Source organism: Nicotiana tabacum, chromosome 20 (assembly GCF_000715075.1).
Source record: "Nicotiana tabacum cultivar K326 chromosome 20, ASM71507v2, whole genome shotgun sequence".
NCBI classification, from domain to species: domain Eukaryota; kingdom Viridiplantae; phylum Streptophyta; class Magnoliopsida; order Solanales; family Solanaceae; genus Nicotiana; species Nicotiana tabacum.
Genome location: NC_134099.1, coordinates 141907927 through 141980015, shown reverse-complemented (window position 1 = coordinate 141980015; position 72089 = coordinate 141907927). Strand labels below are relative to the sequence as shown.

The following is a 72089-nucleotide window of genomic DNA, read 5'->3' as shown; positions in this document are numbered from 1 at the left end:
ATGGTACACCCACCAAGACGCTAGCAGGTGGTACACATGGGATGATATGGCTCAGGCCTTTGCCCTGCACTTTCAGTAAAATATAGAAATTGTCCCGATTGCATGTTCTTTACCAAGATGGAAAAGAGGCCTAATGAAAACTTTAGGGAATACAGGCTCGGATGGAGAGAGCAAGTTGCCCAAGTCAATCCCCCGATGAAAGAAGACAAGATGGTCGAGTACTTTCATCAAGCTCAAGAGCCTACTTACTTTGGGCATCTGATCTCGGCTATGGGTAAGCCTGTGAGCACGTAATTTTTGCCCTATGAGAACTACTCCCAAAAAATTCAAATAAAAATGGTTTTGTGTTGTTTGTGATTTATTTGTGCATGTTTTAAGGAAAATACAAAATATGTGTTGCATGTGCATTTAGGATTTAATTTTACAATCTAGGAATTAATTAAACAATCAAGTTTGTTTTACAAAATGGAAAAATCACAAAAATATGTACTTTGCATTTTTTGCATTTAATGTCCGAATTGTGTGATTTTATCTTTATTGATGTTTAATTTCGTGTGATAGTTATTATTAAGAGTCAATATTTTTAGTTAATTGTCGATTTTATAATTTAATTAGGATTTTTAGTTTTATTGTTGAAAATGAAATTGAAAAGGAAAAGAGAATAAGAAGAGGAAAATTCAGTTGGGCCAATTTGGCCAAGCCCAAATCCAAAACACAGCCAAACCTGGCCAAAAACCAGCCCATACCCGCCCCAAATCCAGTCCATCTGTGACTAATCCAAACGACATCGCTTTAAGTTAGTCAATCTCAACCATTCGTTTGATTGGATCGAATGGTCCAGATCAAATCCTCCAATACCCGACCCATTCCCATCCAAGACCGATCCAGTCTCGAGGTAAGTGAAGCGACGTTGTTCCCATTAATGAATGGATCCAAGCCGTTGATCTTATCAGATCGAGCGGCCTGGATTCATTCCGCCCCCTTCTGGTATATAAGTCCAAACCTTACCCGTCCCCCCAAACCCCCCCCCCCACCTCTTCGCCTCTGAGCTTCAGAGACCAAACAGATCCTCCGCCTCCTGCCACCGTGCTCCGCCCACCGGAAATTGCCTCACGGCGGTTCCGGTGGTCCAAACGACCCCGTCTTTACACCACTGATTCCCCTCGACCTCCCCAATCAGAACCCCTAACCCTTATCCCTCGAATCCCAGCCATTTGCTTCGAATATTAGATCGAAAATAAGGCCGGAACCCTAGTTCGTCCAATGACTCCCAATTTCACACCACAGCTCCGCCCTGACCTCTTCTCTCCAAATCCACCCTCCCCTTCCTTCGAATCTAGTCCCAGTCGCTCGAATATTGATTTTGAGCCAAGAACCCTAGCGCCGCCACAAGATCCCCTGGTGGCGGCGCCTAACCTAAACCCTCCCAAACTCACACCTTCTGACCACTAGCCCACCCCCGTCCCAAGTCCCCTACTAGTTTTGCTCGAATCAGAGCGGGGTTGGTCGAATCTCAAACGAAGGCAAACCCTAGAGGAACCAGCTTCAGGTTGTGTACGAAGTTAAGGGTTTGAGGTCCTAACCGACTTTAGTCGAGTGTTCTCAGTCGAGAACACTCGATTAAAGTCCGTTTTTACCCCAAAAGGCTCAAGTCGGAGTTACGAGCAGAGCGAGTGAGAGATAGGTCTGAGTTCGGAGGTATTTCTTCTGTTTCTCTGTTTGTTTTTCATGTTTTGTTGTTTGTTTGTTTAAGATGATTTCAAATTCATCTCTTATCAATTACTCTTTTCTTTCTCCAATCAAACCTTTTATTTGGTCCAATTTTATCATTGCTTCTGTTTGTTGTCGATTGTTATATGTTATAATTTGTGCAATCGATTGAATAAGTGTCGTCGATTGGTTTGGTATGCTTGAATGTTAGATTAGCATGATAATAGTTTAATTTGTGGTTCATTCCAATAGGTTTACCCTCCTGTTTCTTTTCTGTTCTAATTTTGTGTTGAAATAAGCCTGTTGGTATCATTTGTTTCAAATTGTTCCAATTTCCTTTTCTCATTGTTATTCACCATGTTTTTTCATATGAGTTCAGTTTGTTTGTCGGTTTCAGTATGTTTACAGTGATCATTCCTTATGCCTAAGTTTGATTTAGAATTGTGAATGCAGTCAGTTAATCCCATGTACATATGCATCTTAGCAGCTTTGCATCAGTCTGCTATTTGATCTAATCTGAGTTCTAAGTTCAAACTGCTAGGGGAATTGAATTAAATTGGTTATAGCTGCTGTAATTTGCTGATTAATTAGGAATCAGTTTAGTTATCTGATTAAGGAGATTGGTTATAGCTGATGAGGTAAAAGGGATTGGGTAGGATAGTAATTTCAGGGGCTTTAGGAGGGTATTTTGGGATTGAAAAGGTTTGAAAGTAGTTTAAGTTGAATGGTCTGACATTAGGGTACTAAAATGCCATTAAACTAATGAATTGTTTAAGTGCTAATGGGGAACAAAACATAATGGTAGGGGAAGGTTTAGAGGAAATGGATTAAGAAATAGGTGCTCATACCTATTTGAATTTAAATAAAGAAAAGGCAAGGGTAGTGGGGAACAAGTGAATTAAAAAGAGAACAAAACATATAGTAGTGGTCGAGGAATATCATGGGCAGAAAATCTGATAGTTTCAAGGCAGATAGGGCAGGCCTGTTTTTGGGTTATAAATAGAGTCATTTTAGACAGATTGGGGGAGATTCTGAAAATCTGAAGGGGGCTTTTGAATCTGAAAAAAGATCATTGTTTGAGAGTTTAAAAAGGGTTGGCTTTTGAAAACACCACTCTTTCAAGAAGTCACACGTTTGAAAATCAATGGAAAAGGGTCCTAAAATCAGTCTAGGATAGATGTTAAGTCAGTTCTTATTTCTTCTTTAGCTTGGGAGAATCAGTTTAAAAGGAAAAAAGGTTAGGCATTCATGGAGTTTGTTACTGTGCCATTGGGGTCCAGAGTTGTTGCTGATTTGATTTTGAGTAAGCTGGGTCTGTTGTAGCTGTTTGGTTTCCCTCCTGAAGTTGAAACTAGTGTGTTGTCTAGTTAAAGTTGACTCTTGGACTGCTTTCTGCTACTCTTTTGATTTCAAGTTAGGTTTATTTTGGGTGCTGTTATTGCTGTGTTGGTTTGTTTGTGTTGCTGTTTGGTATAGCTGGGGAATTTTTAACTGGTTTTCCTGAGTTGCTACTGGATATTTGTTACTGTTGCTGTTGTGCTGTGCTATCTGTTGTGCTGATCACTTCTTCTTCTTCTCCATTGTATTCCATTTTCAGGTACACATTCTAAAAAATTGTGTTGATGTAAGCTCGAATTTGAAGTTGAAGTTGAGATGAAATGGAAATGCAGCTGTTAGTTCTATTTGACATGACTGTATAAATAAACTGATACTATTTCTTTATTAGCTAGATTATCACTTGATATGTCTTGAATGTATATAAGCATGTGATCTCGAGCAGTGGTTGTATTTAGTTTTATGTTAGGTTAATAGGATAGTTAGATTAATTTCAGTTTTGGTAATTTGTTTCGTGAAGTCATTTGAAAGTGATTCACATTGCAATAAACCTTTAGTAATGGTCGTCATGTGTTTTGTACTAAATTAGAACTGTTTGTTTGCTACATCATGGCATGTTAAAATTGGTCCATAAAGAGTGTTGTGGTTATTTTGTTCAAGTTGTTCCCAGTAGAACGACGTACTGCTTTCACTATAAAATCAGGATGCTTACCTAATGACATGCAAATGAATAAGCAAATGCTTGACTTCAGGGGCTCGATCCCTCGATCTCTCCTACGCAGCTTGGCACGCCCCATTCGGTTTTGGGCTTGCCTCAAGGCCCACCTGTTGTTGTTCGTTCACAAGTAGAATTAGTTGGCCCATTTAATTTGGGCCTGATTTAAAGGTTTCAGTATATAGTTAACACAATATAAGTTTGGGGTTTTGAGTTAGGTAGCAGGTTCAAATTAAAAGGTCCGTCCTTTTGTTTAGACTCGAACTTGAACTCGAAGCCCGCTTTTATAATATTAACTAATTAGGACCTTTTCTTTATCTTTAGAGAAAAAAAAATAGAAAAATCTTAGTCGCTTTAGGATATCCTTTAAATAAAATATGAGACGAGTCTCGCCAAATAAAACGTACAAACGGCGGGGCCCTCAATAAATGGTTATTTTAAATACTTAGACTTCGGGATGGGCCGTTTAGAAAAATTTCACGGCCTTCCCCAAAATAATAATACGCTAATCGCTTTAGGCGCGCATTTTAATAATCTTACCTTCTTAAACTCAGGTGTGCATTTCATGTTAAACTCGGGTGTGCATTTCATGCGACCCAAATCCAAATCCCACAACATTGAATAAAATGTATTTCGGATTGCAGGTGCATTTCATGTGACGCAATCCAAAGACATGTTTTAAATGATGTTCACATTCTTTAAAAATAAATAAAAGCGGTTAAAAGTCAAAATTGGCACATGGGTTCAAAGGTTTAAAAATCAGATAAATAAGCTAAACATGACAGTTGAGCGACCGTGCTAGAACCACGGAACTCGGGAATGCCTAACACCTTCTCCCGAGTTAACAGAATTCCTTATCCAGATTTCTGGTTCGCGGACTGTAATACAGAGTCAATATTCTCCTCGATTCGGGATTCAACCGGTGACTTGGGACACCATAAATCTCCCAAGTGGCGACTCTGAATTAAATAATAAATCCTGTTTCGATTGTCCTTTAATTGGAAAAACTCCCCTAACCCCTCTGCGCCCCGGTGGGTGGTCGAAAAAAGGAGGTGTGACAGCTCTGGCGACTCTGCTAGGGATCCGAACCCAGAATCTCTGGTTCAGGGTTCAGAATTCGAGCTTAGATAAATTGTTATATTTGGCTTTATCTGATTTTGTTACATGTTTGGGCCTAATGTGCTAAGTGATGCTTTTACCGCTTTGATATTATCTGAACTGTATATAAACTGTGCCGAAACCCTTCTCTTCTTACCTCCGGGGATGTGCTTACTGGGTAAGACTCCCTATTATGTTAGTATCATACCCTGAAATAAGAAAGAGACCGGACAAGTTACTAAGCCAGATGGCCTTTTGGTTCCCGGTACGTAGCCCCCTCCTCGACTCGAGTTGTCCGCTCGGGTACACAGTCTAGAACAAATACCCAAGTTATAAACCTAGAAAAACTCAGCTTCATGCCGGATCCCTAGTAGGAACGTTTGTTTGCATCACGTGCATTTGACTTTGGAGGCTCAACACAGTGGTTGGGTCTGTCTAGGACAGGTGTACCAAAATGACAAAAGACCATCCTGATGCATCTTACTTGCTACTTGTGCATTTGTTTGCTTCGGACTTGCACGTTGACCGGCTTTTGAATATTTTGAGGAAAGAGAGATAGAGGTAGTTAATCGCCTGTTTTGAAAAAAATCAATGTCCAAATAGCGTCGAAAATCTGTCGAATTTTTGAGAAAATGAAAAAAGGGGTTTCGTTTATGAAAAATGGTTTTATTTGCCATTAAAAAAAGGCTTGTTTTCAAAAGAAGTTTGTTTTATCTACCCGAACTACGCTGGTTTGATTCTCACAAGGTGCGGGATACGTAGGCAACCCTCATTGGGTCCAACCTCCCCTTTACAAAAATGTCAAAATTTTAATTTTCGTCATAAATAAGTCGGGTGACGCCGTTTTTGTCAAAATAGCCGAATGTTCCCAAAAGGGACGCCGGAAGGCTGACTTTGCATAAACGGCCACTTGTAGTCATTTTTTGGATTTTTGACCGGTTGACTCACCCAGCCTCAAAATCTTCATTCCCGAAGTGCTGAAAGGCCGTGTTCGGAACCGGATCTTTCTTTTAATTTGTGAAAAATTAAAAATAGCCAACTGGTTGAGTCAAATAAATTTTATTTTTGCTTAATCACCTTAACAAATGTGCAGGATGAGCACGATGCAAAATGAACCTTTTTCAATAATGACTAAAATCCCTTTCAAGTTGCAGCTATGGTGGGATGATTTAAGTGGTGAAGGGCACGATGAGGTCAAGAAATATCTAAAAGGTCTTACAGGTTTATTGGAAATCCAGCCTCGGGGGGATATCAAAAGAGCTTTGGTCACCTGCTGGGACCCGGCACACAATGTCTTCCACTTCTCCGATTTTGAACTCACCCCGACTTTGGAGGAAATAGCCGGGTACATCGGAAATGCTGAATCTTTTCAGGGAAGAATCGATGATATCGGGCACTACATCACCATAAAGTGCCTAGCTTGTGAGGATATGTCCCGTACCACCTTCTTTGCTTCAATAATGATTTATGTCCACCAGATCATGGAAGATTTGAAAGATCTGCGAAGGGGCCTTGCACCAAAGCCCGCGGCGAGGCCGAACGACGCCCCGCGGGCGCCAAAATTCAAAACTCTGAAACATTCATAGTTTGAGTCTGTATTTTCCTTGTCTTCAGAGTCAGTTGTCCGTCGGAGTTTGTATTTCCCTTTTTGGCATAAAGTCTGTAGTCTGTATCAAGTCTGTCAATTTCCTTTCAAAAATGTTTTGCCTTGTAATAAAACGTTTTGCTAGTAAAGGTTGAAAAATCCAAAAATGGTGTCTTTATTTTTCGCACTTGTGGTAGAACTACGCGCGGTCTGATTCATGCGGGAACATGATACGTAGGCAATCCACATAAGATTCGACCACCACTAAAAAAAAGAGAAAGTCAAAGTGAATAACAGAAAGGAAAACAAAGAAATAAAAAGAGAGATAAAGAAAGTTTCAGAAACACTTGAACGAGGCACAAACAAAGTAAGCCCGAATGACGCATGCGGTCGAAGCAAAGACATGTTAGAAATGGTTAAACTGCCTAGGAACATTGCATCCCCCAACGTGAAATTGCAATATGTGTTAAACTCTAACGCTAACAAGTTTGCTGTCCTTCCAGAGATTTCGAACCAGTTAGTTTGTTAGAACGTTCTGGCAGATTACCATTACCAAACAAGATCCAAAGGGCCCATACTAAAAAGCATGACTAGTTCAGACCAAAGTGTCGAGGATGAGAGGACGGAGAATCAAATGCTGAAGGAGGAAATGGATAAGATGAGACAGGAGATGAAAGAAATGCAGCTGGCCTTAGCTAGGGTACAAAAAGTGCCTGACCCTCCCGTTACTCCCACTCTCCCACCAGGACACCCACCGGAATACCCTCCCCCTGGCCCTTCGACAAGCTTCCCCAATCATCTATACTATCAGGGAAGAAATGCCTATGATCTCCAAGCTTCACAACCCAATCAGAACCCTCCTCCGCCAAATGTTCCTGTTTTCGTGGCACCCCCACCAGCCATGCTGCAAAGATCATCCAGCGAGCCATTGTTTCAGGCTCACGATAACCAATATTACCCCCTGAACCAACCTTCAAAGCACCCGAGCCTCATACGTATAATACTCACTTCGAGATCCCGGTAGAGACTGAAAAGCCGGCTAAGAGCCCAGAGTAAGACAAAGTGCTTCGAAAGTTTAAAAGCCTGGAGCAGTCCTTCAGGAATATCCATGGGTTAGGCAACCAAGTCAGTGTGGCCTACAAAGATCTGTGCCCATTCCCCGACATTCAATTGCCGGCAGGGTTCAAGATGCCAAAGTTTGATCTATACGAGGGGCACGGTGATCTAATGGCACATCTACGAGGTTTTTGTAGTAAGATGAGAGGGGCCGGGGGAAAAGACGAGCTGTTGATAGCTCACTTTGGTCAAAGTCTAAGCAGGTCTGCATTGGAATGGTACACAAGACAGGATCCTAGCAGGTGGTACACCTGGGACGATCTGGCACAAGACTTTGCAGGCCACTTCCAATACAACCTTGAGATCGTCCCTGACCGTCTCACATTGCTGAAACTTGAGAAGAAGCCCGGGGAAAGCTTCCGAGAATTTGGGTTCCGCTGGAGAGAGCAGGCGGCAAGAGTTGATCCTCCGATGAGAGAGGGGGAAATGGTGGACTACTTTCTGCAGACTCTGGAGCCAACTTACTTCGGTCACCTGGTGACGTCAGTTGGCAAATCTTTCAACGAAGTAGTAAAAATGGGCGGTATGATTGAAGAGGGACTTAAGTCCAACAAAATCCTATAAAATTCGAGTGGTATAGGCAAGAGATCGTAGTACATGGGGAAGACAATGCAAGCGCCTTAAGTGATTCCATCGTACCCTTCATAGAGACTGATGATGATAAGGGATCGTGGGTTTACCAGGTTTTCGATACGGTTTTAGTGGACAAAGTTCCCGAAGGTGAAAGCATCCCACTTCCCAAAATAGCAGTTGCAACTGTCATGGTAGCCTCGGAGATGTTAAAGAACGGGTTTGTGCCAGGCAAAGGTTTAGGGGTTGATCTTCAGGGTATTGTTCAGCCGGTTTCTTTTCCCAAAAATCTGGATACCTTTGGGTTGGGGTTCAAGCCTACAGTGGCGGATGTGAGACGGGCCCGCAAGTTGAAAAAAAGAGTCTGGGTCCTTCCCAAGCCAATCCCGCGCCTATCCAGATCATTTGTCAGAGCAGGTATCAGAAAGTTGTCGGTCCCGAAAGTTCTCGGACCACTGATTGGGTTAGATAGAGATTTGAATGAGGGCTTTGAAAGGCTGTTCGTCGATGTCAACATGATAGAAGCTGGAGAAGGGTCCAGTAGGTTAGATGTACATTTTGTGGGGCCTAGGGCAAATATCAACAATTGGATGGCTACTTCCCTTCCTACCCGGAGGGAGTCTTGGTAGTGGGCTCTGATTTTTCTTTCTTGTTTTTTTTTTGGATTATTCCAGGGTTGTAATCCAGTTTTGTTTTGTATTCAGCAAAGTGTGAAACTCTGTTATCCCGTATTTTAAAAAAAGTGAAAGTTTTTCTCTTCTTATTTTGTTTTAACTTTGTTTTCTTCTTTTCTCTTTCTGAACAATTCTCTTTATATTGGTTCTAATGACATGGCATGCACAACGGATCTTCAACCTAGTCTAAAAAATCAATCTGATTCCGAACTAATTGTGCAAGAGGTCGATTATGATGATGAATCGGAATACGATGAGGATGTAGCCTTCGAAGAGATAAACAGAGAGTTAAGCCAGTTTGAAGAGAAATCCAAGCCCAACTTAAATGACACAGAAGCCATCAATTTAGGGGATGCAGATGATATCAGGGAAACTAAAAATAAGCATCCACATTGCACCAAATATCAGGGAAGAACTAATCAAAGCACTTATTGAGTTCAAAGACGTTTTTGCATGGTCGTATGATGACATGCCGGGGTTAAGCACAGATTTAGTGGTTCACAAATTGCCCATTAACCCGGCATGCCCTCCCGTCAAGCAGAAATTGAGGAAGTTCAAAACAGACATGAGTGTGAAGATTAAAGAGGAAGTAACCAAGCAGCTGCAAGCAAAGGTTATTCGGGTCACTCGATATCCTGATTGGTTGGCTAATGTGGTGCCAGTGCCGAAGAAAGATGGGAAGATCAGGGTGTGTGTCGATTACCGCAATCTGAACAGGGCAAGCCCAAAGGATAACTTTCCATTACCTAACATCCATATCTTGATCGATAATTGTGCCGGACGTGAAGTCGGGTCTTTTGTGGATTTCTATGTTGGGTATCATCAGATTCTGATGGATGAAGAAGATGCGGAAAAGACGGCTTTCATTACGCCGTAGGGGACTTATTGCTACCGGGTAATGCCATTTGATTTGAAGAATGCTGAGGCAACGTACATGAGAGCAATGACTACTGTGTTTCATGACATGATACACAAAGAGATTGAGGTATACGTGGACGATGTGATCATAAAATCCAAGCATCAGGAAGACCACGTAGCAGACCTAAGGAAGTTTTTCCAAAGACTTCGAAGGTACGATATTAAGCTCAACCCGGCCAAATGTGCATTTGGTGTTCCATCTGGAAAGCTGTTGGGATTCATCGTCAGTCGGCAAGGCATTGAGTTGGACCCGTCAAAAATCAAATCCATCCAAGATTTGCCACCGCCGAAGAACAAGACAGAAGTAATGAGTCTGTTGGGAAGGTTGAATTATATCAGCAAGTTTATTGCTCAACTCACAGCAACTTGTGAATCCATTTTTCGGCTACTGAAGAAAGATGCTGCAGTAGAATGGACGGCAGAATGTCAGGAAGCATTTGACCAAATCAAAGGATATTTATCAAATCCACCTGTGTTGGTTCCACCTGAGCCAGGAAAACCTTTGATTCTTTACTTGACAGTCTTGGAAAATTCATTTGGATGTGTACTGGGGCAGCATGACGTCACCGACAGGAAGGAGCAAGCCATCTATTATCTTAGCAAGAAGTTCACAGCTTATGAGGTTAAGTACACTCACCTGGAAAGGACATGTTGCGCCTTAACTTGGGTGGCACAGAAGTTGAAACATTATTTGTCATCCTACACTACTTACCTCATTTCACGCTTGGATCCATTGAAGTATATCTTTCAAAAGCCTATGCCGACAGGAAGACTTGCAAAATGGCAGATTTTGCTCACAGAGTTTGACATAATCTATGTGACTCGGACTGCGATGAAAGCCCAGGCATTGGCCGAACATTTGGCCGAGAACCCGGTCGATGAAGAGTATGAGCCACTGAGGACTCCTGATGAAGAGGTGATGCATATTGATGAACTAGAACAGGCCGAAAAACCAAGATGGAAACTTTTCTTTGATGGGGCTGCTAAAATGAAAGGAGTCGGAATAGGAGCTGTGCTTATTTCTGAAACAGGACATCATTATCCTGTTACGGCTCAGCTGCGTTTCTATTGTACCAACAACATGGCTGAGTATGAGGCATGCATTTTGGGTCTACGTCTAGCTACAGACATGGATGTCCAGGACGTCTTGGTCTTGGGAGACTCGGACCTCCTGGTGCATCAGATTCAGGGTGAATGGGAAACAAGGGATTTGAAGCTCATACCATATCGACTATGTTTGCACGATCTGAGCAAGCGATTTCGATCAGTGGAGTTCAGACACATCCCAAGAGTTCATAATGAGATTGTCGATGCTTTGGCCACCTTAGCATCAATGTTGCACCACCCAGACAAAATTCATGTTGACCCGTTGCATATTCAGGTTCATGATCAGCATGCTTATTGCAACATGTTAGAGAAAGAACTGGATGGCGAACCATGGTTCTATGATGTCAAGGAATACCTCAGGATGGGGATATACCCGGAGCAGGCCACCGGAGATCAAAAGAGAGCCATTCGGCGACTAGCAAATGGATTTTTCCTCAGTGGAGGAGTGTTGTACAAAAGAATACCAGATTTGGGATTGCTGAGATATGTAGATGCTAGTCAAGCCACGACAGTTATGACAAAGGTACATGCTGGAGTTTGTGGGCCACATATGAGCGGATATGTATTGGCGAAGAAGATTCTTCGAGCAAGGTACTATTGGCTCACTATGGAGCATGATTGTATCAGTTTCGTGCGGAAATGCCATCAGTGTCAAATACACGGAGATCTGATTCATTCTCCGCCGACAGAATTGCATACAATGTCAGCACCATGGCCATTTGTTGCCTGGGGCATGGATGTCATTGGACCTATTGAGCCGGCAACTACCAACGGTCATAGGTTCATTCTGGTGACCATCGATTATTTCACTAAGTGGGTTGAAGCTAAAACTTTCAAGTCGGTAACCAAGAAGGCAATGGTAGATTTTGTTCATTCCCATATCATCTGTAGATTTGGGATCCCAAAAGTGATCATCAAGGACAATGGTGCTAATCTTAACAGTGGTTTGATGAAAGAAGTATGTCAACAGTTCAAGATTACACACCGTAATTCCACACCATATCATCCCAAGGCGAATGGAGCGGTCGAGGCGGCCAACAAGAACATAAAGAAGATACTGAGGAAGATGGTAGAAGGGTCCAGACAATGGCATGAGAAGTTACCATTGGCATTGTTGGGTTATCGCACTACTGTTCGTACTTCAGTAGGTGCAACTCCTTATTTGTTGGTATACGGAACTGAAGCAGTGATACCGGCAGAAGTTGAAATTCCATCCCTTCGGATTGTCGCTGAGGCTGAGATTGATGATGACGAGTGGGTCAAAACCCGTTTGGAGCAGTTGAACTTGATTGATGAAAAGAGATTGGCAGCTGTGTGTCATGGCCAGTTATATCAAAAGAGAATGGCAAGAGCATACAATAAAAAGGTGCGTCCCCGGAAGTTTGAAGTGGGCCAGCAAGTGCTGAAACGCATCCTCCCACATCAGGCTGAGGCAAAGGGCAAGTTCACCCCGAATTGGCAAGGGCCATTCATTGTAACCAGAGTGTTGTCCAATGACGCTTTATGTTTAATAGATATCGAAGGGAAATGTATCGACATGGCTATCAATTCTGACGCAGTTAAGAGATATTATGTATGATTTCTTCTAATGGTAATTGTCGTTTGTTTGCATTTGGCATGATATCGGAGAATGAAATGACAGAGGTAATTTGTTCTTCCATACAAACACTTCAACCTTTGCTTCCCCTTTGAGCCTTATTTATTCTTTTATACCCCTCTTTTGGAATCAGTAATGAAAATGAAAGAAAAAGAGAAGAGAAAAATAATGATAATAAAGACGAAAGAAAAGTCACAAGATAAACAAAGGAATTGGGAACTACGTTTGACCCGATTCCTCAAAAAAGGATACGTAGGCGCCTCATGGCTTGGTCATAGTGTAACAAAAAATAAAAAATTCCCAAGCAAGAAACCGGGGTAGAAGGTGTGTTTGTAATTTTGGGAAGGAAATTTGATTCCAAGAGTTGTAATGTTTTACCCATCAAAATTATTTTGAACCTTTTGATACCCCTTTTCTTTTAGCCATAAAAAAAACCCATATTGATGTCCAAAAAAGACCTCCCGATCATTATCCGAGAAGTGTCAAGTCATGCAAATGGAAGTCGGGAATAACACTCTGATCCTCAGCAGAGAAGAGGATCATAAGCTGGAAATGAATTGATAGCCGAAAGAATCCCCAGCAGAAAGAGTCATATCGGTGAAAACCTTCACATGCACCATAAAGCGACGGGAGTTGAGGGAAATGAGAGAGTCTTATTAGTGAAAACCCCTCGAAGGGCACTATGAGGCGACAAGGGGTCAAAAGAGGCAAACAAGATAAGATTGACGGAAAGGATCTGTCGAGGCATGAAGCAGTGCAAAGATGTTGAGTCGACAAAAGAATTGGGCGCTTACATATCCCCAACAAAGTAAGGCCATCATAAAGATTGATTGATATAAATAGACTGGGTTGGTTAATCCAAAATGCACGACGTGATCATTGGGATCGGTTGTACCATTCAGAAAACTATTCTTCTCTTATTTTCTTGAATTCATCATTTTTTATTTTTAAAGACTTTATCTCCAGTAGTTTGTTTTTGAAAAGGATTTTCAGAGCTTATTACTAGTTGCCAAGATGGTGCAAAAACACAATGTGGATATGACGGGCCAAAGATAATGCAATGGAACGAGAAAGACGTTCGTTGCAAGACCAAATGATGGATTGGTCTAGGATTTCGGGGAGAGTATGGAGAAAAGTGGGAAGCACAATTGGTGAATAAAGAATCGTCAAGAAACAAGAGCATCCCTGGCAGATTATCGACCAAGTCCCAAGAGGGTCGGACAACACGGAGCAGGGAAAGAAGAGGGGGAAAACCATCCCCAGCAGGAATATGATCGCCAACAGAAATATCATCCCCAACAAATAATCTCATCCCCAGTAAGCTTTGGTAATGTAATGGAACACAAAGCTGGGAAAGGAGAAAGAGAAAACCATCCCCAGCAAGAGTGGCACGACCATTCACCACGTTTTAAACTAACAAAACCTTTTCTTTGATTTGAAGCAGGGACAGAAAATGTTATAGATGATGAAAAGACATCATGATACAAGAAAGATTGTCAAACTGGGGCAGAAAATTTTCTTTTATTTTGAAAATTTTCTGGAAGTCCAGTACCCACTTGGGGAAGAAGCAAGATAACACAAGTTTGGGGAAAAATGGTATCCCCAACAGTTTTCAGAAGAAGGCCAAACAAGTTTTAAAGGAAGCAATTTCGGAAGGAAGATAACACAAGTCTTAAGGGAAGTAGTTCCAGTGGAAGGAAAGCACCAGCTTTAAGGGAAGTAGTCTTTGAAGGAGGAAAATAACATATTTTTGAATAAAATACCGGTGTTATCCCCAGCAGTTTTCTGAGGAATGAAACACCAGTTTTGAGGGAAGCAGTTCTGAAAGAAGATAATTTCAAGTTAGAAGGAAAATGGTTCAGGAGGAAGGAAGGAGCAACAGCAATAAAACGCATTTCTTAGAAGTAATTGAAGGCAGGAGCCCGCCTGGAGAATGGAGGTGCTATATTTTTAAGAAGTAGTTGAAGTCAGGAGCCCGCCTGGAGAATGGAGGTATTATGTTTTGGGAAGTAGTGAAGTCAGGAGCCCGCCTGGAGAATGGAGGTATTACATTTTTGAGTTGTAGCTGAAGTCAGGAGCCCACTTGGAGAATGGAGGTGTTATATCTTTAAGTTGTTGTTGAAGTCAGGAGCCCGCCTGGAGAATGGAGGTGTTATATTTTTAAGAAGTTGTTGAAGTCAGGAGCCCGCCTGAAAAATGGAGGTGTTATATTTTTAAGAAGTTGTTGAAGTCAGGAGCCCGCCAGGAGAATGGAGGTGTTATGTTTTAAGAAATAGTCGAAGTCAGGAGCCCGCCTGGATAATGGAGGTGTTATATTTTTGAGTTGTAGTCGAAGTCAGGAGCCCTCCTGAAAAATGGAGGTGTTATATTTTTAAGAAGTTATTGAAGTCAGGAGCCCGCCTGGAGAATAGAGGTGTTATATTTTTAAGTTGTAGTCGAAGTCATGAGCCCGCCTGGAGAATAGAGGTGTTATATTTTTAAGAAGTTGTTGAAGTCAGGAGCCCGCCTGGAGAATGGAGGTGTTATGTTTTTAAGAAATAGTCGATGTCAGGAGCCCGCCTGAAAAATGGAGGTGTTATATTTTTAAGAAGTTGTTGAAGTCAGTAGCCCGCCTGGAGAATGAAGGTGTTATGTTTTAAGAAATAGTCAAAGCCAGGAGCCCGCCTGAAAAATGGATGTGTTATATTTTAAGTTGTAGTCGAAGACAGGAGCCCGCCTGGAGAATGGAGGTGTTATATTTTTAAGAAATAGTCGAAGTCAGGAGCCCGCCTGAAAAATGGAGGTGTTATATTTTTAAGAAGTTGTTGAAGTCAGGAGCCCGCCAGGAGAATGGAGGTGTTATGTTTTAAGAAATAGTCGAAGTCAGGAGCCCGCCTGGATAATGGAGGTGTTATATTTTTGAGTTGTAGTCGAAGTCAGGAGCCCTCCTGAAAAATGGAGGTGCTATATTTTTGAGTTGTAGTCGAAGTCAGGAGCCCGCTTGGAGAATGGAGGTGTTATGTTTTTAAGAAATTGTTGAGGTCAGGAGCCCACCCGGAGAATGAAAGCGTTATATTCTGGAGAAATAGTTGATGTTGAAGTCAGGAGCCCGCCTGGAGAATGGAGGATGCATTATCTTTAAATTGTTGTTGAAGTCAGGAGCCCGCCTGGAGAATGGAGGCCGTATTATCTTTTAAAGTCAAGTTGGAGTCAGGAGCCTGCCTGTAGAACAGGGGAGTACATTTCAAAACGAAGTCAAGAGCCCGCCTGTAGAACAAAGGAATAAATTTCAAGTTTGAAGTCAGGAGCCTGCCTGTAGCACAGAGGACTACACTCAATTTCAAGTCAAGAGTCAGTAAAGCGGAGGGTTGCAACAAAATATCCCCAGCATAAATTCCGCTGCAGAAATCAGAAGGAAGGCTACAAGAGCAAGTTTGAAGATAGATAAGATGTTGTAATCCCTAGTTTAGTCTAGCTTCTTGTCTTCTTTTAGCACGGTGTAATAAGGAGGTCGGAAAGTAGTAGTAACAGCATGCAACAACAGTAACAGCAAGATTACAGCTTCGTGGTAGTCCCAGCTACCGAAACTTCCCAAACTACATTGACCTGATTCCCCTTTAGCCGGGGATATGTAGGAAACCTTTGAAGCAGAGGTTCGGTCAAATCTTTCAAAAAATGCTTCACGCGGAGTAGCCGAACGGGCAAAAATCGCTCGTATCCGCTCACTTTATCTTTGCACGAAAGCTCTTCGTGTTTTCGGACAAAGAGGGGCAGCTGTGAGCACGTGATTTTTGCCCTATGAGAACTACTCCCAAAAAATTCAAATAAAAATGGTTTTGTATTGTTTGTGATTTATTTGTGCATGTTTTAAGGAGAATACAAAATATGTGCTGCATATGCATTTAGGATTTAATTTTACAATTTAGGAATTAATTAAACAATCAAGTTTGTTTTACAAAATGGAAAAATCACAAAAATATGTACTTTGCATTTTTGCATTTAATGTCTGAATCGTGTGATTTTATCTTTATTGATGTTTAATTTCGTGTGATAGTTATTATTAAGAGTCAATATTTTTAGTAATTGTCGATTTTATAATTTAATTAGAATTTTTAGTTTTATTGTTGAAAAGGAAGTTTGAAAAGGAAAAGAGAATAAGAAGAGGAAAATTCAGTTGGGCCAATTTGGCCAAGCCCAAATCCAAAACACAGCCAAACCTGGCCAAAAACCAGCCCATACCCGCCCCAAATCTAGTCCACCTGCGACTAATCCAAACGACGTCGTTTTAAGTCAGTCAATCTCAACCATTCGTTTGATTGGATCGAATGGTCCAGATCAACTCCTCCAATACCCGACCCATTCCCATCCAAGACCGATCCGGTCTCGAGGTAAGTGAAGCGACGTCGTTCCCATTAATGAATGGATCCAAGCCATTGATCTTATCAGATCGAGCGGCCTGGATTCATTCCGCCCCTTCATATATATACACTTCAAACCATACCCCGCCCCCCAAGCCAAACCCCCCCCCCCCACCTCTTCGCCTCTGAGCTTCAGAGACCAAACAGATCCTCCGCCTCTTACCACTATGCTCCGCCCACCGGAAATCGCCTCACGGCGGTTTCGGTGGTCCAAACGACCCCATCTTTACACCACTGATTCCCCTCGACCTCCCCAATCAGAACCCCTAACCCTTATCCCTCGAATCCCAGCCGTATGCTTTGAATATTAGATCGAAAATAAGGCCGAAACCCCAGTTTGTCCAATGACCCCCAATTTCACACCACAGCTTCGCCCTGACCTCTTCTCTCCAAATCCACCCTCCCCTTCCTTCGAATCTAGTCCTAGCCGCTCGAATATTGATTTTGAGCCAAGAACCCTAGCGCCGCCACAAGATCCCCTGGTGGCGGCGCCTAACCTAAACCCTCCCAAACTCACACCTTCTGACCACTAGCCCACCCTCGTCCCAAGTCCCCTACTAGTTTTGCTCGAATCAGAGCGGAGTTGGTCGAATCTCAAACGAAGGCAAACCCTAGAGGAACCAGCTTCAGGCTGTGTACGAAGTTAAGGGTTTGAGATCCTAACCGACTTTAGTCGAGTGTTCTCAGTCGAGAACACTCGATTAAAGTCCGTTTTTACCCCAAAAGGCTCAAGTCGGAGTTACGAGCAGAGCGAGTGAGAGATAGGTCTGAGTTCGGAGGTATTTCTTCTGTTTCTCTGTTTGTTTTTCATGTTTTGTTATTTGTTTGTTTAAGATGAGTTCAAATTCGTCTCTTATCAATTACTTTTTTCTTTCTCCAATCAGACCTTTTATTTGGTCCAATTTTATCATTGCTTCTGTTTGTTGTCGATTGTTATATGTTATAATTTGTGTAATCGATTGAATAAGTGTCGTCGATTAGTCTGTTATGCTTGAATGTTAGATTAGCATGATAATAGTTTAATTTTTGGTTCATTCTAGTAGGTTTACCCTCCTGTTTCTTTTCTGTTCTAATTTTGTGTTGAAATAAGCCTGTTGGTATCATTTGTTTCAAATTGTTCCAATTTCCTTTTCTCATTGTTATTCACCATGTTTTTTCATATGAGTTCAGTTCGTTTGTCGGTTTCAGTACGTTTACAGTGATCATTCCTGATGCCTAAGTTTGATTTAGAATTGTGATTGCAGTCAGTTAATCCCATGTACATATGCATCTTAGCAGCTTTGCATCAATCTGCTATTTGATCTAATCTGAGTTCTAAATTCAAACTAGGGCTGCTCGGTGGGCCGGGCCTGAACCGGACCGGACCGGGCCCGCGGTCCTAACGGGCCTGGTGGGCCGGTCCTGGGTGGGCCGGTCTTGGTGGGCCTCCTGAGCCCGTCACGGGCTGGTCTCCATGGTTGAGCCCACGAGCCCGGGACCGTTTAGCCCGGGACCGGCAGGCGGGCCTGGCGGGCCCAACGGCTATTTTTCAAAAAAAAAAAAAATCTCCAACGGCCATATTTAAAATCTAGCCGTTTGGGCTGAAAATATGACCGTTTTTTAAGTTAAAAAAATGGTCATTTGGCCCCCAAACTTTATTTTAACCCCAAACTTTATATAATTACACTTTTCCCCATTTCTCAACTATAAATACCCCCTCATTCTTTCATTTTTATTCACCAATTCATCAATATCTCTCAATATCTCTCAATCTCTCTACTACAATTACTTAATTTATTGTTGAAATTTCGTGAAAAATTGTGAAGTTGTTGAATTGAAGTTTTCAAGTGTTCAACGATTTTCAATTTTCAAGAAGTTGTTCGGCAATCCGGTAAACTCGTTTCAACTCTTACGTTTTTAGAATATATTTTTGTGTGGTTTAGTTTGCATAATTATAATTAATATGGCATTTACTTTGAAAAAAATATTTGGTAAAGGAAAAGATAAAACCGGTGAAAGTAGTGGCCAACCAACTACCCTTCCCCCGGCTCCCCGACCTAGAAAAGATAAGCAAGTTGAAAGTAGTCGCCAACCTAGACGTCCTCCTCCTTCTGTAATTCTTGATAGTGATCACCCTTGTTTTCAATTTACCGATAGTGAATTTTATCATAATGTTGCACCAGGTGAAAGATTAGATGATGAAATTATGAATGCTCTTTATCCTAATGAAACCATCTTAGAAAATAATGAGGAAAATGAGGATGATGATGAAACTCAAGCACCGGATTTAGATGATACACCTACTAGTCCTCTTAATAACCCAAATGCTCAAACAGTTTATAATGCTTATCAACTTGCCTTAGAGCATGCTAGGCCAACTATTCCAACCCCTACTTCGTCTAGCTCACAATCCTCTAAAAGAGTTGCGGGCTTAAAAGCTCTTAAATCTTGGACGGAGTTCAGGGGGTCTCAAGGTGAAAATTATGATGAAACTTCACATCTAAATGAGCTTCAAGTTTATTTGTCTCAGGGACTTGAAAAGGAGAATCCAGACGGCTCTTTTGATCTTTTGGAATGGTGGAAGGCAAGGGAAAAATATTTTCCTGTTCTTGCAAGGATGACTCGGGATATTTTATCAATTCAAGCTTCAACTGTTGCATCAGAGAGCGCTTTCAGTCAAGCAAGACTGCAAATAGGTGATCATAGAGCGTCTATGAGGGATAGCTTGGAAAAATCAGTATTGTTTAGAGATTGGATCCGCTCGGAAAGAAGAAACTTTGGAATTGCAGAAGCACAACCGGCGATAGATGAAGCTTATGAAGAAATGATAGCGGAACTTGCGGAGGATTCGGCTTCGCCCGGAAGTGGTGATGAACAAGCTTCTTTTCCACCACCACCAACGCAACCTCCTCCGAACCTTGAAGGATTTATGAGATTTGTTAGAGATAATACATAGAATAATATGTAACTTGTATTTTGGCACATCTTCCTTAGTTTTTTTTCCTTCTAATGGTGGTATTAGTACCTTGTTGTGCTCATTCCATTGGGGGAAGGATGACTAATAAAGATATGTCATTTTTTGGTAATAAAATTTATTGCTTCTACCCATGAGCTTCTTTTCGCAATATTTCTTTGTCTATACTTAGAATTATTTATAAGCTACAATATATACATAATATACAATATATATACTACAAGAAAATATATAAGAGAATATATATACATAAGATACAATATAATATACTACAAGAAAATATATTATGCGAAAATATATACATAATATACAATATATATACTACAAGACAATATATTATGCGAATATATATACATAATATACAATATATATACTAAAAGAAAATATATTATGCGAATATATATACATAAGATACAATATATATACTACAAGAAAATATATAAGAGAATATATATACATAAGATACAATATAATATACTACAAGAAAATATATTATGCTACAATATATACATAATATACAATATATATACTACAAGAAAATATATAAGAGAATATATATACATAAGATACAATATAATATACTACAAGAAAATATATTATGCGAAAATATATACATAATATACAATATATATACTACAAGACAATATATTATGCGAATATATATACATAATATACAATATATATACTACAAGAAAATATATTATGCGAATATATATACATAAGATACAATATATATACTATAAGAAAATATATAAGAGAATATATATACATAAGATACAATATAATATACTAAAAGAAAATATATTATGCTACAATATATACATAATATACAATATATATACTACAAGAAAATATATTATGCGAACATATATACATAAGATACAATATATATACTACAAGAAAATATATTATTATGCGAATATATATACATAAGATACAATACATATACTAAAAGAAAATATATAAGAGAATATATATACATAAGATACAATATAATATACTTCAAGAAGTGATATTTATGCATGACAATTTAGTGTTTTACTATTGTTTTGTTATTTTCTTTTTCGTCAAGCACTTTAATAATTAGATATACATATATGCTAGGGGAATTGAATTAAATTGGTTATAGCTGCTGTAATTTGCTGATTAATTAGGAATCATTTTAGTTATCTGATTAAGGAGATTGGTTATAGCTGATGAGGTAAAAGGGATTGGGTAGGACAGTAATTTCAGGGGCTTTAGGAGGGTATTTTGGGATTGAAAAGGTTTGAAAGTAGTTTAAGTTGAATGGTCTGACATTAGGGTACTAAAATACCATTAAACTAATGAATTGTTTAAGTGCTAATGGGGAACAAAACATAATGGTAGGGGAAGGTTTAGAGGAAATGGATTAAGAAATAGGTGCCCATACCTATTTAAATTTAAATAAAGAAAAGACAAGGGTAGTGGGGAACAAGTGAATTAAAAAGAGAACAAAACATGTAGTAGTGGTCGAGAATATCATGGGTAGAAAATCTGATAGTTTCAAGGCAGAGAGGGCAGGCCTGTTTTTGGGTTATAAATAGAGTCATTTTAGACAGATTGGGGGAGATTCTGAAAATCTGAAGGGGGCTTTTGAATCTGAAAAAAGATTATTGTTTGAGAGTTTAAAAAGAGTTGGTTTTTGAAAACACCACTCTTCAAGAAGTCACACGTTTGAAAATCAATGGAAAAAGGTCCTAAAATCAGTCTAGGATAGATGTTAAGTCAGTTCTTGTTTCTTCTTTAGCTTGGGAGAATCAGTTTAAAAGGAAAAAAGGTTAGGCATTCATGGAGTTTGTTACTGTGTCATTGGGGTCCAGAGTTGTTGCTGATTTGATTTTGAGTAAGCTGGGTCTATTGTAGCTATTTGGTTTCCTTCCTGAAGTTGAAACTAGTGTGTTGTCTAGTTAAAGTTGACTCTTGGACTGCTTTCTGCTACTCTTTTGGTTTGAAGTTGGTTTCAAGTTAGGTTTATTTTGGGTGTTGTTATTGCTGTGTTAGTTTGTTTGTGTTGCTGTTTGGTATAGCTGGGGAATTTTTAACTGGTTTTCCTGAGTTGCTACTGGATATTTGTTACTGTTGCTGTTGTGTTGTGCTATCTGTTGTGCTGATCACTCTTCTTCTTCTCCATTGTATTCCATTTCCAGGTACACAGTCTAAAAACCTGTGTTGATGTAAGCTCGAATTTGAAGTTGAAGTTGAGATGAAATGGAAATGCAGCTGTTAGTTCTATTTGACATGACTGTATAAATAAATTGAAACTATTTTTTTATTAGCTAGATTATCACTCGATATGTCTTGAATGTATATAAGCATGTGATCTCGAGCAGTGGTTGTATTTAGTTTTATGTTAGGTTAATAGGATAGTTAGATTAATTTCAGTTTTGGTAATTTGTTTCGTGAAGTCATTTGAAAGTGATTCACATTGCAATAAACCTTTAGTAATGGTCGTCATGTGTTTTGTACTAAAATAGGACTGTTTATTTTCTACATCATGGCATGTTAAAATTGGCCCATAAAGAGTGTTGTGGTTATTTTGTTCAAGTTGTTCCAAGTAGAATGACGTACTGCTTTCACTATAAAATCAGGATGCTTACCTAATGACATGCAAATGAATAAGCAAATGCTTGACTTCAGGGGCTCGATCCCTCGATCTCTCCTACGCAACTTGGCACGCCCCATTCGGTTTTGGGCTTGCATCAAGGCCCACCTGTTGTTGTTCGGTCACAAGTAGAATTAGTTGGCCCATTTAATTTGGGCCTGATTGAAAGGTTTCAGTATATAGTTAACACAATATAAGTTTGGGGCTTTGAGTTAGGTAGCGGGTTCAAATTAAAAGGTTCGTCCTTTTGTTTGGACTCGAACTTGAACTCGAAGCCCGCTTTTATAATATTAACTAATTAGGACCTTTTCTTTATCTTTAGAGAAAAAAAAATAGAAAAATCTTAGTCGCTTTAGGATATCCTTTAAATAAAATATGAGACGAGCCTCGCCAAATAAAACGTACAAACGGCGGGGCCCTCAATAAATGGTTATTTTAAATACTTAGACTTCGGGATGGGCTGTTTAGAAAAATTTCACGGCCTTCCCCAAAATAATAATACGCTAATCGCTTTAGGTGCGCATTTTAATAATCTTACCTTCTTAAACTCGGGTGTGCATTTCATGTTAAACTCGGGTGTGCATTTCATGCGACCCAAATCCAAATCCCAAAACATTGAATAAAATGTGTTCCGGATTGCGGGTGCATTTCATATGACGCAATCCAAAGACATGTTTTAAACGATGTTCACATTCTTTAAAAATAAATAAAAGCGATTAAAAGTCAAAATTGGCACATGGGTTCAAAGGTTTAAAAATCAGATAAATAAGCTAAACATGACAGTTGAGCGACCGTGCTAGAACCACAGAACTCGGGAATGCCTAACACCTTCTCCCGAGTTAACAGAATTCCTTATCTGGATTTCTGGTTCGTGGACTGTAATACATAGTCAATATTCTCCTCGATTCGGGATTCATTCGGTGACTTGGGACACCATAAATCTCCCAAGTGGCGACTCTGAATTAAATAATAAATCTCGTTTCGATTGTCCTTTAATTGAAAAAACTCCCCTAACCCCTCTGCGCCCTGGCGGGCGCGGGTAAAAAGGAGGTGTGACAAAGCCTTTTAATGATATGGCAAAAACGGGAGAAATTGTCGAAAATGGGCTGAAGTCAAGCAAGATCATGAGCTATTCTGCCTTAAAAGCCATAACACAAGCAATTCAGAATGACATATGAAGCTTGTTGGGTCAGAAGGAACATGATGATGTTGCCATGGTTGTCTCAGGATCACGACATGGCCCAACGGGTCCGCCTCACCAATATACTCAGCCTCGACCCCGACCCTAACCCCAAACCTATCCCCGAGCTCCACATAATCCACCTCAGTATTATCCTCCGAACAATGTCCGATCCTCTGTCCAACCATTGGATCACTCCTTATGGTGAGCGCCAGCACCGCATAATATACTCTTGCCTTCACAATATTTTCGAGCATCCAACAACCCTAGAAATAGGGGCATGGAGAAGAACAAAGGCAAAGAAGCAGTTTCACGCCAATCGGAGAATCCTACACAAGCTTATTTGAAAAGTTAAAACATTCTAGCTTGATTGAGCCGCTCCTCGGCTATACTCCGGACCCATATGCAAAAGGTTTTAATCCTATTGTACGGTGCATGTACCACTCTAATGTCCAAGGGCATAGCATTGAAGATTGTCGTAGTTTGAAAAGAGATATAGAAAGAATAATTCAAGAAGGGATAATTGTGGTCCAGGACAGTGACACCCAGAACATTGCGCAGAATCCTTTACCTGCACATGATGATGCACACTTTGTGGGGATAATACATAGTGACAGGGAGTATGAGAATCCTCTCAAGAATTTGCTGACTAAAGTTAATGATTTTGAAATTGGAGAAAGCCCTGGTGATTCTGATGAGCAAATTCGTGGCTAAAATGTCAAGCTTAGCAATTGAAAGGTCATTCTCTCCTCACTAGAAAGGAATCTTGATAGCTTGTTTTGATGTTTTTTCTGTATCTGGTTATTTCGGGGTTGTAATCCAGATTTTATCTTGTTTGTTTTGGTGATTCAAACCTTTCTATCCTTTTTTTCCTATCTCTAGGAGTCTTGTTAGTTAGTTTTGTGTCTCTAAGTCTGTCATCTAGAGTTGTTTTGGGGATTTAATATAGATTTTATTATGTTGTTCAAACCCTTCCATCCTTTGGTCAAATGAGATTTTGTTTTTCTGTTATTTGCAGTGTTCGTTTAGTTCTTTTCTTGTATATAGTTCTCTTTAGGCCAGTTCTAATGACATGACATGCATGCAGAGTTTTTAGCCATATCTTGAAAGCCATTCTAATCATGGAATAATGAAACATAGTTTTGAATATAATAAAAAGATGCATTTGAGGAAACAAGTATTCACGCATTCTGAGATAACATGAAGCTTGAATTGAGTGAAACTGGGGCAGTTAGTCTGGGAAATCAAGAGGTTGATAAGAGCATACAACAAGGAAATGTCTCTCAAAGAGTTTGAGGTAGATCAGTCGATGTTGAAATACATTCTTTCACATCAAGGTAAGGTTGAGTCAAGTGTGCTTCGAACTGGCAAGGATCATTCTTTGGGACAAAGGTATTGCCCATCGGCACTTTCTGTTTGTGTTGATGCCATCAATCGATACTATGTATGATTTCTTTGTTTATCTTAAATTGCATGTTTGTACTTGGCATTTTTAAAATTCGGTATGACGAAGGCATTTTATTCTGCTACCCAAACACTTTTATCTTTTGCTATCCCTTTTGAGCCTTAACTTGTTTTGTTTCATACCCCTCTTTTAGAATCAGAAGTAGAGTTAGGAACTAGAAAACAAAAAGAAAAAGAAAAAAGAAGAAAAAGAAAGGTAAAGAAAAAAGAGACAAAAGAAAAAAAAAGACAAAAAAAAAGAAAAAGAAAAAAAAAAGACAAGAAATAAAAGGAAAAGAAAAACTACAAAATAAACCAACTTTGTGTTGGAACTGTTCGACCTGATTCCTTTTAAAGATACGTAGGTAGCCTTACTCTAAGGTTCGGTCCCATTGTCACGACCTTAACCCAGACTTGGTTGTGATGGCGCCTCTCGTAAAGACAAGGCCAGCCAACTATTCCCAATTCGATATTAAACAGTTAAAACAACAGTAAAACAGTCTAAGACATGATTAATAATACGAAGTAGCAGATAATATCGATAAAAATGCGAAAGTACAACCCAACACAGCCCTAACCGGGGTGTCACAAGTCATGAGCATCTATAAAACCTAATACAAGTCTGAAAAGTCTACGAACTATTACGAATGTCTGATAAGAGATAGAAATGATAAAGAGGGAGAAACACGGGTCTGCAGACATCAAGCAGCTACCTCATGAACTCCGAATGTCCATCGGGAGCTCTCAACTCGCACTGGCAGGATCAGCAACGCTTGAATCTGCACACAGGGGAGCAGGGAGTAAAGTGAGTACTCCAACTCAGTGAGTAACAAATGCAAATAAAGACTGAAAGCAAGAAATCACTTAAAGCACAAAGCATTCTATAATGAAGCAGTAAAACCATTTAAAAATCAGTGATTCAGTTAAAGATAGGCAAAATCCTTTGTATCAAATTTTACTTCCTGAAAAGCCTTTTTCAACAATTAAACAGATAATTGACAAGCAATTATGAAAAATAAACACATAAAGGTTCGGCCCTCGGGCACAGTATTAACAAATCCGCCCCTCGGCCAACATCTCAAAACAGTACTAGCCCCTAGGGCTCAATCTCACATCACAATGGGTACCCGTGCTCGTTGGGGGTGTGCAGACTCCTGGAAGGGCCCCTTACGGCCCAAGCGCAATATCAAGCCATCTCGTGGCATCAACACTAGGCCCTCGGCCTTATATCAATCAAGCCACCTCGTGGCGTACATATCTCAGGCCCTTGGCCTCAAATCAATATCAGTGTTTCCTCACAACATAGGCCATCGGCCTTACTCAGTCAAAATCCTCACAAACCCCTCGGGCAATAGTAAAATAGTGTTTCTCAGCCCAAACATCATTTAAAATATCATTTAAGTAATAAAACTGAGTAAACATGGCTGAGTATGAAAACAGTGGGAAAATAGCATGACTGAGTTAAAATATAAAGTCAAACAGTGAGGAAATATCAGTAAAAAGCCTCGAAGGGTTCAAACAGTTGGCATTCAGCCCAAATATGGCATTCAACCCAAATAATGATGATAGCAAACAGTTTTCAATCAAATACGCAGTAAAATCATCAATCGGGACGGACCAAGTCACAATCTCCAATAGTGTACAACCCCACGCTCGTCATCAAGTGTGTGCCTCACCTCAATATAGCACTACGATGTGCCATCCGGGGTTTCAAACCCTCAGAACATCATTTACAATCATTACTCACCTCGAACCGGCCAAATCTCTAACTCGTGACACCTTTGCCCCTCGAATCGGCCTCCACTTGCGTCGAATCTATCCAAAATCAGAACGAGGACGTCAAAATATGCTAAGGGAACGAAGCCCAAGCGAAAATAATCAAAATACGATATAAATCTCGAAATTACCAAAACCCAACCCCCGGTCCTACATCTCGGAATTCGTTAATTTTTACACCAATAGATTCCTTATCTTCCCACGAGTTCATACATATCAAAAGTTCACAAATCCGACCCCAAATGGTCCTTCAAATCCCCAATTAAAGGCCTCTTAAACTCAAACCCTAATCCCCAATTTTCCTTCTTTAATCTCCACTAAAATCATGATTAAACAATGAAAAAATGATCTTAAACCCAAGTAATTAAGCTTAGGGAACTTACCCAACTGATATCCTTTGATTCCTCTTGAAATCCTATGCCTTAGCCTCTTTCCCGTCTTAAAAAATGATGAACTTAGCAAAATTTCGCGAAGGAGACAATATATACCTTCTGCCCAGACCTTTTCGCATCTGCGGTCCCATACCCGCTTCTGCAGTACCGCATTTGCGGTTATTCCTCCGCTTCTGCGGAAATCACTTAAGTTCCAGCCATCCGCATCTGCGGTTCCTCGCCCGCATCTACGACATCGCAGATGTGGTTCTCCTAGCCGCTTCTGCGGTCCCAGTCAACATACCTCTGGCTGCTTCTGCGGCCCCTCTCTCACATCTTCGGCACCGCACCTACGGTCCCCAATCCGCAGGTGCAAAAATACCGGAAGCAGTAATTCAGCAGCTGCAACAACAATCCAAACTTCCCGTTAACCATCTGAAATCACCCCGAGGCCCTCGGGACCTCAACCAAAAGCACAAACATATCCTAATACCTATTCAAACTTGTTCCAATCATCAAACACCTCAAACAACATCAAATCCCCCAAAACACATCGGATTCAAGCCAAACTTCCTAAAATCTTCCAAATTCCGCTTTTGATCAAAAACCCAACTAAACCACGTCTGAATGACCTGAAATTTTACACATACATCCCAAATGACTCAACGGAATTACTTCAACTCTCAGAATTCCATTCTGACCCCTATATCAAAATCTAGCCTACCAACCGGAAATTGCCAAAATATCAACTTCGCCAATTCAAGCCTAAATCTACTACGAACCTCCAAAATTCACTTCGATCACTCTCCTAAGTCCAAAATCACCTCCCGAAGCTAACCGAACCACCGGAACTCACATCTGAGCCCTCTAACATATAAGTCAACATCCGGTTGACTTTTCCAACTTAAACTCACTCCAAAGAGACTAAGTGTCTCAAACCTTACCAAAATTATTCCGGATTCGATCCGACCAATTCGATACCACAAAACACAGAATCAAGGCATAAAGAAACAGAAATGGGGGAAAATGGAGCAGTAACTCATGAGACGACTAGCCGGGTCGTCACACCCATCAAAGCAAAAATCCAAAAAAAAAAAGTTCCCCAGACTCCAAGAAATTGGGGCAGAAGTATTAATTTGGCCAAAAGATCTGATTCCAAAAGTAGTAATTTTGAACCCTTTCATCTTAAAATATTTTGAGTCTTCATGCCACAATTGCTTTCTAACCCTGTACAAAAGCCTACATTACGGTCCAAAGAAAGACCTTCCGACCAATCTTTGAGGATGCCAAATAAAGTATGTGGTGAAAGTATGATCTTCCTACATCATGGGTAATACCTTGTTCTCAGCACAAAGAGAGAAAATGATAAAATGAGAGAGTCTTATCGGTGAAAACCCTCATGGAAACCGTAAGGCGACTGTGAGTTGAGAAAAACAGCAAAATGAGAGAGGCTTGATGGTGAAAACCTTTCAGCGCACTACAAGTCGACTGAGCATTGTGGATCAAATAGGACAATTGGAGCGCTGAAGCCCAGTTTCACAACTTAGAGGCATAATAAGAGTTGAAGATTAGACTCGCTTGACAGATCAGACCGCTTAATCCAAAATGCATGTCATGGTCAGTGGAGATGGCCTTCAAATCAGATTAGTTTCTACTTTGTTCTTTTCCTAGGTAAAAAATTTTCCTTGTTAGATACCATCTCTTCTCGTTTTTCTCCTTACTTTATTCCTCTTGTTCTGTTGAGTCCCTTTTGAGTCTATTTTTGTTGAAACAAGTGAGAAATGACTTCAAAATCTGCTACCAGCTTTTTTATCATACAAAGCAGAGTCTGACAAGCACATCAAATTAGCATAAGACACAGGAGAATAGTGTGTGCACTGAGTTGGTGATAATATATGTTCGTTGGGATTGATGTAAAATGCAAAGATTTGGTGAATGTTAGAACACGAGTGCAATGCATCATGCATAAGGTATTGGACTTGAACGAATCAGGAATATTTCTTATGATAAGGGTTGTCCGGAAAAGCGGTCGGCCAATAACAAGCACTGTCTTCCAAGTTAAAGTCCAAGTTGATCGTGACAAGTGCAAGAGAAATCGCCCTCGTAATCAAGGCCACAAACTAACCACCATGTTTTAAACTCACAAGTTTTCTTTGTCTGAAACAGGGATGAAGGCTATGTTCATATCAAAGCTTGAATTTTCAGGTGTAATGCCCTAATTCTGCTTATGCAAAGGCTATTGAGAAGATCACACATCACTGGCCCCTAGGAGACGCACTTTCTAGTTTGGGTCTTTTAGGTTATATTTTTCTTTTAGGAGACACACTTCCTAAATTGAGATTTTACCCCTAGGAGACGCACTTCCTAGTTTGGGTTATTTAAGTTCATTCCTATGAGATGCACTTCCTAGTTTGAGTCATTGAAGTTTCACTCCTAGGAGACGCGCTTCCTAGTCTGGGTCTTTCCAGTTATATTTTCGTTTTAGGAGACGCACTTCCTAAATTGAGATTTTACCCCTAGGAGATGCACTTCCTAATTTTGGGTCATTTAAGTTCATTCCTAGGAGATGCACTTCCTAGTTTGAGTCATTGAAGTTTTACCCCTAGGAGACGCACTTCCTAGTTTGGGTCTTTCAGGATATACTTTTAGTAGACGTAGTTCCTAAATTGAGATTTTACCCCTAAGTGACGCACTTCCTAGTTTGGGTCATTTAAGTTAATTCTTAGGAGATGCACTTCCTAGTTTGAGTCATTAAGGTTTTACCCGTAGGAGACGCACTTCCTAGTCTGGGTCTTTCAAGTTATATTTTTTTTAGGAAACGCACTTACTAAATTGAGATTTTACCCTTAGGAGACGCACTTTCTAGTTTGGGTCATATAAGTTTGAGTTACAGAGGTTTTACCCGTAGGAGACGCACTTCCTACTCTTAGTTTTTCAAGTTATATTTTGTTTTAGGAGACGCACTTCTCAAATTGAGATTCTACCCCCTAGGAGACGCACTTCCTAGTTTGGGTCATATAAGTTTGAATCACTGAGGTTTTACCCGTAGGAGATGCACTTCCTAGTCTTGGTCTTTCAAGTTATATTTTTTTTAGGAGGCGCACTTCCAAAATTGAGATTTTACCCCTAGGAAATGCACTTCCTAGTTTGGTTCATATACGTTTGAGTCACTGAGGTTTTACCCCTAGGAGACACACTTCCTGGTTTGGTTCATTCAAGTTTCAGCCCTAGGAGACGCACTTCCTAGTTTGGTTCATTCAAGTTTCACCCCTAGGAGACGCACTTCCTAGTTTGGTTCACTCAAGTTTCATCCCTAGGAGACGCACTTCCTAGTTTGAGTCATTCAAGTTTTACTCCTAGGAGACGCACTTCCTAGTCTGGGTCTTTCAGATTATATTTTTGTTTTAGGAGACGCACTTCCTAAATTGAGATTTTACCCTAGGAGACGCACTTCCTAGTTTTGGGTCATTTAAGTTCATTCCAAGGAGACGCACTTCCTAGTTTGAGTCACTGAAGTTTCACCCCTAGGAGATGCACTTCCTAGTCTAGGTCTTTCAGGTTATACTGTTTAGGAGACGCACTTTCAAAATTGAGATTTTACCTCTAGGAGACTTACTTCCTAGTTTTGGTTTATTCAAGTTTCACCCTTAGGAGACACACTTCCTAGTTTGAGTCATTCAAGTTTTACACCTAGGAGACACACTTTCTATCTTGGTTCATTCAAGTTTCATCCCTAGGAGACGCACTTCCTAGTTTGAGTCGTTTAAGTTCATCCCAGGGAGACGCACGTCCTAGTCGAGTCTTTAGTTTTACTCTTATCATTGCATCAATAGCATAGATGATTTACAGTTTTGCTAACAACTCACAGATCTTCCTAGTGCAAAGTGGGGCAGAAATTTTGTTTGTTTTGTTGTTTTGATTGCAGGCACCCACTTGGAGAACGAGTGAATTCATTTCAAGTTAGAAGTATCAGAAGTTTGCCTCAAGAATGCGAGTTGATAGTCCGAGATGACCAAAAGAAGAAGTCTCAATCCAGAATGAAAGAAAAGAAAAGAAAAAAGTAAATCCAAATACAGAAGCAGATGAAATATGTGAACTACTCAAGACATGGTTGAAGTCACGAGCACTACATGTCCGGTCTTGATCCGAAGAAGTCGTGGAAGAATGAATCAGCACCTGCAGCTAGCAAGCATCAAGGTTCAAATCAAAAGTCTGCATAAAGAACCATTCAATTCTCAAGATTAAGCTTCAGTAGACTTATAGATAGGAATCTTGTAACTCATAGCTGATAGGCTTGCTTAATTCTTTTAGATTTTGATTTGATGTAATAACAGGACCGCGAACCGGAACCTCGACGGTACCTCAATTGGCTCTCCACCTCGGTATACTCCTTCGCTCTTCTCACTTATGAACTACACATGGCCTGATTCCTTTATAACCAAGAATATGTAGGCAGCTCAGATACCAGAGCTCGGTCACATTCTCCTTTTTTTAGTTTTTAGTCTCTCTAAATAAAGGTCGGGTCAAAAACCTGTCTCGTCGTTCTTTGTTTGAAAACTCTTCGTGTTTTCAGTCAAAGAGGGGCAGCTGTAGACATGAAATTTTTGACCCACCCCGAGATTTTACACATGTTAGCGTTCAAATATTTAGTTGAGGTCTAATATCGCTATTTTAATTAGTTTTGACTCTTTTACTTTATTTTATCACAAAAAATGAAAATACAAAAATAGTTTCACTTTATTTTCAAGAATATCAGTATTTTTGGCAGTAATATTATTTTAATTTTGCGATGATTTTAATATAATCCCATTTTTATTTTTCAGTATGATATTTGAAAAATATCAAAAATAAGTTTGTTTTAACAGTTAGTTTTATTTTAATAGTTATTTCTGCTTAAGTAGGATTAATTAGTATTGGGTAGTATTTTTAGTCTTGTTCAATGAGAAAGAATTAAATTTGGGCTAAAACAATCCATTTTTTAAGCCAATTTTGAAATTAAGCCCTTAGCCTATACTCTCATTTCACTAAAAAGAGACCTAATTCCACTAACCCTAGGAACCCTTAGAGCCATCAGCCATCTCCCCTCTGCCGCCCCACCTCCTCTCCAAAAACCTCTCTCAGTCGCCCTACTTCCTTCACAAAACTCTCCAACCACACTCCCTTATCTAAAAAACTAAGACTAGCAACAGCCCAACCTAAGACCCATAAGAGAACCAACGAACGAACCCCACCTCCCTTCAATCAGCCGAACCTGCACCAAAAAAGGGGACGAGGAAGCCACACACACATAGACATAGATAGAGGGAGGCATACAGTGAGAGAACCAAAAGGGGAGGAAGCCATGGTGATAACTTTCTAGCTGCTGTCATTAGGAATTTGAAGTTGACTTCAAGTTTTTGATAATACTGAGTTATTGGATTAGGGGATGAAAATCTAGAATAGTATCAAAAATAAACAAAGTGGAAGTTGAGAAAATCCTTGAGGTGTGAGATAGTAACGAAGTTCAAGAGGGGAACGGGAAAAGAACAACAAACACAGGAAGGGCGGAAACAATGACTGAATGAGCGAGAAGACGAATTGTCACGAAGCAGAGAAGTTTAAGTCTTAAAAAAAATCCATAAAATAGGGATGTATTTCCATTTCTGAAAAAGTTTCGTCATGGAATCCGAAGGGTTTGATTGAGGTCATTCTGGTGCTCGAGTTTTTCCGATTCTGGTTCTTGTTCGTATCACTTTTGCTGTAACTAAAAGGGTATCACATCTTGAGGTCCATTTCTTATCCCTCTTCTTTAATTAGTTCAAGAAGTTTTGGTATTCCACCTTAGTATTTTTTGACTTGAATGAATTTGTATTCTTGATGAGTTTGTTATTATTTTTGGATTAATTTATTCATGTTTGTCCTTTAATAGTGTTATTTGAAATCAGTATATTCAAGTGGTAAGCTTAGCATGGAGATATAGGCTGCCTAAAAGGAAATAGTGGTTTGGGCTAAAAATAAAATTAAAATGAATGTTTGGCAGACATTTTAAGCTTTACACGATCATAGCCTTTGACGGGTTTAAGTTTCGGATTATTGTTTTTACCATACCAATTTTTTCAATAGAGTCATAGTTTAGATTAATATTTTTGTTCGACATTTCCCGTTAGGAGCATGTTTAGGCCGACCACACTCGGGTAGGCAAACCTTATGTTTTTTGTCTTATTTTTATTCGAGGTAAGAGGTCGCAACCTTTAGTTTATATTCAGAGGAATACCCCATATATTTTGTATATATTTTTATCCGGGGTATACCCCGTAGTATCATGTATTTGGAGGCTATGAGGAACTTCGTGGGAAAGTATAGTATATATTAGTATTTAGGATTTTACTTTAATTTTTTTATTTTATTTTCTTTCGTTTAAGTGAGGACGACCTTGAGCCTCTTGAATATTTTAAAAGCCAATCAGATCGAGTATGCAATCGTGATTTTCACGGGACTTAGAGAATGTCCAACACCTTCTCCCCGAGTCAAATGAACCCCCTTACCTTGAATCTCTGGTGCCATCAGTTTTAGAGTCTAAACGTGCTTCAAAAGAACACATGATTCTAAAATCGGTGACCTGACACACCGAAATCAAATGTCAGTTGGCGACTCTGAAAATCTTTTGAACACAAATTTTTGTCACCTTCTAATTGAAAACCCTTTTGAGCTTTACAAATTTTTTATTATTTTTAAGAGGGTTAGTGAGGTGAAAAAAAGGAATGTGATACTGTACTGTTATCCTTGCTGTGATTTTCTTCCGTTTAAATTCCAGTCTTTATTTTACTGCGATATTTTTGTTCTGTCTTACTTTATATATTTATACCAGTAGAGCCCTTACCTGACCTCGTCACTACTCGATCGAGGTTAGGCTTGGCACTTACTGGGTACCGTTGTGGTGTACTCATGCCTCTTCTGCACATATTTTTCTTGTGTAGACCCAGGTACCTCCTACCAGCCTCGAGTTTAGTTGCACGGTTGCTGCTGTTCAGGAGACTTCAAGGTACACATGCCCGCGTCCGCAGAGCTCGGAGTCCCCCTTTATTCTCTTATGTTGATTCTTCTCTTATTTCTTTATATACTGATGTATAGACAGTTAGAAATTCTTAGAAGCTTGTGACTTACGGTGTTCCGGGTCTTGGGAGAGTTGTGTATATTTTGAGAGTTGATTATTGTACGTGCCGAGCGGCATCTCATTTGCTTATTTAAATTATCTGTTACTGTTAATTCTTAACTTTTATGTTTTCCATTTCTTTTCCGCAAATGTTAGGCTTACCTAGTTGTAGAGACTAGGTGTCGTCACGATAATTCACGGAGGGAGAATTTGGGTCGTGACATTTCTTTTGAGTGTATGTTGTTGGAATAGATTGGGTACATCTTAAGGAGTTTGAATCTCAATTTTGGGAGGATTTGGTAGAGTTTTGAGGTGGTTTGAATTGAAATTTCAAAGTAGAAGATGAACATGACAAAAGATTATATATGTATCACATTGTGTATCATTTGTGTATCATATATGTGTCATATGTATATCACTTGTATATCCATGTATACATGTGTGTGAGATACATGCGTGATACATGTTTGATACATGTGTCGCAAAAGAATTTTTTAAACTCGATTTTATCTACAGAATTTTGATACCAACCCAGTACAAAATCACCTCCAATCTTGCTCAAAATTTGTATTGCATCATCTATATGTTTTCAACGAATTCCAACCATACTCATTGAAAAAGATCCTTTTTTTGCCTAATTTATTTTATATTATTAATAATAAATTTTGACTCCAAACTAGTCTAACTCGCATCCATACATCGTCTAATTTTGCATATTGCCACATCTATGTATTTTCAACGAATCACAACAATATACTCATTTAAAATAAATCTTTTTTTGCCTATATTTGTTGAATGTTGTATATCGTTGGTTATTTTTTATAGCACAACTAAAATGGCTACTCTTGTTGGCAATAGTATTTTTTTGGTACATTCCCGTAAGATTCTCATAAACGCCGAATTTAATCAACAAATGGAGCAACTACAAAGTGTGTATTGCATTCTTTAGCATTAACACTATTTTTGTAATATATATATATATATATATATATATATATATATATATATATATATATATATATATATATATAACAATACACTAAATAGATAAGAGTACAAAAATATAAATAATGTTCCTTAAAATGGGCGATCCCTAGTCCCTACATATAATTGCTAGTATATTGTTGCTCACCACATTAAGATCTCTATATTATTATTTGTCGTATAACAATATTATTGATCATCACAAAAAATTCTCACATTATTTGTCGCAACAACAATATATGGGTTGTATCTCCTGCAATACTAGTCCAATATTTAGCCCCAAGTTGCGGAGAAAAAACAAAGCACCAAGTTGTTCCATATGCTTTGCAAGTTGCATTAAACATCATGCACATACTCTTTTCTTCTTTTGCTTTTCTATCAAATATTAAAAGTTGAACTAGAGGGTTCGATAAATATTTTAATTCCCTCATTCAATTCCGTGACACAAGAAATAAGTCTAATGAGACACTCTTTTTATTTACCCCTACTACTTATTTAAGAAACTTGAAAAATAGAAAGAAGAAATATTTGCAGGATTATTTTTTCTATTTAAATAGTAAAAGGTTATGCTGAACAATTTCCTTTGGGTTTTTTTTTTTCTTCGCAAAGTACATCAATGGTGAAGCAAAAACCATATGGTTATAACCCAAGACCAAGAACCAACTACTCCACGATTAAATTATTAATGAATTAAAGATAAAAGTATTAATGAATTTTAACTTTTGTGCATTGAATGATATATAATTTTTTTAATACCATGCATAAGGTTAACATGACATACAACGGGTCACTGTGTATCACTTTATTGTATTCCTAACTAGACAATGCAGAATAAACTATTTAATACGTTATAATCTGTTGAATACATTTATATTGTAAAATTTATATTATTATTGATATAAGTTAAATTCAAAGTAAAAATAATTTTTTATTTAAAGAACGTAGTAGTTAAGTGTCCAAGCCAGCTAGTCGTTAAAGCGACGTGCCCAAACCAGCGCTAGGCCAAACTATTTTCACAATATAAAATTAACACACCCACCGGCCCCATCAATAATTGAGGTACAAACTTTGAATATAAATCGGATCCAATCTTCATGAGAAACCCTGTCCATAGTTTGCTCTCTGGAAATTCTAAGATTGTAACAACAAAAATAATGGCCTCGGAATTAAATGTTGGCAAATGGAAGAACGTAGCTCTCCTTGTCATAGACATGCAGGTGATAAATTATTTGGCACTTTTGATTTCTTCTAATTAAATCAGCATGACAAGTACTACTTGCTCGTTTCAAAAAGATTGTTTTAGTTTGACTTGGCACAAATTTTAATAAAGAATAAAAGACTTTATGATATGTGGTCTTAAATAAGCCATCACATTTGTGTGACTGTAAAACTTTGAAAACTTGTGGTCTGAAACCTGTCATAACATTTTTATCCCTATAAATATTTCCTATTAAGGAAATATTGAAAGGTATCCATACTTTTGAAACAGGGGGAATATTTATTTTAAATTTGCATTGACTATACTCTTGTTAATTTCCAGAAAGACTTCATATTTGGCCCTATGCAAGTAAAAGGAGGTCAAGCTATCGTCCCTAACGTTATCAAAGCTGTTGAGGTTGCAAGAAACTGTGGCATTCACATCGTTTGGGTATTTTATCCAAACTCAATTTCTTCTTTTTTATTTTTCATTCGGCTTCTTCTATTTTTCTTAACTGCCAATCAATCAATTATGCTTCAATTCTGAACTAGTTAGAGGTCACTCAAAGGCGGTCATACGTATTGAGGAGAGGGGTCCACGGACCCCGTAACCTCGACAAATATTTTGGATATATCTATGAATATATATTGAAACGGTCATATATTTTGTTTGGAACCCTTAAAATCAAAAGTCTGATGCGAGTACTGGTTGAGCAATCCGCGCATGTAACCCGCCACCTTCTAATCTTGTGACCGCCTCTGGTAGCTTATATATATGTGTTGAACACAGAACATATAGTTATGACCAACAAATAAAATTGCCACTTTATTTTGTTGTGTAGGTTGTACGTGAGAATGATCCATTAGGGAGAGATGTTGAATTATTTCGTCGACACTTTAAACCAAAGCTGGCATCAAAGGGTAGTGTTGGGGCTGAACTAGTTGATGGGCTCGTTATGGACGTAGAAGAGGATTACAAGCTGGTCAAAACACGTTTCAGCGCATTTCTTAACACTCACCTTCACTCATATCTTCAGACCAATGGCATTACTGATTTGGTCTTCACTGGTAATTAAATCAAACATTTTTAGTACTAGAGTTTTCAGGTTACCTGTTATAAAGGGAAAAAAAGAAAGGACAGAAGCCCTATGCACTAAGCTCCTGCTTTGCATGGGGTTCGGAAAAGGGCCGGACCACAAGGTCTATTATACACAATTTTACTTTGCATTTCACGTTACCTATTATAACATGCTAAAACATTACTAGGGGGAAGGAGGGTTCGCTTAGCCGGAAAATTACATCGTGCATATAAGGCAGAAATTGATTTTTACCGCTATATATTATATTTTGGATCCCTTTAATATAGCCCAATGGTCAAGGGGTTTAAAATCTTTACTAGGTTACTGGTTTAATTCTCATTGACCACAGTCTCTTTTCTAATTTTTTACTTTTTTTTTTTTGAATCCCCTTAACAGAAATTCCCACTATTATTTATTATTGCACTGTCCTTTTATAAAAGTTAAATCTTGATTATATAGTATGTTTGTATTTGCTGTGTCTCTTTCTAGGTGTCCAAACACCAAATTGCATACGGCAAACTGTATTTGATGCAGTATCATTGGACTATAAACAAGTGACAGTTATTACTGACGCCACAGCTGCTGCTACACCTGATATACACATTGGTATGAATTATCTTATATCAATATACAAGAGGCAATCCCTTTTCTTGTCCACAATTTTATTTTATTGTCCTATACTATATATCTGCCGGTTGACCAAATTTAGCAATTTGTTCGATCTAGTGTAGCTTATGACTGTTAGGTAAATTAAATCAACCTTGAATATATGCTTTAATGATTTTCCTTTTTAACTGCTCGCTTTAATTTCTTGAACCTGGCTTTTGGCCTACTAACAATTAGTTTGCTCTTCTCTATGTAACAGCAAACATACTTGACATGAAAAATATTGGAGTAGCAACCCCTACATTGGAAGAATGGTGCCAATCTACATAGCAATTGATCAGTTAAATTCAGTAATTATCCTTAATGCATATATATTATAACTTTTTCTTTTATCTGATTGTATTTGATATTTTATGCAACGTTTTCAATCCAGTTATGTATTCCGATTATACTGTCAGTGTCAGTGTATATAAGTTAAATCTATATATATCTCCTAATTCTTAGGGATGGAAATCATTTTTTGAATGAGTTTGTAACTATTAGCTTTTTACCTCAATTAACTTGTTCGTAGCATTTCGTTTGGCGACGTCCCTCGATTAATTTAGAACTTCACTACTTACCCTTAAAATAAAATTTTAGCTGCCAGTCTTTGTCTCCTTGTATACTACTTGCTTATGTTATTCACTCACTTTTCCTCCTCCTTTTTTTAACTGTATTTTCTACTCTAGTTTTACTTGACTCATATAAAAAATGACTTAAAGTTTTAATATCCGCATTAAGCAATAAAATTAATCTCTTTCTACAATCTTTTTCCCATTTTGGGACGTTACATCAACAAAATATAGCTATTGAAAACATATTCAGATTTAATTATTCCAAAATTGAGAGCACTTCATTACGATATAAAAAAAAAAAAAAAAAAAAAAAAGTTAATGTATACATCTGCCATGGAGTAAAAGTAAACACTTTATGTAAACTGGACAAGAAGAAAATAAGGCAAAAGGAAAATGCTGCTATAAGATTGTTGACAATAAATTTAATAAGAATAAAAAAAATTGAAATTAAAAAAGAAAAAGAAAAAAGAACCTCAACCTCCTTCCTTTGGGCCAAAATTCTCAGGCCTATGAGTAGGTCTTCCCATGATGTCTACCCCTTACCCATTGGGATTTTTAACTGGGAGAATGATACAGTTACCCGCAAAAACAAAACTATTTATCCTTATCTATTCATTTATTTTTCTACTCATAAATTAATTGCATTTTCTATCCATAATAGTTTTTGTAGAAATTTTTTTCTTTATTCTCCAATTCTTTTTTATTTCTATGCTTCTTTTCTTTTCTTTTTTTCCTTTTTTTTCTTTCTCCTTTTCTTTTTCTCGTTTTCTTCTTCTTCTTTTTTCCTTTTCTAATTTCATTTAACTTCTTTTTTTTTATATTCTTTTTCTCTTCATAATATAATTTCATTTAATGTTTTCACTATTTTTTATTATTCTTTTTTTATACTATACTAAAGAAAAATCAAATTGTGTATCAATCAAATGTAGCTAATACAACAAAAAAATATTAACTAACATATAATACCAGTATAGTATATAGTTATACCAACAGGGTATACAATTGTACGCAAATAGTTAAAAAAAATTAGTTCAATTATTAAATTGAAATAATATCAGTTGTCAATAAAAATTTCAAAAAATTCTAAAAAGATCTAATTGTAAGAGTATACCGTTACATTATATAGCATTCTATAATTTTTATTTTTTTTGGCATTTTCAATTTGCCTCTCACGCTGGGTAAAAGCTTAAAGCAAATTAAAAGGGAAAAAGGCAAGTGAACTTACCGGTAATAAGTATATTGTATTAGTATATTGTATACTATTACAACATACTGTTATAGTATATTGCATATTATTATAGTATACTATAACAATATATTGTATACTATAATAGTATACCGTTGCAGTATAACTATATACTCCTATAATATATTGTATACTATAGTACTGTTAGGTAACTGTGTTCTTCTTCGATTATTATAATATACCGTTGCAGTATATTATAAGCTATACTAGTATATTGTTGCAGTATAGCTATATACTCCTACAGCATATTGTATACCGTAGCGGTATACTCTTGGGTAGTTGTGTTCTTCTTCGATTTTCAGCTAAAAAATTTCAATCTCAATCACCTCAAATCAGCTCCAAATGCTATCAAATTTCAGTATGAACTTCTAAAAGGTACTATAAGTAATATTTAATAGCACCCACTTTGAATCAAACAAGAAATTTTTAAAAATAAAATTGAGCTTCAAGCCCAACAATGATGGATATTCAAATGCACATAAAATTTTAGATCTGGGAAGCTTACTCGAAGATACTATAAGCAATATTTTATAGCACCCACATCGAATCAAACAATATATAATTTCAAATTCTGGAGCTTCAAGCTCAACAATGGTGGGTCTTCCTTCACACACACATAAAAATCATAAGAAAAGGAGGTAGAGCAAAAGCTTGGGTTGACTCTCTTAATGAAGATAGATCTGGCAGAGGAGAAGTAGACCCATTTAAGTCCACTACCAAGTAAGCTTGCAAAAATGAAGTCAGATGTTTTAATATTCCGTACTTCAAATGCGAAGGCAAAAAGCTGTGGGTCGGGTAGATAGTCTTGGTTGCATAGGTAGGAAAAGTAAATAGTTTAGGTTTGGGTATTTAAGGATAAATAGTTTGAGCTTAATGGGTATAAAGTGAGATTTTCTCTTTTTAACCCTTACCCATTCAGGGGTCTGGTTTAGTTGGGCTGGAATTTTTGTGGGCTTCGATTGGATCAAAATTGGGTGAAATTCAAAAATAGCTAGATTTACAAGTAGTAATTGAAAAGTAGTCACAGTTTTAAAAGTAATCGAAATTTAGCAACTTTTCATGTAAAGATAAATCTGAACGAAAACACTATTCAAAATCCGAAAAATATTCCAGCATAATATATTGGAGTTTGAATTTTTTACATGTGAACTTCCAGCACAATATACTGGAGTTCCAGTATAATATGCTGGAAGTTCATACACAGGTGCTCCAATCTCCAGTATATTATGCTGGAACTTTACGGGCGTTGGAGTTCCAGCATAATATGCTGGATGTTCATTCACAGATGTTCCAATCTTCAATATATTATGCTGGAACTTTCTGTGTTTCAGCAAAATAATGGCTATTTTTCAATGACTTTGCAAACGTTAATTATTTTTCAATTAGCAGTCCGAAAACTGGCTAGCCTGTGCTATTTTCACATCAAAATTCTGTCTAATAGTATGTGGTTGAATTAAAAATATTTGACAAAAAAAAAATTAAAACAAACGTCAGACACTTATACTCTCAAAAACATGTTTTATAATTGAAAGCCGGGGTTCATTCACTTCTGATTTTAAACCTTCAAACTAATTAAGACCTCCACCATTTTTTTAAATTAAAAAGAAATTGGACCTATACGTTCTTCTATTCATAGAAGTGTATATATAATTGAGAAATTTTCATAAAGTACTATCTTTTAGTAGTAATTAGTCATCTATAGATACCATTTGATATATTACGTGTTATGGATACCTTCTATGTGTATTTGATGTATGTAACCTAATGTATTCATGAATACAGTCGCAAAAATAGGCGTGAATCAGGGAAGTCCAGCTAATCTTCAGATGTATTCAACTGTATTTACGAGGTGTATTCAAAAATACAGTAACGTTTTTAGCATAAAATATGGACCTTTCAACTGGTTTAAAACGAAAAGGAAATCAATTTACCTGATATTCTCCTAATATAACTCAACTAACACAAACTATTGCACCATAAATCTGTATTCCTCCATTCACGAAAGTTTTTCAATCGGAAAAAATAAACTAAAGCAGAGCAACATCTAGATTTTAAGTTCTCCCTTTTTATGTAGTTCCAGTGCGTGCCCAGTTCTCTTTTCAACAACGAAAAATTGCAATTGATACAATTGTATACATATGGCAAGTTTAACAGTGTTGTTGTGGCATTCTGGCAAGTGGAACATTGAGAGCAATTACGTCGATTATTCAATTGAGGGAATACTGATAAAGGAGTATGCATCGTATAATGATTTGGTTGCGTCAATCTCTAATCAACTGGGCATAGATTTGAGCTCAAAGTCCATTAAAATTCAATACAAAGTAGAAAGAAATTGCACGCCAATAAAAATACACAATGATATGGGTTACAGGGTGTATGTAGATTTGAAAAAAGAGAACAAAGAATTCAGGATGTATCCTTTGTGCATAACAACTATTGAAAAAGAACTTGTATCCGGAGGTAGTTTAATTCAAGGCGACATTGTGCAAATAGACGAAGTAGTTCAAAGGTGTGATTCCGATACAGATGATACACTTGCTCTAGATTTTGTCAATTCAGGACAAGAAATTGGGGTGTTCGAACTGGATAAGGATTTGATAATTTCAAAAACTAATCAAAGGGAGGTTATGGCTGGACAAGTATATAAGGATAAGGCTACATTGATAGAGGCGATGGAGCATTATGTTATATCTCAAAGGTTTCAATTCCGGGTTGACAGGTCTAATTCTGTTAGGTTTGAGTGTATTTTAATATTCTTTATTTTTATCATATTTTGTATTTATGGTTGGAGTTGTAAGTTATATGTTGATGTGTTTATGCATATTTGTAAGACAATTGATCTTCACTGATGTGGTTAACTATTTTTTTATGGTCTTTAAATACATGTATTCTTGTGTATTTTAATTGTATAAACTTATTACAGTGGCTCTCATTGTTTTCCTCTTTGGTTTACTAGTTGTATAAAAATGTATGCATATAACTATAAGTGTATTCAGTTGTATTATTTGCACAAATAACTATAGTCGTATTTGTATTCATGTGTATATGAGTGATTTTTTTGTAAGCATTTATGCTAATCATATGTATAATGATAAATTCTTTGCAGCTATGCATTATTATGTATGTCAGAAGATTGTGAATGGGGGTTTAAGGCTTCGAGCATTAACAAATCAGAACTATTCAAAGTGAGAGAATTCATTGATAAGCATACATGTCCGTTGAAGGACAAGGTGTATGAGCAGCGACAGGCAAGTAGCAGCCTTATAGGTGGTATGATTAGGCCCAAGCTTACTAATCATAAGAGGAAATACACCCCAAAGGATATAATTGATGATGTGAAATCAAATTTAGGTGTAGATGTTAGCTACATGTTGGCGTGGCGGGCTAAAGAAAAGGCAATAAATTTTTTGAGAGGTGAACCGGCTGATTCATACAAAAAATTACCAGGATACTTATATACAATAGATAAGACATATCCAGGTTCACACATTAGAATGGTAAAATTGCCCAAAAATGAGTTCATGTATGTGTATATATCTTTGTACGCCTTTATAAAGGGGTTTGATCATTGTAGACCCATTATGGTTTTGGATAGAAGTCACCTAAAATCTTACTACACCGATATATTCGTCTCGGCCAGCACGTTGGATGGTGCAGGTGAGTACGTGAATTATAATAAATTATGTTTATATTATAAAGATTGAAATACATATTTTAAAAATATGTATGCAATTGTCTTTACAGGTCATATATTGCCACTAGCATATGGTCTTATTGATTCAAAGAACGATGTTGCTTGGACGTGGTTCTTTGAGCAATTCAAGATAGCATACGGTGACAAGGGAAAACATGTGCATCGTTTCAGATAGAAATAAGAGTATCATTAAATCTGTATCGAGAGTGTATCCAGATGTACCGCATTTTGCTTGTATATGGCATCTATGGAACAACGTATATAAGAAATTCAAAAAGAGCCATGCCAAGTTGAGCGAGATATACTTCTCGATGGCAAAAGCATACACACAAGCTGAATTTGACAGTCTGATGGAGAAGGTGGAGAAGGTAGATATTAGGGTGAAAGAATACTTGGAGTTAGCTGGATACGAAAAGTGGGCTAGGTTGTATGCACCTGTTAACAGGGGATGGACCATGACGTCTAATATTGCTGAGTCAATCAATGTCGCACTAGTGTCAGTAAGAGAATTGCCAATATACGACTTCCTCGAAGAAGTTAGGAAGTTGTTTGGACATTGGAATTGCAGTAACTGCAAAGAAGCTACATAGACTTACACAATGCTTGGAAAAAATATCAGGAGATGCTGACTTTGAATGAGGCAATGTCTATACGCATGACTGTAAGTTTTATTTTAATGTAATTGTATCATATATTTAGTTCTTTCTTTAGATAGCTTAACTTTTTCTGAAATAATTTATACCTTTTTTAGATAGATGTATTTAGTTGTATTATCATGCAAAGTCCTATAATGTTTTTGTTTCTTTTCAGCTGCCTAAAGTTAACCAAATTTTAGATGTATAATAATGTATTCATAAGATAAGACGTAATTATAGTTTATAGCTTGCCGGTCTACATAAATGATGTATTCTTCTGTATTCAAACATTTCAGTTGTATTTAACTGAATAATTTTGCATTATACATACAAAAATTCATTTGTTTAACTGAAATAATTATGCATTATGCATATATGATGCATTATTTAACTTAATAATTCTGCATTATACATACATAAATATGTTTGTTTTCAATACATATTTGATTTAATTCATACTGCTGTATATTTAATACGTCTATTATATGGTATATAAATGAATTTTTTTGTTTATATGTGCTCAAAACTTATAGGTCTATGTTTAAATGTAGGTGGTACCATCGACTGAATACTTACATACGGTTACTGATGGAGGGAGGAATTACACCATCTGCCTGTTAGAGAGAAAATGTGTTTGCGGGAGGTTCCAAGTTGATAAGTTACCATGCCCACATGCTTGGACTGTATTGAAGAGCAAATTTCTAATGCCAGAAGATTATTGCTCTAACTATTATAAACCAAATTCTGTTGTAATGACATACGATGTGCCTGTGTACCCATTGCCTGTGACGACCCGGCCGGTCGTCTTAAGAATTAACACCCCGATCCCCTATTAACTGCTTTCTCCGAGTTTATTTCTGCTATTTTGATTTGCCAGGACATTCGTTTTTGAGATTCGGGAAGTTTTGGGACACTTAGTCCCTAAATGAGAGCTTAAGTGTTGGAAAGTTGACCGTAGTCGGAACAATATGAAGATGGCCTCGGAATGGAAATCTGATGGTTCCGCTAGCTCCGTTAGGTGATTTCGGGCTTAGGGGCGTGATCGAATTGTGTTTTGGAGGTCCGTAGCTAATTTAGGCTTGAAATGCCGAAAGTTGAATTTTTGAAGTTTCCGGTCCGATAGTGAGATTTTGATCCGAGGATCGGAATGGAATTCCGGAAGTTAGAGTAGCTCCGTACTGTTGAATGTGATGTGTGTGCAAAATTTCAGGTCATTTGGACGAGGTTTGGTAGACTTTCTAATCGAAAGCGTGTTTTTAGAGTTTTTGGAATTTTTAGGCTTGAATCCGATGAAAAATAGGTATTTTGATGTTATTTTGAGCGTTTCGATGGTTGGAACAAGTTTGAATGATGTTTTAGGATTGGTTGGTAGGTTTGGTTGAGGTCCCGAGGGCCTCGGGTGTGTTCCGGATGCTCAACGGACCATTCTTGGACTTGGAAAGATTGCAGATTTTCTGCTATTGTGTTGCAGAGAAAACCTTCATCGCGTTCACAAGGGGGTCTCGCGTTCGCGTAGAGCATCTAGGTGAAGCATCTGAAATGTGCTTCGCGTTCGCGAAGGTAAGGACCCGTTGGTCTTTGCGTTCGCGACATGGTCCTCGCGTTCGCGTAGGGTTTGCCCGTGTAAGCTACGCGTTCGCGAAAGAGGAATTTGGCCAGCAGGACTTTTGTGCATCGCATTCGCGATAGTAGCCTCACGTTAGCGAAGAAGGAATTACCTGGGCAGATATAAGATTTCAAAATCGGGGGTTTAGCCATTTTTATCAAAATTTAAGCTTGGGAGCTCGGATTTGAGCGAGATTGTGAGGGATTTTCAGAGATATCGATTGAGTAACGATTGTAGACTCCTTTTTTCTTGTAACCCAATAATCTAAACATTAATTCATCCTTTAATTTCGAAATTTATATGAAAATTGGAGAAACGTTCTTAGACCAAGAAATTGAGTTTTGCTTGGGTATTTGACATCGGATTTGGATAATTTTGGTATGGTTAGACTCGTGAGAGTTTGAGGATTCTGAAACTATAAATTTTATCCGATTCCGGGACATGGTCCAGAGGGGCATTTTGGTCATTTTACATAATTTTGCGTATTAGCTTAGACTTTAATTGTAGAATCAGTTACTTGAAGTGTTAGTTACATTATGAAATTGAATTGAATAGATTTGGGCCATTTGGAGTTGAGTACTCGTGGCAAGAACATGATTTCGGATTGATTTTTGAGCGGGTTCGAGGTAAGTGGCTTGTCTAACCTTATGTGGGGGACCTTCCCCTTAGGATTGGTATATTTGGTAATTGAAATGCCTTGTACATGAGGTGACGAGTGCGTACTTGTGCTAATTATTGGAAATCCGGTTTTCTTTAAGTAATTATTAGCATGTTTCCTTTACTGTTTCTATTACTTGCACTATTAAACATGTTGTTAGCTTAGGAAAGCATGTCTAAGTGACTCAATTGCTCTATTTGTTCAACCTGCCTTACTTGAATTCCGTGCAGCATGCTAGGCTAGAATCAGTTGTTGCCTTCATATGAAATATTGCCATTTCTGTATATTTTCCTGTTGCTGCTGTGTATTTATTTTGGGACTACGGATGTGAGATTCTGGTAGCTCCCCCTTATCTATTTATCTTGGGACTATGGATGTGGGATTCCGGTAGCTCCCCTTTGTTTGTTTATTTTGAGACTACGGATATGGAATTTCGGTAGATCCCCCTGCACAGTTATATGGAACTACGGGAATGCACCCGGTAGATTCTCCCAGTACTGGGTATTTATATTTGGGACTATGGAACGGAATTCCGGTAGATCCCCGCGCACTATGAGTTGGACTACGAGACGGGATCCTGGGAGATCCATCGGATATGTACATATGGGACTACAGGATCCTGGGAGATCCCCGATTGTTATGATTGGTGTTGAACTATATTTCCTTTCCGTGTTTACCTTGTTTCTGTATAGTTGTTTCTATCCCGTACATCTTGTGTTATTTCACTGTTGTACTTATTTATACTGTTTTGTTCTATACTGTTGACCTTATTATTTTATTTAACCTCAGTAGGGTCCTGACCTTCCTCGTCACTACCCAATCGAGGTTAGGCTTGACACTTACTGAGTACCGAGTACCGCTGTGGTGTACTCATGCCTCTTCTGCACATATTTTTTATGTGCAGGTCCAGGTACCGCTACTCAGGCCTATCATCCTTGAGGAGGCGACTGCTCTAGAGACTTCGAGGTACATCTGCCGCGCCCGCAGACCGAGAAGTCCCTTTCTATTCCTGCTTTTAGTATTTAGCCCTTTTGTATTTTTTTCTGTTCTTATTAAACATTCCGGAGTTAGAGCTATATAGTATTGATCTTAGCTTGTGATTCGTGGATTTTCGGGTCTTGAATTTATGCATTGGTATTGAGAGCTAAACATGGTGTATGCTGAGTGGCACATTTAAACACTATTATTACTTTATTCCTGTTTTAAATTTTTTTACTTCCGCAAATTTTGGTTTTTCTTCCGCAATTTAGGCTTACCTAATTGTAGAGACCAGATGCCGTCACGATAGTTCACGGAGGGCGAACTGGGGTCGTGACACTACCGGACAGAAATGAATGGAATATACCAGCACATGTTGCAGAGGAGGTTGTATTACCACCCAAATGGAAAAGACCTCCTGGAAGGCCAAAGAAGGAGCGCGATAATTCTTTCAGTGAATTGCTGCAGCCGAAAAATCAACATTTATGTAGCATATGTGGGCAGGGAGGACATAATAAGCGAACGTGTAGAAATGCTACATGTAGGATTTAGTTAACACTCTGACATGTAGTAGTGCTCCAACGATTTGTCATTACTTCTGATGACATTGTGAAATAATATATTTTGAACCTTTAAATAAATAGATTCTGGATATAGTTAGTTGTAGTAATGTGTTGAATACATTCGAATACAACCTTTCAACAGGTACTTAGACAATCTAATATAGACAGTGGTTGAGTTGTATATACATAACCAACCACAATACTTCTGAATACAACTATATAACAATTTCAATAAATACATATACAATCTGCTGAATATATAATTATAGCAATTGTATTATTCAGTTTCTGATTTGGATATACACTACACACGTGAGGAGCTGATTACATACTAATATACAATGTTGAATACATACAAAAATACAAATTGTCTTATACATTGTGTCTGCCTTGACTATACAAATCAAACCAAATGAATACAATTACTTATAGATTTGTATAAGTATGAATATAACCTGCTTAAGTAAAATAAATACATCAAGTTGAGTACATACGTATATGTAATATGAAAAGGTCAGTCTATTAAGGTAAAAAAAACAGTGAAAGAACTATTTGAATACATCTAAATAAATCTAAAATGCATTATGCAACATACAATTCAATAAAAGTCAATTTGCATACATCAGAATACATATACATATTTGTATCATTGATTTCTGTAAGTACAAAAATACATTGAATATCCTTTTTGAATAAATTTAAATACATGTACATGTATTTATATACATAAAAAACAGAGAAGTCAACAGGTTTATACATATAAATACAGATGAATACATCAACAATACAGATGAATACATCAGAAATTACCTTTTCTTCCAGTGAATCCGAGCTTTTACTTGCTTCAACCTCCTTCCCCTTGACAGATGAAGCTTTAGAAATATGTTTTTTCCTCTTTTCCGCAATGGGAAGTCTTGTTTCCTTCAATGATTTCTCAACTTGGGTTTCTTTGAACTTGTCATGGCGAGATTTTGTTCTCTTCTCCAATGCCATATTTTTGGCTAAACTTGCATCCAATTCCCTTTGAATGATTTGCAAGGAGAAAGAGGGCCCATCAAAAGTGAGAATTTTAGTGGGTATACCTCTGATAATCAACTTGCGGGGTGTTTAATCAGACATTGTGAGAATACGCTTGGATACTGTTGATTAGAGAAAACTTGGTGAGTATAGATGTTGAGAATAAACAAAAATAGCGAAAATTAAAAAATTTAAATACTTACCACACTAATTATAGAAACAAATGATAACAATCGAGAGAAAATTAGGGTTTATGCCGAGATTGGGGAAGAAGGAAGCGGTGTGGGTGAGAGGTTTCTCTGGTTTTGGGCGAGTTTACAGAGAATGGGAAAGAGAATAGAGTGTATCAAAATAAGAGAGAGAAAGAACGTATATTGAAAAGTTTCAATGAAATACGGTAATTATGAGAGCAAAATCTGAAAAGGGAGAGAGAAAAATAAAAAACAATGTGTTTAGTGGCTTAAGTGTAGGAGATAATCAAAATTAGAAATTTTGCTATAAACCATAAAAGGTATCTATAGAATATAATTTATTTAAATGGTATTTATTTAATATAAATAAGGTGTTAACCTTTGCTATAGAATGTAAATATTTCTATATAATTTTCTTTTTCATTTGCTTGAATAGCAGTATTTTGGACTGAAGTTCATTGGGAATGGACTTGAAAGCCATTGAAAACTGGTTATATTAATAAGCTCGCTTTGAAATAAAGAAAAGAGAGTATAATTAACCTAAATAGTCATTCATCCAACTGCCTAGATTAACAATAGTCGAAAATATATAATATTTATATATAATCGATATATAATATGAATTTAATCAGTATATAATTTATGTATATTGACTAAAAAAAGTAAATAGTGAATCTGACCATCTGTTTATGTAAATATCCAAATGCCAATAGCAATCTTATTTTGATGCACGGCACTTTGGTTATTTTTCTACTATATGCATTTTCTCTAACGGATTTGATAAAAATATTAAAGAACCATATCTGGGTCGTTATAGTACTTTGTTCACGCACAAAAACAAGTGACAAAGTTGAAATACGAGGATCGAAGGATTTAATTTTTAGCCTGAATTCGGAAATTCGTCCGCTTAATAATTATAGACTGCAAAAAAGTAGCATGAATAATAATTTTCTTAATGAATACAATTTAAAAATATTTTAATAATTAACAAAAATCTTTAATTCCTCAAAGAGGGACAATCGATTAAATAACAGAACTCGAAGTTTGTGGGCTTTACTAATGGTAATGGTGAAACTGAAGATAATTATCGGAGGTAGGAATGTCACCAGGTAGCCATTCTAGAGGGCTGCTATGTAGAAATTAGTAAGTATATCCTGAATTTCAGATTTTTAGTTCAAATTTTCAGGATACAAAGTTCTGAAGTTAAATTTTTTAGTTAAAATCTTCAAAACAAAATAAGTACTTTCTAATCTCTAAATAACATCCCTAAAAATGGCTATTTGTGCACTTGCCTATTCACTTTGAAACATTTTTAAAATGGAAAATAGATAAATAACCTATATGGTGTAAACTTGTAATTTTAAGAGAGAAAATGAAAGAAACTCTTATTTTACACGTGTGTGTGTGTGTGTATATATATATATATATATATATATATATATATATATATATATATATATATATATATATATATATATATATATATATATATATATATATTTGACTATTATTTTGAGAGTGACAATAACAATATCATTTTCCCTTAAATGTCCAAGGTCCAAACACCATTCTCTTGTGGCCCATTTTTCCCACTTTTGCCTCCCAATGGCAACCGAAAGATGGTTGTAAATGGAACTATGAAGAGCAACACTCTTTTGGTCCGTAGACGGTTTTGGTGAATTGTGTGTGACATCTGTCGCACCTCCTTTTTCCGCGCCCGCGAGGGTGAAAGGGAGTTTTCTCCAATTAAAGGACAGTCGAAACGGGATTTGTTTGTTTGTTTCAGAGTCGCCACTTGGGAATTTTAAGGCGTCCCAAGTCACCAATTTTTATCCCTGAATCGAGGAGAATATGACTATGTCTATTTAACAATCTGCGCACCAGAAATCCGGATAAGGAATTCTGTTAACCCGGGAGAAGGTGTTAGGCATTCCCGAGTTCCGTGGTTCTAGCACGGTCGCTCAACTGTTATATTCGGCTTGATTATTTTGATTTGTTAAATACATTTTTATTGCATGATTTTATTGTTACCGCTTCTATTTAGATTTAAAGACCCTTCTTTGAATCGAATCACGCGTACGTATATTCGTGTTATAAATTATATTTTAAAACATGCGGAGTTGTGTCACGCGCACGTGTACACAATAATATAGATAATATTTTTATTAAAATAATTATTTTCGAAATTATGCTTTAAATAAAATCAAGAACATTCGCCCTTTTGGTATAATTAAGTAGTGAACCTCACATCTCGGGTTTTTATGAAATTAATAATGATAGTCTCCGAGAAATCCCTTTTATTAAATATTCTATCGAAGTCACGCGAACGCATAATCCGAATTGCTTTTAGAAATAATATAATTAGGTTGCGCGAACGTATCCCTAATCACAAAAATATTCTTGATGGTAGTATAAATTTGTGTACCAATTGTTTATTATATCCACATATTTTTATGTGAACATCATGAGAAATAAATATTCTTCTAGTCTCTAAATTCCTTAAAAAGAATTTACAATTTATTGGACGTTGATCGCAATTTATATTTTTTCACGTATGAATTATATTCCTCAAACCATTCGAATTTGAGGAGTAAAAATAAACAACGTGTGATTAATACTACCATTTAGTGAATACAATATTTGCCTACCCAAATAAACAACGTGCAAATTACGTAGAAAAATTGGGAAAGAATGGATGTAAGAAAGGAAGTGATATTTTTGAAGAATTTCCATTGTTCTATTTGAAGCGAATGCTAAAAAAAATGTTATAATCTATAAACCTAATCACCTTCTACATTACTTGTTTTTAATCCAAAGTTATAATCGTTTGGTTAAGTTGTTTATGATGGTAGATAGGCATCAAGTTGATAAAAAAAATTATTATACAAATCGATTCAATAAAATTGCATTACATGCAACATAGTTGTACGTCTGAACCGTTCATAACATTCTAACATCGTAACGAGCTATATCAACTCACCTTCCACATATGATTATATATATACTCATCATCATGCCATATATGAACATACAACTTATATCAATCTAAACCAAAATCAGATTTTTTACAAGATATACTAATAATGTAATTTCTTGATACTTCCATTCTACTTTACATTTAGCTAACAATATTACGGGATGTAATTAATGACCCATTTTATGTTATGTTCCCTACCTTGATAATTCAATCATGACTTCACTTAATGAAAATTCCGAAATAGGTGATATTATTACAACACTTATACGAACTTTAAGATGTAACAATTATCTTATATTCATTACGTCAAACGTACTACTATATTAATCAACTGAAACAAAACTGAAATTTTAAACTAATGAACTTAGACAAATGGAAAACAGAATTATAATTCCCGAACTTCATTAATTTGTTATGTTGAAGCTTTTCATGACATGAGTTTACAGATATGTACCTGATATTGGAAGCAAAAGAAAAATGAAGATGAGAATCAGCAGCAGTAATAACAGTGTAACAGCAACAACTGCCCAGCAACAGTAACAACCCAGTACCAGACCGGTGGAGTAGTAATCCAAAAAAAAACAAAAGCTTTAAGCTTTAAATGAAACAACAACCATTAATACTAATTTCAAAGAAAGAAAGAAAGCAGAAGATTTTTTAGTTTTTATTTTTATTTTGAAAGCTTAAATATTTTTCGGAATTTTTCTCTCTTAAATGTTCAGCCCTTTTTTCTCTCTTCTATTCTCTGTCCGTTTTTTTCTCTCTATCTGTATGTGTATTTTTTCTTATTCCTGTCTTGTGTTCAAGACTTCATATATATAACACATCCCATAACCTTTCAATTAATTAAAATCCATACTTTTTCTCTACCCAACCCATTATCTTCTCACTCATCCCCATTACATTAAATAAACATATCACACCACCCCATTATATTTTGTCCCCCATGCTTCATTTAAAATAATACAAGATTCCCCCCACTATATTTTGTCTTGTCCCTCCTTTATATTAAACAATTATATCACAACCCACCCCATTTCATTTTGTCCCCCATGCTTCAAATAAACAATTACAAAATGTACAATTCCTAAACTACCCCCTCCGACCTTACTGAAATTACCAAACTACCCCTGAACGTACTACAAATTTACCAAACTACCCATCAGCTATAACACATCAATTAATCAAACTTAACCAAAATATAGACAATATGATCAATTTCTAACAATGTTTAAACAACAATATGAACACAGATGAACATCATAACAACAATATCACATGAACACGATTTTAACAACATTTCAACAACAAATCACATGAACACAAATTGAACAACAAAGAACAACTAAAATTTGATTGAACAATATTTTAGCAACAAACCTATTTTCGGATTTAAACAACAACAACAATCAAACAAGTATATTTAGATTAAATTCAATAATATTGAACTTAAAATCAACCATAACAACATTACAACCAACAATTCCTATATCAAACTTAAACAAGATTATGAGACAAATTCACGAAATAATCATAAATGATAAACAAGAAATCAAACTATACAAAATTCGGATTCAAGATCATCCAAACAAAGTATGAACATGAATGAATCTATTTTAACACAACAAACATGACGGATTAAACGATTAAATCAATATATTTCCTTTAACACAACTAAATTCTTTTAGACAAATAACAAGATCGACGAATAAACAATTATGAACTTAAGCTTGAACTTAACAATATTAACAATTTCTAACAATACATAAACTCATGAAACAAATTGAAGAAATAGTTAATTAAATTTCAATTTGAATCTAACAAACATCAAACTAACAAATATTCACTTAAACAATAATACAAACATGAAATGAATATGAAAACAACTAATTAAACTTCTATTTTGAAATCTGAAAATTAATTTAACAAAACAACATGAACACACTAGAAAATTATTTCAACAATGAATCACGAACAAGACAAGGATTAAATCATTTAACGATTTTGGATCCGGAAAATATCAAACAAAAATATTAACAAAAATAAAACTTAGAACAACTAACCGGAGATGAATCAACGAAGAACTTTGATTGTAAACAAATCTGTCTGAGCCTCGACCAAAGTTCGAACAAATGACGACGAAGACAAAGAGAAGATGAAGCAGACCGTAGCTACTGCCGCGACGAGCAGCAGCAGCAGTCCGTCCAACACCTGCTGCGACGAGCAGCAGCAGCACGACGTCGAGACAGCAGCAGCGGTGGCGACAGGCAGCAGCAGCGGCGGCGACAGGCAGCAGCACAGCGCGGACAACCATGGACGACGACATGGTCGACGTCGAAGCTCGTCCATGGATGTGTTCGTTTGGTTGTTTGGTTGAGATAGAAGCAGCAGCGACGGGGCTTCGAACAACAGAAGGAACAAACAACGGGCTGGTCGACGCACAAGCAGAAACAACTGGTGGCGACGACGGACTGTTTTGCCGGAGAAGATGAAGCTCGACCAAACGACGACGAACTAGAGCAACAATGGTGGACGAAGAAGATGAAATGCTTGGGCAGCAGCTGTTTGGACGATGAGGGTGTGTCGAAGAAGAAGGTAAAGGGCAGCCATGGATGCTTGGTTGGAGCTTTGGAGGAAGAAGAAGAAGATAGGAGAGGGGGGGCGGATGGTTTAGATTTTAGGGTTTTCTTCTTTTAGTTTTTGTTTTGTTTTGTAAAATGTAAGACAAAAGGGGTTTGGGTCTTTTGGGTTATGGACTGGGTCGACCCAGTTCGAAATGGACTGGGTCGTAGGGAAGATTGGGCCATTTTTTGGGCCTATGGCTTGAAATCGAAGAAGAGGCCCAATTCCGACTTTCTTTATATTTTCGCTCTTTTTTCTTCTTTTATTTCTCTAAAACTAAATTATAAAAATACTTAAACTATTATTAAGAATTAAATTAAGTTATAAAAGTGCAAATTAACTCTCAATAACAATTAACGCACAATTAAGTATTAATTAAGCATAAAATTGTATATTTGGACATTAAATGCTAAAAATGCAAACGATGCCTATTTTTGTAATTTTTAATTTTTGTAAACAAATTTAATTAGTAACAATTATAGAATTAAATCCTACATGCAAATGCGACATATTTTTGTATTTTTTATTAATTTAACAAATAAACAAACACAGACAAATACAAATAATTATCCAAAATATCACAAAATCTCACAAAATTTCACACCAAGGAAAATCATTTTATTTTGAATTTTTTGGGAGTAATTCTCATATAGGGCAAAAATCACGTGCTTACAGCTGCCCCTCTTTGCCCGAAGACACGAAGGATTTTCGTGCAAAGATAAAGCGAGCGATTTTTGCCCATCCGAGTACTCCGTGTGAAGCATTTTTTTGAAAAAGATTTGACCGAACCTTTGCTTCAAAAGTTTCCTACATATCCTGGGCTAAACAGGAATCAGGTCAATGTAGTTCGGGAAATTTTGGTAGCTGGGACTACCGTTGGACTGCAATGTTACTGTTGTTGCATGCTATTACTACTGCTTACCGATCTCCTTGTTACACGTGCTTAAAAGAAAACAAGAAGCTAAGCTATACTGCAATTTTTCTTGTTGCCTTGCTTTCTTGTCTGCTTGCATTTTTTCCGGTGCTTTTCTTCTTTTTGACACATGCACTTGAGTTTGTGCTGTGACCTCTTGTTGCAACCTTCTGTTTCCCGGTGCCGGGGAATTTTATTGTTTCCTGTGGGGGATTCCTATTGTAACCCTCTGTTTTATTGTCCTCTGACTTGATCTTGAAATGTATGCCTCTGTTATCTGGGCGGGCTCCCAACTTCAATACTTGAAAATTAAAGACTTGAAATGTATGCCTCTGTTATCTGGGCGGGCTCCCAAGTTCAATGCTTGAAATGTAAAGACTGCAATGTATGCCTCTATTGTCTGGGCGGGCTCCCAACTTCGACGCTTGAAATATAAAGACTGAAATGTATGCCTCTGTTATCTGGGCGGGCTCCCAACTTCAATGCTTGAAATGTAAAGACTGAAATGTATGCCTCTGTTCTATGGGCGGGCTCCCAACTTCAACAACTGAAATGTAAAGACTGAAATGTATGCCTCTGTTATCTGGGCGGGCTCCCCACATCAACAACAACTTTTAAAAATAAGCGCCATTCCTCTCTTCAGGCGGGCTCCTGACTTCAACAACAACTTTGAAAATAATCGCCATTCCTCTCTTCAGGCGGGCTCCTGACTTCAACCAATACATCGCCATTCCTTTCTTTAGGTTGGCAAGATTTCAACAAAAAACGCCTTTCCTCTCTTCAGGCGGGCTCCTGACTTCAACAACAACTTTGAAAATAATCGCCATTCCTCTCTTCAGGCGGGCTCCTGACTTCAACCAATACATCGCCATTCCTTTCTTTAGGTTGGCAAGATTTCAACAACTTTTAAAAACGCCTTTCCTCTCTTCAGGCGGGCTCCTGACTTCAACAACAACTTTGAAAATAATCGTCATTCCTCTCTTCAGGCGGGCTCCTGACTTCAACCAATACATCGCCATTCCTTTCTTTAGGTTGGCAAGATTTCAACAACTTTTAAAAATGCCTTTCCTCTCTTCAGGCGGGCTCCTGACTTCAACAACAACTTTGAAAATAATCGCCATTCCTCTCTTCAGGCGGGCTCCTGACTTCAACCAATACATCGTCATTCCTTTCTTTAGGTTGGCAAGATTTCAACAACTTTTAAAAATGCCTTTCCTCTCTTCAGGCGGGCTCCTGACAACAACTTTGAAAATAATCGCCATTCCTCTCTTCAGGCGGGCTCCTGACTTCAAACCATACATCGCCATTCCTTTCTTTAGGTTGGCAAGATTTCAACAACTTTTTTTTTAAAAAAAACGCCTTTCCTCTCTTCAGGCGGGCTCCAAGATTTCAACAACTTTTTTTTTTTAAAAAAACATCTTTCCTCTCTTCAGGCGGGCTCCTGACTTCAACAACAACTTTGAAAATAATCATCATTCCTCTCTTCAGGCGGGCTCCTGATTTCAACCAATAAATCGCCATTCTATTCTTCAGGGGGGCTCCTGACTTCAACCATTTTTTTTTTCAATTCAAACTTTTTTTTTAATTATTATCCTAGGAGAAAATTCATCAGACTAGGATTTGATATCTTATCTTAGGAGAAAGATTCATCTGACTAAGATTTTATCTTGGGAGAAAAATTTCATCAGACCAAGATTTTGACTCTAGGAGATAAATCGTCAGACTAGGTCCATTTGTTGTGATCTTAGAAGAAGGATTCATCCGACTAAGATTTTATCTTGGGAGAACAATTTCATCAGACCAAGATTTTGACTCTAGGAGATAAATCATCAGACTAGGTCCATTTTGTTGTGATCTTAGGAGAAAGATTCATCCGACTAAGATTTTATCTTGGGAGAAAAATTTCATCAGACCAAGATTTTGACTCTAGGAGATAAATCGTCAGACTAGGTCCATTTGTTGTGATCTTAGGAGAAGGATTCATCCGACTAAGATTTTATCTTGGGAGAACAATTTCATCAGACCAAGATTTTGACTCTAGGAGATAAATCGTCAGACTAGGTCCATTTTGTTGTGATCTTAGGAGAAAGATTCATCCGACTAAGATTTTATCTTGGGAGAAAAATTTCATCAGACCAAGATTTTGACTCTAGGAGATAAATCGTCAGACTAGGTCCATTTTGTTGTGATCTTAGGAGAAAGATTCATCCGACTAAGATTTTATCTTGGGAGAAAAATTTCATCAGACCAAGATTTTGACTCTAGGAGATAAATCGTCAGACTAGGTCCATTTTGTTGTGATCTTAGGAGAAAGATTCATCCGACTAAGATTTTATCTTGGGAGAAAAATTTCATCAGACCAAGATTTTGACTCTAGGAGATAAATCGTCAGACTAGGTCCATTTTGTTGTGATCTTAGGAGAAAGATTCATCCGACTAAGATTTTATCTTGGGAGAAAAATTTCATCAGACCAAGATTTTGACTCTAGGAGATAAATCGTCAGACTAGGTCCATTTTGTTGTGATCTTAGGAGAAAGATTCATCCGACTAAGATTTGATATCTTATCTTGGGAGAAAAATTTCATCGGACCAAGATTGTATCGGGAGGTAAATTCATCAGACTAGGACTTTTTATCCTAGGAGAAAAATGTAAAGATCAATGATTTGAGAAACTTACCTTCGTAATTTCTTCTTTTCTTTTCTCCTTCCTTTGCGCTGCTTTGTTCTTGCTTGCTGGGGATAATACCACTGTGGGAGTCTCCTTTCTTCCCCTCCTTCAAATTTGTTTTTGGTTTTTTTTTTCAACACTGCTGGGGATAAAAGTGTTATCTTCTTGGGATAACGTCGTTGAGGATAACGTTGCTGGGGAATTTTATCCCTTCAAATCGATGCTTCATTCTTCTGGAAGCTCCTAGGGATGATAATGGCTTTTGTTTTTTCTATACACCAATTTCATCTCTTTGGTTCTGTCTGCTGGGGATCAATTTCCTCCATTGGAAACTTATTATGTTGGGGGAAACCCTGGTTCAAAGACCACTTTCTTGGTGCTATCTTTATTCTTCCCCAAATGGGTACCTGATTTTCCAGAAAATTTTCTAACTGAAAAGAAAATTTTCTGCCCCAGTTTGACAATCTTTCTTGTGGCATGCATTTCCGACATCAATGCCATTTCCTTTACCTGTTTTAACTCAAACAAAATTTTGTTAGCTTAAAGCGTGGTAGTTGGTTGTGATACTCCACTGGGATGACTTTTCCCTTTCTCCTTCCTTGCTCTGCATTCCACAAGGGACGATATTATTTGTTGGGGATAATCCTTTTCTGCTGGGGATATCCCTCTTGACACTCGTTGATCTTTTTGTCAATTCCCTTTTGCTGGGGATATCTTTTTTGACGCCGGCCTCGCGCTTGTTCCTTGCTGACTATACCATTTGTATGTACTAGTCAGATCTTATCTTGGAAAGCTGATGGCCTATTTTGAAGTCATTTCCCACTGGTTCTGACCAAACAGACTCTACTGGGGAATTTTCTATGAAAGGAGAAAGATAAAAAGGAACATAATAAAAGACAAAAGAAAAAAGATGACTCTTTAACGAAAGAAACTATAAATAAATAAAAAACCTATCACACACAGACACCGACTCTAATGGTCATGACATGCATATGTGGCCTATCCTCTGCTGTCAATCATCTTTCAAGATCTTCAATTGGCAATTCCTCATCTGATTCTTAATCTTATTCGACTTGTAATGCCCGAAGGTTTTCACTATCAAGCCTCTCTCATTTTGGGTTTTTCTCTCAGCTTTCATCACCTTATGGTGTCCGTGAAGATTTTCACCGATAAGACTCTCTCATTTATATCACTTTCCAGCTGGGGATTTGGAGTGTTGCCGGTATGACTCTCTCTGCTGGAGATTAGAGTCCTTTCTGCTATGGAACAGAATGTTATGTTCGCCGGTAAGACTCTCATTTGTCTGACTTGGCTTCTTTTGCAGACTGGTCAGAAGGTCTTTCTTTGGACCGTAATGTGGGTTTTTTGGATAGGCTTAGAAATAAAGGGTATTAAAGGCTCAAAAACAAAATAAATTTGGGGTTAAAAATTACAACATTCGGAACCAATTTTGCTTACCACGAGCGCAACCCTTGCCCCAGTTTCTTGCTTGGGGATTATTTATTTAAATTTTTTTTATTATTATTTATTACACCATGCATACCATGCACATTATGCACACTATGCACACTATGCACCCTATGACCGAGCCGTGAAGCGCCTACGTATCCTCTTTGAGGAATCAGGTCAAACGTAGTTCCCAACTCCTCTTTGTCATTTGACTTTCTCTTTTTTTTTATTTGTTATCATTTTTCTCTTCTTCTTTTTTTCGTTTTTTTTTTGATTTTTTCTTTACCTTCCAGGCTCGTATTTCCTAGTCGTTGCTATTGATTCCGAACGAGGGGTATGAAAGAAAATAAATAAGGCTCAAAAGGGGTAACGAAGTATAAAGTGTTTAGGTAGCACAACAAAATGCCTTCGTCATTCCAGTCTTTAAAACATGCCAGGTGCAAACAACATAATTGATCATAGATTTATAGTCTCTTCCGATGGTGCTGGACTTGAACATTGTGTTAAACACTTGCTTTTTCATTTGTAATTTCTAAAGCACTATTGGGCGACACTCTCACTCTCATGAACGACCCTCATGCCAATTTGGCGAATCTTGCATTTAACGGTTTTCTTTATGTTTTACTTGCCCTAGTTCCACATGACTCGGGATTCAAATAATCTCAAACCGTTCTTATTTCCTTTAAATGCTCAGATTTCCTTTCCGGGGTTTTATGATTAACTTTAAAGACTAGGCCCAAACTGTGTGCGCATGTCATATTACTAGAATCGGCGCTGAACAAAATGATAAAAGGATCAAACAAAAAGATGACTGGAAACAATAAAAGACCGGCTTTTGTATTAGACTACCGGCGAAATGGTTTGAATAATAAAACAAACAAAACAACCAGAATAAAATCTTAACACAACCTCAACGAGACTTAAACAAACTGATACGACAAAAATGGAAAGATAAGAAGGTTTGACACAAGACAATATTCGGATTACAACCCTCAGAATAATCCAGATAACAGAAATGACAACAAAATAAACCACCAACAGCTTCTCTCTTGCTAACCAAGGAACGGAGCGTCCTCCCATTTTATCAAAATTGGCATCTTAGCCACTAAGCTTTGCATTAGTATTTCCAAGATCATTATCAGCTTCCACATCATCAACCTCCGTCAACAAGTTCTCGATAGGGTTCGAGTGCTCCATGTCACTGTTATCGATCACAATCCGCCCTTCTTGGATCATTTTCTCTACTTCCTTTTTCAAATTACGACAACTCTCAATGTTGTGCCCTATGACATTGGAGTGGTACGCGCATCGCGCTGCCGAATCAAAGTTTCTTGCATGTGGATCTGGCGTATATGCGGGGAGCGGCTCAATCAAGCCAGCATGCTTTAGCCTTTCAAACAGACTTGCATAAGATACTCTGATAGGGGTGAGAGCCTTTCCTCGTTTCAGCAACCTTTCATTCCTAAATGCTTGATTGGGCCGGAAACCTGATCCAGGGGGCTTCCGGTAGGCTTGTGAGGGTGGATAGGCCTTCTGTGGAGCTGGGTATTTGGAAAGTGAAGCCCGTCTTTGGGAATCTCGTGGAGAGAAGTAGCATTGGGGAGGGGAGTAGCGTGGACGAGTGATGAAGCTACTCGGGTAGCTAGGAAAACTGTCATAAATGGGTTGGGATGGAGAGTATGGGGGATGGGTAATGCCAGAGTTTGAAAAGCTTGGCGGTGGTGGGGGTGGTGCTTTCCCAGTTATCCATGCCTGATACATGTTTGCCACATGTTGTCTCAGCATTTTCACTTCTTCTACCAACCCGTTGTTCTGTTCGACCAATTGTTGTCGGTCATCAGTACCGACCCACCCTGTTCTGAGGTTCTGTGTCATTTGCTTTGCAGGGAGGAGTTACCACAAGCAACCACTTTTCTATATATGAACACAGCAAAGGGAAGCCATCACGTTATTGTCAGGGCATTTGACAAATAATCATATATTAGAGATGCAATGCACCTAAGTAGTTAAATTGTTCTATCAGAGATGCGATGCACTTGCGCTTTCCTTTATTTTTCTTTTTTCCTTTATTTTTTCTTTTTCAGTGGTGGTCGAATCTTATGGAGATTGCCTACGTATCATGACCCCGCATGAATCAGACCTTGCGTAGTTCAGACCAATAAAAGATAAACAATACTAATCATTTTTTTTCAATTTTCATATTAAAATAAACTGGGTTTCAAAGGTTTGAAGATGACCCACAAACTCGAAAATCAAACAACCCACATATTTTAATTAAAAAATTTACAAACTCCAAAACAAACGGCCAGCTTCTTTTCTCCGTTTGACAAATGCAACCGAACGGTTATTTTTGCAAATGTGGCCCCTTCAAATTTTGAGGCCGGAGAGGATTATTTTATGACACTTTACACACTTGTTCGTTCTTTTACGAAAATAGCCTTTCGACAACTGAAAGATACCCTGAGGCTATTTCGGCAAGAACGGTTTAAGACGCGGCCGAAGCTGGCTCGACTTATTTTGACCAAAAATCTAAACTGTATTCACCTGACCGTTGACTCTTTGTTTTTTTTCAAATTACAATAAAAACCAGGTGTTGCAACACGGCCCTTCATCGCCTCGAGGACGAAGATTTTTTTAAGGCTGTGTGGGTGAACTGGACCAAATTTTAAAAAATGACCCAAAGGTGGCTGTTTATGCAAAGTCAGCCTTCCGGCGTCCCTTTCGGGAACATTAGACTATGTCTTGATAAAACAGCGTCACCCGACTTCTTTATGACAAAATTAAAATTTGACATATTTTTTTTTTGGCTATTTTTTAGCAAAAGGGGAGGTTGGACACCACCCGACTTATTATGACAAAATTAAAATTTTGACACGTTTTTATTTATTTATTGGTTTTTGGCTTATTTTAGCAAAAGGGGGAGTTGGACCCGATGAGGGTTGCCTACGTATCTCACATCCGGTGAGAATCAAACTCGCGTAGTTCGGGCTGATCAAGAATAAGTAAATGAACTAACTTCCTTTTTTTTTGAATTTGTGAAAGAACTACTTTAAAAGAAGAAAGGAAGTTTTTTTTTTGTTTTTGATTTTCTTTTTAAAAGAAAGACTTTTAAGATATTTTTCTGAATTTTCATTTGTTTTTTTTTTCTTATTCTAAAGAAAAAATATATATATTTTTTTTTTGGAATTTTACCTTTAATAAAAGAAATGCTTTCTAAAAAAATATTTCTTGAATTTTGAATTTTCTTTTCAATTTTTAAAGAAGAAGGAAAATATTTTCGAATTTGTTTTATTTTATAATATATATATATTTTTAATAATTAAAAAGACTTTCTAAAGAAGTCAATAATGGAAAATATTTTTGGATTTTTTGTTTTGAAAATTGGGAGTCTAAAAAAAAAACTTTTCCAGATTTTTTTTTGGCAGGACAAATATTTTTGCAACAAATAAAGATATATATACATTTTTTGGAAATAAAGAAAAACTTTTTGGATTTTTATATGTATATATATTTGCAACAAATAATAAAATCACTTTCAACGCGACTCTTTTTATTTTATTATTTTTATTTTTATTTTGGTATCTAAACAAATAAATAAATAAAAACCCATTTTAAAAACAAGACTCTTTTTCATTTTCATTTTTTATGGCAAGACAAACTATTTTTTTTCTAATTTGTTTTTTTTAAAAACAAGACAGAACAACGACTCTTTTTTTTCTATTTTTCCTTTGCTTTTAATAAAACAAACTAATAAAACATTTATATTTTTTTTCATTTTCTCAAAATTTCGGCAGAGTTTTGACAGTTATTTGGGCATTGTTTTTTTTTTCAAAAATAAACAATCAATTCCCTACCCGCTATTTATTTTCTTTTTTTCAATTTTAAAATATTATTCCTGATATTCAAAAGTCAGTCAGCACACAAGTACGAATCAAATAAATGCGCAAGTAGGAGCAAGTAAGATGCATCAGGATGGTCATTTTTATTTTTTGGTACACCTGTCCTAGACAGACCCAACCCCTGTGTTGAGTGTCCAAAGTCAAATGCACGTGATGCAAACAAACGCTCCTACTAGGGATCCGGCATGAAGATGAGTTATTCTAAGTGAAAAAACCTGAGGCATATTGATCTAGCTCTGGCTTACCCAAACGAACAGTTTGAGCCGAAGCGGGGGCAACGTACCGGGAGCACGAAAGTCTACCCGGCCTAGTTACTTGTCCCAACTTCGTCTTATTTGGTATGACTTTAACAGAAAGGTGGGCCACGCGCACGTGTGCACCATAAATTTAGAAGACTCAGAAAGAAGGGGGTTTCGTAACAGTTGTATATACACAATTCAGATAATATTAAAGCGGTAAAAACATCATTTAGCACATTAGGCATATATCATGTAAACATCAGATAATAAATAAAGCCAACTATAACAGTTATTTTAAGCTCGAATTCTTGAACCCTGAACCAGTGGTTCTGGGTTCGGTCCCCAGCAGAGTCGCCAGGGCTGTCGCACCTCCTTTTTCCGCGCCCGCGAGGGTGAAAGGGAGTTTTCTCCAATTAAAGGACAATCGAAACGGGATTTGTTTGTTTGTTTCAGAGTCGCCACTTGGGAATTTTAAGACGTCCCAAGTCACCAATTTTTATCCCTGAATCAAGGAGAATATGACTTTGTCTATTTAACAGTCTGCGCACCAGAAATCCGGATAAGGAATTCTGTTAACCCGGGAGAAGGTGTTAGGCATTCCCGAGTTCCGTGGTTCTAGCATGGTCGCTCAACTGTTATATTTGGCTTGATTATTTTGATTTGTTAAATACATTTTTATTGCATGATTTTATTGTTACCGCTTCTATTTAGATTTAAAGACCCTTCTTTGAATCGAATCACGCGTACGTATATTCGTGTTATAAATTATATTTTAAAACATGCGGAGTTGTGTCACGCGCACGTGTACACAATAATATAGATAATATTTTTATTAAAATAATTATTTTCGAAATTATGCTTTAAATAAAATCAAGAACATTCGCCCTTTTGGTATAATTAAGTAGTGAACCTCACATCTCGGGTTTTTATGAAATTAATAATGATAGTCTCCGAGAAATCCCTTTTATTAAATATTCGATCGAAGTCACGCGAACGCATAATCCGAATTGCTTTTAGAAATAATATAATTAGGTTACGCGAACGTATCCCTAATCACAAAAATATTCTTGATGGTAGTATAAATTTGTGTACCAATTGTTTATTATATCCACGTATTTTTATGTGAACATCATGAGAAATAAATATTCTTCTAGTCTCTAAATTCCTTAAAAAGAATTTACAATTTATTGGACGTTGATCACAATTTATATTTTTTCACGTATGAATTATATTCCTCAAACCATTCGAATTTGAGGAGTAAAAATAAACAACGTGTGATTAATACTACCATTTAGTGAATACAATATTTGCATACCCAAATAAACAACGTGCAAATTACGTATAAAAATTGGGAAAGAATGGATGTAAGAAAGGAAGTGATATTTTTGAAGAATTTCCATTGTTCTATTTGAAGCGAATGCTAAAAAAAATGTTATAATCTATAAACCTAATCACCTTCTACATTACTTGTTTTTAATCCAAAGTTATAATCGTTTGGTTAAGTTGTTTATGATGGTAGATAGGCATCAAGTTGATAAAAAAAATTATTATACAAATCGATTCAATAAAATTGCATTACATGCAACATAGTTGTACGTCTGAACCGTTCATAACATTCTAACATCGTAACGAGCTATATCAACTCACCTTCCACATATGATTATATATATACTCATCATCATGCCATATATGAACATACAACTTATATCAATCTAAACCAAAATCAGATTTTTTACAAGATATACTAATAATGTAATTTCTTGATACTTCCATTCTACTTTACATTTAACTAACAATATTACGGGATGTAATTAATGGCCAATTTTATGCTATGTTCCCTACCTTGATAATTCAATCATGACTTCACTTAATGAAAATTCCGAAATAGGTGATATTATTACAACACTTATACGAACTTTAAGATGTAACAATTTTCTTATATTCATTACGTCAAACGTACTACTATATTAATCAACTGAAACAAAACTGAAATTTTAAACTAATGAACTTAGACAAATGGAAAACAGAATTATAATTCCCAAACTTCATTAATTTGTCATGTTGAAGCCTTTCATGACATGAGTTTACAGATATGTACCTGATATTGAAAGCAAAAGAAAAATGAAGATGAGAATCAGCAGCAGTAATAACAGTGTAACAGCAACAACTGCCCAGCAGCAGTAACAACCCAGTACCAGACCGGTGGAGTAGTAATCCAAAAAAAAAACAAAAGCTTTAAGCTTTAAATGAAACAACAACCATTAATACTAATTTCAAACAAAGAAAGAAAGCAGAAGATTTTTTAGTTTTTATTTTTATTTTGAAAGCTTAAATATTTTTCGAAATTTTTCTCTCTCTTAAATGTTCAGCCCTTTTTTCTCTCTTCTATTCTCTGTCCGTTTTTTTCTCTCTATCTGTATGTGTATTTTTTCTTATTCCTGTCTTGTGTTCAAGACTTCATATATATAACACATCCCATAAACCTTTCAATTAATTAAAATCCATACTTTTTCTCTACCCAACCCATTATCTTCCCACTCATCCCCTTTATATTAAACAATTATATCACAACCCACCTCATTTCATTTTGTCCCCCATGCTTCAAATAAACAATTACAAAATGTACAATTCCTAAACTACCCCCTCCGACCTTACTGAAATTACCAAACTACCCCTGAACGTACTACAAATTTACCAAACTACCCATCAGCTATAACACATCAATTAATCAAACTTAACCAAAATATAGACAATATGATCAATTTCTAACAATGTTCAAACAACAATATGAACACGGATGAACATCATAACAACAATATCACATGAACACGATTTTAACAACATTTTAACAACAAATCACATGAACACAAATTGAACAACAAAGAACAACTAAAATTTGATTGAACAATATTTTAGCAACAAACCTATTTTCGGATTTAAACAACAACAACAATCAAACAAGTATATTTATATTAAATTCAATAATATTGAACTTAAAATCAACCATAACAACATTACAACCAACAATTCCTATATCAAACTTAAACAAGATTATGAGACAAATTCACGAAATAATCATAAATGATAAACAAGAAATCAAACTATACAAAATTCGGATTCAAGATCATCCAAACAAAGTATGAACATGAATGAATCTATTTTAACACAACAAACATGACGGATTAAACGATTAAATCAATATATTTCCTTTAACACAACTAAATTCTTTTAGACAAATAACAAGATTGACGAATAAACAATTATGAACTTAAGCTTGAACTTAACAATATTAACAATTTCTAACAATACATAAACTCATGAAACAAATTGAAGAAATAGTTAATTAAATTTCAATTTGAATCTAACAAACATCAAACTAACAAATATTCACTTAAACAATAATACAAACATGAAATGAATATGAAAAAAACTAATTAAACTTCTATTTTGAAATCTGAAAATTAATTTAACAAAACAACATGAACACACTAGAAAATTATTTCAACAATGAATCAACGAACAAGATAAGGATTAAATCATTTAACGATTTTGGATCCGGAAAATATCAAACAAAAATATGAACAAAAATAAAACTTAGAACAACTAACCGGAGATGAATCAACGAAGAACTTTGATTGTAAACAAATCTTTCCGAGCCTCGACCAAAGCTCGAACAAATGACGACGAATACGAAGAGAAGATGAAGCAGACCGTAGCTACTGCCGCGACGAGCAGCAGCAGCAGTCCGTCCAACACCTGCTGCGACGAGCAGCAGCAGCACGACGTCGAGACAACAGCAGCGGCGGCGACAGGCAGCAGGAGTGGCGGCGACAGGCAGCAGCACAGCGCGGACAGCCATGGACGACGACATGGTCGACGTCGAAGCTCGTCCATGGTTGTGTTCGTTTGGTTGTTTGGTTGAGACAGAAGCAGCAGCGACGGGGCTTCGAACAACAGAAGGAACAAACAACGGTCTGGTCGACGCACAAGCAGAAGCAACTGGTGGCAACGACGGACTGTTTTGCCGGAGAAGATGAAGCTCGACCAAACGACGACGAACTAGAGCAACAATGGTGGACGAAGAAGATGAAGTGCTTGGGCAGCAGCTGTTTGGACGATGAGGGTGTGTCGAAGAAGAAGGTAAAGGGCAGCCATGGATGCTTGGTTGGAGCTTTGGAGGAAGAAGAAGAAGATAGGAGGGGGGGGGGGAGGGGCGGATAGATTTTAGGGTTTTCTTCTTTTAGTTTTTGTTTTGTTTTGTAAAATGTAAGACAAAAGGGGTTTGGGTCTTTTGGGTTATGGACTGGGTCGACCCAGTTCTAAATGGACTGGGTCGTAGGGAAGATTGGGCCATTTTTTGGGTCTATGGCTTGAAATCGAAGAAGAGGCCCAATTCCGACTTTCTTTATATTTTCGCTCTTTTTTCTTCTTTTATTTCTCTAAAACTAAATTATAAAAATACTTAAACTATTATTAAGAATTAAATTAAGTTATAAAAGCGCAAATTAACTCCCAATAACAATTAACGCACAATTAAGTAATAATTAAGCATAAAATTGTATATTTGGACATTAAATGCTAAAAATGCAAACGATGCCTATTTTTGTAATTTTTAATTTTTTGTAAACAAATTTAATTAGTAACAATTATAGAATTAAATCCTACATACAAATGCGACATATTTTTGTATTTTTTTATTAATTTAACAAATAAACAAACACAGACAAATACAAATAATTATCCAAAATATCACAAAATCTCACAAAATTTCACACCAAGGAAAATCATTTTATTTTGAATTTTTTGGGAGTAATTCTCATATAGGGTAAAAATCACGTGCTTACAACATCTCACTTTATAAAGGTTAAACCGATAGATAATAGATATTTTTATATATTTTAGATCTATAATTCACTCTTTTACTTACAAATTTGACTCTTAACTTTTCTAGAGATCGTAGAATTTCTTTTTTATCAATGATAATGAGTTTCAAATTTGAGATCTCTTGGATTTCATCGATCCCACATACTCCTTAGTGGTAAACTACATTCTTATACCAGTACTTAAATTAGTTCCATGAGCTCGTTAATGTCCCTCGTTGGTGGAGGGATTAGTTGTTTGTCTCCTCATATGATTTTGGATTGTTCCTCGCCTTATGAACTAATTTTTGTGATAGAGTTAGCTTCAATGCCTATTTCTTACATAGTATCAGGGTCCTCTTATTCATATTATTATGTGTCCCGATATTGCCTACTGATATTATATTCTCCATGTTCTAGTTGGCAGATAGTTGGATGCCGAGGGAGGGGATATTTAATATCCAGTTAAAAGTTCATATAATTAGTGTATTTTTGCCTTGATAAGAGTATGCCGATTTCCTTTACTTTATTATTAAACTTAAACAAAGAATCGTATTAAAATATTTATTGTGATTTAAGTCATTATTGTTGGGTTTGACACACATTAAGTGTTATAGGTATATATATGAGTGATTTTGGATGAAAGGGGGACCAAAAGAGATGATTCAGGGGCAATTTGGAGCTGAAAGCACGAAAGAAGTTGAAGCAGACTAGTGGACGTGTAGGCTGCTCATGTCACGTGCCTCCAAGAGGAGTCATTAGCTATGCAAAATAGTGAAGCGAGGCTAAGGCGACAACCATCACGAGACATGCATTTGGAAGCATGGAAGTGGACGTTTTCCATCCGAGGCGGCTTAACCCCCAAGCCACTAAAGCGGCCGCTTTAGGCCTCATAAAATTAGAGGCCCCAAATGCTATTCTTTTAATATGTAATTTAAATATTAATTGTATTTATTATTAAATAGCGTTAAAAAAAATTCAACCATCTTTTGCGACCTTGTCACCAATCATTACTAACACAGCTTTATATTTTATGTGGTCTTTTTTTGGATTTGGTTGAGAAAATTTAAATAAAAGTGAAATGCAATTAAATCTGCAGTTACTTTCTAATTCTTCTTACTCCAACTTGAATAAATTTTATTTACAACTCTAACTTTGTAAGATATTTTCTTTCAAGATCTTTGTAGGAACGCTTCAAGCTAATTAGATCATAAAATATTTATCATTTTTGTAAAAATAAATTTCTACTTGATTGTTACTTTGGGAGGAAATGCTATATAGTAAGTTATGTTGATGGTCATGTGAAAAAAAAAATCAAAATTAAACTTAATAAAATCTTATCAAAGGTTAGTAATGTTTCAACAAAGATTAAAGGGGTTGGTTACTGTTGAAGTATTAGGTGTATAGTGAGTGAAATGTATAACTGGATGCCAACTAAGCTAAGTTGGTGGAAGATTTAGTTTGTTAAATAGGTAGTTAGTAGCTAACTTGTTTGTATATATACACGACTAGTGTACAGTATTTGTAACAGAAAATTAATAGAAAATGAAGGACCTTTTTCTTCTCCATTAGCGTATAATTGTTTCTCCTTCATTCTCAGCTTAGCAGCTCAGATTAGATCTAGGATTTCATCATGGTATCAGAGCCCGCATTTATGATTCACGCTTCGTTATCAATTTTCTAGATCTAAGATGCCTTTAGTATTTATGTTCTGATAAATCTTTCGATATCTTCAAAGTTAGGGCTAATTCGAACAACTAGCAGTTTCTTCTCCGTTTTATTTTCCGCTTCTTCATCTGAGCTCGAGTGCCTTCGTTAACAATGGCGACCGAGAATGAAGAATTTGATGCAAGCATAGCAGCTGCTGGCGGTTGCTCAACTTCATTTGACCAACATCATCCCTTACTTTTTCAGCCATGTGATACCCCGGGTAGTTCTCTAATTTTAGTCAAATTAACTAGACCTAAAAACTATACAACTTGGAGTAGTGCAATGCATGTTAGTTTACTAGGAAAAAGTTAGCTAGGATTTGTGGATGGTAGATATCCTAAGGAGAAATTCGATGTATCTCTCCATGAATTATGAAAAAATACAATACAATAGTACTTTCTTAGATTATAAACTTAGTGAGTGCTGAATTATTAAGTGGTATGATGTATGCCTCGAGTGCTCACAAGGTTTGGATGGATCTCAAGGAGAGATTTGATAAAGTGAATGGTTCTCGTGTGTTATACCTTCATAAACAGATTGCTACACTAATTCAGGGAATATCATCTGTATCTACTTACTTTTCTAAGTTGAAAGAATTCTGGGCAGAGTTCGATGCTCTTATGCCTTGCCCTGGGTATAGCTGTGATGAATCAAAAGAATATATTGAACATTTTCAGTATCAAAGATTACTACAGTTTCTTATGGGGATAAACGAGTCTTATTCTCGGTCAAACAATCAAATTTGAATATGTTACCTGTTTCTTCCATCAATAAAGCTTATGCGATGATCATATATAAGGAAAGCAGAAAATGTCTATGTGTCATTCATCAGAGGTCTCTGAAATTACTGAAGGCACTTCCTTGTTTAGTAGCAAAACCACAGGAATACCAAACAACAATACTGGCATGTTCAGTGGTAAAGGGTAGAATAATGCCACGGGAAATTATTCTCATACTGGAGGACTCAACAACAATTACCCTAGTGGACATAGTTATACTGGAGGGAGCAACTACAGGTTCAAGAAGAATACTATGTACTATGACTATTGCAACTTTAAAGGATACACTAGAGTGATATGTTATAAGTTAAATGGATATCCTTTAAACTTTAAGACCAAGAAGAAAGTTGGATTAGGAAATACAACTCATTTTGCTTAGGAAACAACATGTGCTACAGGGAATAATCAAACTTTCGCAGCAATTTTTGCTAGTACCTCACATGTTCAACATGGTGCAATGCCTGGATAGAGGACTCAGAATGTGATGCTCAATATTCCACAGTTCACTCAAGACTAGTACCAACAGATAATTCAGCTACTGGAAAAAAGAAGTACGGGGAATAACTCAACTACAACTACACCATTGCCAATAGGTATGCCATCTT

The 72089-nt window shown here is 37.0% G+C and overlaps 1 protein-coding gene across 1 annotated transcript; it reads left to right on the top strand.

Annotated features, from left to right (window-relative positions):
* The first annotated feature begins 36368 nt into the window (after positions 1-36368).
* On the top strand, positions 36369-38679 carry LOC107808562 (putative inactive nicotinamidase At3g16190). Its single transcript, XM_016633090.2, has 5 exons — positions 36369-36501; positions 36825-36932; positions 37324-37549; positions 38050-38166; positions 38426-38679. The coding sequence occupies exons 1-5, from the start codon at positions 36379-36381 to the stop codon at positions 38494-38496; spliced, it is 645 nt and encodes a 214-aa protein (XP_016488576.2). The 5' UTR covers positions 36369-36378; the 3' UTR covers positions 38497-38679.
* The last annotated feature ends 33410 nt before the right edge of the window (positions 38680-72089 follow it).

Excerpts from the sequence above, each read along its gene's own strand:
- LOC107808562 (XM_016633090.2), top strand. The coding sequence starts at position 36,379 with ATGAGAAACCCTGTCCATAGTTTGCTCTCTGGAAATTCTAAGATTGTA. Across the intron at positions 36,933-37,323 it reads GTGGCATTCACATCGTTTGG|GTTGTACGTGAGAATGATCC; the intron begins GTATTTTATCCA and ends TTTGTTGTGTAG. Across the intron at positions 38,167-38,425 it reads TACACCTGATATACACATTG|CAAACATACTTGACATGAAA; the intron begins GTATGAATTATC and ends TCTATGTAACAG.